General features: G+C 39.0%; 3 protein-coding genes and 1 pseudogene across 9 annotated transcripts in view; 3 read left to right on the forward strand and 1 right to left on the reverse strand.

Moving 5' to 3' along the window:
- Nucleotides 1–8,975: 8,975 nt before the first annotated feature.
- Nucleotides 8,976–9,248, forward strand: LOC122425419 (annotated as a pseudogene).
- An 8,962-nt stretch (nucleotides 9,249–18,210) lies between these two features.
- POLI (DNA polymerase iota) lies at nucleotides 18,211–42,842 on the forward strand. Of its 4 annotated transcripts, none has more exons than XM_043443773.1 (10): nucleotides 18,211–18,373; nucleotides 19,957–20,079; nucleotides 22,542–22,706; nucleotides 26,751–26,903; nucleotides 28,658–28,894; nucleotides 29,797–29,975; nucleotides 30,794–30,885; nucleotides 34,819–34,949; nucleotides 39,980–40,185; nucleotides 41,777–42,842. In XM_043443773.1, exons 1-10 carry the CDS (start codon nucleotides 18,226–18,228, stop codon nucleotides 42,590–42,592), a joined length of 2,250 nt encoding a protein of 749 aa, XP_043299708.1. In that variant the 5' UTR covers nucleotides 18,211–18,225; the 3' UTR covers nucleotides 42,593–42,842. The 4 variants fall into 4 exon arrangements, with proteins under 4 accessions (XP_043299708.1, XP_043299709.1, XP_043299710.1 ...); XM_043443774.1 differs by having other exon boundaries at nucleotides 18,242–18,373; nucleotides 19,884–20,079; XM_043443775.1 differs by lacking the exon at nucleotides 18,211–18,373 and adding an exon at nucleotides 18,471–18,582.
- Nucleotides 42,843–49,303: 6,461 nt separating this feature from the next.
- On the reverse strand, nucleotides 49,304–67,850 carry STARD6 (StAR related lipid transfer domain containing 6). The gene is made up of 9 exons (XM_043443781.1): nucleotides 67,026–67,850; nucleotides 66,311–66,394; nucleotides 65,272–65,323; nucleotides 64,794–64,887; nucleotides 64,549–64,598; nucleotides 61,675–61,801; nucleotides 58,159–58,276; nucleotides 55,658–55,751; nucleotides 49,304–49,531 (listed from the first exon to the last, which is right to left on the reverse strand). The coding sequence occupies exons 4-9, from the start codon at nucleotides 64,881–64,883 to the stop codon at nucleotides 49,330–49,332; spliced, it is 681 nt and encodes a 226-aa protein (XP_043299716.1). The 5' UTR covers nucleotides 64,884–64,887; nucleotides 65,272–65,323; nucleotides 66,311–66,394; nucleotides 67,026–67,850; the 3' UTR covers nucleotides 49,304–49,329.
- A 38-nt stretch (nucleotides 67,851–67,888) lies between these two features.
- The window catches only part of C23H18orf54 (chromosome 23 C18orf54 homolog), a 29,083-nt gene continuing 25,123 nt past the window's right edge, over nucleotides 67,889–71,848 (forward strand). For 3 of the 4 annotated variants that reach the window (XM_043443779.1, XM_043443778.1, XM_043443780.1), the window contains exons 1-3: nucleotides 67,890–68,103; nucleotides 68,715–68,811; nucleotides 70,811–71,133. In XM_043443779.1, the coding sequence (XP_043299714.1) occupies nucleotides 70,857–71,133 (277 nt within the window). In that variant the 5' untranslated portion in view covers nucleotides 67,890–68,103; nucleotides 68,715–68,811; nucleotides 70,811–70,856. Of the gene's footprint in view, nucleotides 68,104–68,714; nucleotides 68,812–70,810; nucleotides 71,134–71,848 lie in introns of all 4 variants that reach the window. The other variant, XM_043443777.1, reaches the window with a different exon arrangement.

Genomic DNA, 71,848 nt, shown 5'->3' on the forward strand with positions numbered 1-71,848 from the left:
CTCTTGCCTGGAGAATCTCATGGAGAGAGAAGCCTGGCAGGCTACGGTCCATAGGGTCACAAAGGGTCAGATATGACTGAAGCGACTTAGCACACACACACATCTTCTCCCCACGTCTCTCCACGTAGTCTTTTTCTATGAATGTCTGTGCCCAAATTACCTCTTAGAAGAACAACAGTCATATTGGACTAAGGTCCACTCTAGTGATCTCATTTTAACTGGATCACCTCTGTAAAGACCCTCTCTCTACATTCTGGGATACTGGGGGTAAGAACTTCAACACATGAATTTGGGGGCAAACCCCACAATATGAAGAATAGTTTCTTTTGTGAGTGTAGGTGCAAAGTCCTTTTCTTAAGAACAAATTCTTTGATGAGTCATTGATTTTAGTGAAAGATGGTTCTTTTTCACCCTTTCAATTTCAAGGCATGTCTCATTTCCACTGCTAGATCTATTTCACTGAAATGGGGAAAAAGAGAGTAGCTTAACCTCCACAGTATTGGAAGGACTCATGCTGAAGCTCCAATACTTTGGCCTCCTGATACAAAGAGCCAACTCATCGGAAAAGACCTGATGCTGGGAAAGATCGAAGACAAGAGGAGAAGGGGATGACAAAAGATGAGGTGGTTGAATGGTATCACCTACTCAATGGACATGAGTTTGAGCAAGCTCCAGGAGATAGTGGAGGACAGTGACATCTGGCATGCTGCAATGTATGGTGTCTCAAAGAACAGTACACGACTTAGCGGCTGCACAACAACCACCACTACGATATTACAAAGGATTGGCAGTGAATTAAAAAAACCTACCAAATGGTTTTCCAGGCATACCCAATAGGTATTCCAGTATACCTATTGGAAAGGTCTGTCTCAATATACAGACCTTTCCCCAAGAACTTAGTAATAATAGGTGAGAACTCATCTTACCGCTTTCTGTAAGAGTGTAGAAAATGGGAATGGTGTGGTTGCAGCTGAAGTCAGGCTTCTGGCTCAGCTACAGAATGCAGTGCAGTCAGGAGCCTCCAAGGCTGAGTGCCCATCAGTATAAAAAAGAAAATTAAAAAATATTTTCATAATGAACATATCGGTGACAGAACACTTACAAATACCAGATATTGATACATTCTGTTGGAGAGCACACTCTTTAAGAGACACATGGCGTTAAAGAAACTTTTTGTGTGTGTGGCTGGATTATCTAGAAATCTGAGAATTATCCTAGTCATTTATCTTTCACCAGTAAACTAAAATTTTTTTCAGTTTTAATAAGAGCATTTCAGCTAAAACATTCATGACAGCAACCAGCCTTTTCCATTGTTGGCTGAGTACACCCCCAAAGTTTAAAATATAGTCCTCATTTTCATTTGTCATGTATTAACATGTGCTCTCCGCCTTAACTGCAGGCAATTACTGAAAATGTCTTTGAAGCAGTAAGACAGGTTGTACCTAATTCTCTTCTTCTGACTCTGTGGAGTTTCATGATAAACCCTGGGAGTAAAAGGGGGGAGAAAAATAAAAAGGAAGCCCCCAATTCTTTTTATGAAATCTTCCCCCCATTTTTTTTTCAAATAGCACCCAGTTTACTTATAAGTTGTAGGCTTCTCCTGCTACCAACGGTTGATAAATAGTAATGGAAGAGCTCAGTGCTTCTCAGGGAAGCACACACGAGAGGCTCTGAAATAATCCTCAGGAAAGACTGGAGAGTTCGTGGTGCTGGCTTCGTGCTGGTGGCAGTGCATGGGAGCAGAGGCTTGGAAGTCAAATCCTCAGAGTCAACCTTCTGCAGCAGCCTGATGGCCAGCCCATGCACGCCTTTATTTAGGAATGACTTTACACTGTACGTTAGCCACTCAGCCATGCCCAACTCTTTGTGATCCCATGGACTGTAAACCACCAGGTTCCTCTGTCCATGGGATTCTCCAGGCAAGAATACTGGAGTGGGTTGCCATTTCCTTCTCCAGGGGATCCTCCTGACCCAGGGATCGAACCCAGGTCTCCTGCATTGCAGGTGGGTTCTTTACCATCTGAGCCACATATAGTCCATGGAATTCTCTAGGCCAGAATACTGAAGTGGGTAAACTTTCCCTTCTCCAGGGCATCTTCCCAACACAGGGATAGAATCCAGGTCTCCTGCATTTCAGGTGGATTCTTTACCAGCTGAACCTTCCACCGTATAGGGCTTCCAGGATGTCTCAGATGCTAAAGAATCTGCCTGCAATACAGGAGACCCAGGTTCAATTCCTGGGTCGGGAAGATCCCCTAGAGAAGGAAATGGCAACTCACTCCAGTATTCTTGCCTGGGAATTCCCATGGACAGAGGAGCCTGCCCAGCTACACTCCATGGGGTCAGAAAGAGTCAGACACGACTGAGCGTGAACACACACGCTTCCACTGTGTAAGAGCTGAAAGTGTACCCAATGGGCTTAAACCAACAGTAAGCAACAGTAAGGTGGTGACAATCACTGAATCCTAGTTGAGCTGACTTATTGGTACAATAAATACAACGAGAAGGAAAGAATCTAGTATTTCCTGAACCCTGACTTAGTGACAAGGTCAGTGCTTGGCCAACTTTAAAGTGTGTATGAATCACTCAAGGCATCTTTTTATTTTTTCAAGTCATTTCTGAAGTGTTTCAAGTTTATTTTATTTGGTCAGTTATTTAGCTTCACTGGGGCCTGTGGGATCCTTAGTTTCCCCATCAGGGATCAAACCAGCACCCCCTGCAGTGGAAGTGTGGAGTCCTAACCAGTGGACCTCCAGGCATCCCAGCCAGGGCATCCTCTTAACAAGCATGTTCAGATTCAGCAGGTCTGGGGCAGGGCCTGAGATTTTGCATTTTTACCAGATTCTCGGTGACTGCTACCTTCTGGTCCCCAGACACAGTGTGTGCAACAAAAGCCTAGATCCTTCATATTTAATACTTGCAATAAATTCGAGAGATAGATATTATTATTAATATCTTTTAAAGCAAACATTGAAGGAAAGATTTAAAAATTAATGAGGAAACCTGAAATTGATTTATAGCAAAGTTCTTATTCTTTCCAGTATTCTAATAATACCCAATAAGAGTAACAAATGTTTTATTTAAAAAAAAATTTGCATCTCAAAAATCCCTGGTCACCTGCGATATTTGTTTAAATTCAGATCCTAGGTCCTACCTCAGTCTATCAAACTGAAATTTCTAGATGATGTGCCTAGGAAAATGTATTTTAAACTGGTACCTAGCTGATTCTCATGATCGGGAAAGTTTAGGAAACAATGATTATCTAGGGGACACTGTAGTTTTGCAACTTAAGTGAGAAACTCTGGTATTCTCTGTTTATTTCTGAGTTTGAGCAGAACCATACCTGCTCAGGACCTTTAATGCATTTCAACTTCACTGAGAAGGACTGCTGGGACACAGAGTGAAACTTGTCTGTTTCATGATGTAAGGGATAGGTTGAAACCTGTATCTTATAACAGGGTGCTAAAGCAGAGTATCTAATTATGTCCCTCTTAATTGTAAGGTGAAAGCAGCAACAGCCACAAAGTTTTCTTTGCCTCTTTATCAGGTGAATGATCTTTGCCACCAATCCAATTACAGAGGATCAGTATTCTAAAATAAAAGCTCGTTGGAATAATATTTCCCATATCCAAAAGATATGGTTAGCTTTTTTAGTAGAAACTCTCAGTGCAATCCGAATAAGGTTGGTTATTTATCTGTGCTTTGAAAAGTTTACTTTGCAGCAAGGAGATGACCCATAAATATTTCACTATAGTTCTGAACAGGAAATGAAGGGCCAAAGCAGACTTTTTAAAGTAAACATTGAGTTACTTCTTTTAGATCACTGATAGTTTTTCTAGCTTAAAAAAAAACAAAATACATTCAATGTATGATATTCAAAGTCACTTTAGGATCTTGGTATAGTTAATGTACTTATGAAATATAATTTATTAACTTGATACATTCTATTACTAATGGACCTAATAATTTGATAACTGGGAGACCTTAGATTTTCTTACATATTTCTATATTTTCAAGAAAATCTAATTATAAATGACCAACTTTCAAATGAAATATTATATTTTCTTTTTAAAATTAACAGGCTATTTCAAATATGTCAGAAGACTTGTATACTGAAATCTTCCTATGACACATTCACTAAGCATAGAATTTGTTTCAGGGAAGTGCAACCAATATAAATATTAGTCATTTGGAGACACTCCACTTAGATTTGAAACCTAGATGTGCCAGTTACATAACTTTTCTGAGCCTTCATCGCCTCATCTGTGAAATAGGGACATTTCCTTGCTGAGTTATGTATTAGACTAGAGGTGATGAAGAGGCAAGCATGTGGTAGGTGATTAATGACGGTAATAATAAAACAGCGCATCATTGCTAAACTACCAAAAGAGCTTTCTTAAAGTGATAGGGGCTTCCCTGATGGCTCAGTGGTGAAGAATCTGCCTGCCAGTGCAGGGGACTGGAAGGAAAGTTATGACCAACCTAGACAGCATATTAAAAAGCAGAGACATTACTTTACCAACAAAGGTCCGTATAGTCGAAGTTGTGGTTTTTCCAGTAGTCATGTATGGATGTGAGAGTTGGACTATAAAGAAAGCTTAGTGCCAAAGAATTGATGCTTTTGAACTGTGGTGTTGGAGAAGACTCTTGAGAGTTCCTTGGACTGCAAGGAGATCCAACCAGTCTATTCTAAAGGAGATCAGTCCTGAGTGTTCATTGGAAGGACTGATGTTGAAGCTGAAACTCCAATACTTTGGCCACCTGATGTGAAGAGTTGACTCATTGGAAAAGACCCTGATGCTGGGGAAGATTGAAGGCAGGAAGAGAAGGGGACGACAGAGGATGAGATGGTTGGATGGCATCACCGATTCAATGGACATTAGTTTGAGCAAGCTCGGGGAGTTAGTGATGGACAGGGATGCTGCAGTTCATGGGGTCGCAAAGAGTCGGACACGACTGAGCGACTGAACTGAACTGAGCTGACTGGGAGGATCCCACACGCCACGGGGCAGCTGGGCCTGTGCGCCTCAATTACTGAGCCTGTGCCCTGGAGCCCAGGAGCCGCAACTGTTGAGCCTGTGTGCTGCTCTGAAGCCCGCACGCCCTAGGGCCCGTGCTCGGCAACAAGAGAAGCCACCGCAATGAGAAGCTCTGCACCGTACCTAGCAAGCAGAGCCCACGGTTACAGAGTAGCTCGTCACAACCCAAGGAAAGCCTGTGCAGCAGCGAGGACGCAGCACACACAAAAGTAAATAAAATTGTTTTGTAAAAAGTGATAATAACCTGTCTAGCAAAGTTCCTGCATATGTATTTCCTCCACTGGATTATAGTGAAGTCACGAGATGTCTGTGTGTGCGTGCCAAGTCACTTCAGTCGTGTCCGACTCTGTGACCCCATGGACCGTAGCCCACCAGGCTCCTCTAATTCTCTAGGCAAGAATACTGGAGTGGGTTGCCATTTCCTTCTCCAGGGGATCTTCCCGACCCAGGGTTCTTATGTATATCTGTGTATCTTATGTCTTCTGCATTGGCAGATGGGCTTTTTTACAAGTGCCACCTGGTAATCCTCACATGATATCTACATTTTACTTATTCAGATTCAACTCTATGTGCTTGATGATAAAGGAAAAAATGGAAAGAGGGGGAAAAAAACTCCCAATTTAAAATTGTCTAGGCAATTTCAGCCTGATATTCCACTCAATGAGCATGAATATTTTCATGAACATTGTAAAATGAGAATGTGAGTCTTTATTGGTCTTGCTTCCAACGGGCCTCTCAAAGCATGAACATTTCACTGTCCAAACTATAACTCTAGGAACTTGACATATACCTTTCAGTACAAAATATTCCTAAAGTGCAGCCAACGCCTGCACTTTATCTGCTGTTCAACTGAAGAAATAATGCTCCATTTCAAAGCTGGAGGGAAGCTGACTCTATCAGAACTATTGAGAAATACTGTGTTTGCCTTTGAAGTAACAACTTCCTGAGGCGTTTTCCAGTGTAATGTTTAAAAATCTTTAATTTTGAAATAATTTTAGACTTACAGAAGTTGCAAAAAGTTGAAATAATAGTTCAGAAAGATGGTCTCTCTTTTTCACCCAGTTTCTCTGTGTTAACAGTTTTCATTTCCATAGCCCAATTATCAAAAGCAGGAGATACACATGGGTATAAGATTCTTCACTAAATGACAAAGCTTATTCAAATTTCACCAGATTTTCTCCATTGTACTTTTTCTGTCCCAGAATCTCATCCAGCTCCTACCTTTATTTGTTCCATTTTCTTGCTCTCCCCCAAACTAGGACGATTCCTCATTTCTCTTATCTTTTATGACTTTGATCTGTGACTCCATGAAAGTAAAGTAAATCAATCAAGTCATTTTGAAAAATGTCTTAAGTAGGTATTGATGTCTTAGCTAATTCTGTGTAAATCCCAAACCAGGATATTTTGTGCAGCGGATTATTTATCAATTTGTCATTACACAAGTGCATTAATAGATGCTATTTACTGGAATGAATATAACTACCCAAGTGATAATGAAAGTAACAAACTGTGCTTGCTTTCGGATAGTGACGATTTTAGAGTTGGAATTCTTTCAGATACTGGTGGAAAAATTTGTTGATGGTTCTACGTTTCTAACACTTCAAATGGATTGGAGAGTCAGCAATTCTGACTTTGGGTACTCATTACCCTTGATTTCTCAATAATCTTTCTGGCTTTATTCAAAAGAAAAATGAGGTAAAATGTATAGTCAAGTAAGAATCATCTCATACAGAAACTTTTCTAAGCAGTGATCATTTTAACAGTAGTAATTAACTGTTTGGTGCCAGTCTATGCAAAAATATCCTTCAATTATAAACATTAAGTGGGCATGAACTGCAAAGATCACTTCTTTTAGGGAATTTAAAATATGGTAACAGAAATGGAAAATAATAGTTGAGACCTTGAAGGTTTAAAAAATTTATAAACAGAATTCAAATGGTAGTAGTCATCAATCTATATATGTATATGTTAACTAATAAAAAGAGAAAATTTTCATTGCACTTTTGAATATCATTAGCAACACATAAGATTTTTTCCCTCAACTTTAGTGAGGTAGGCATGTATGCATGCTAAGTCACTTGGTTGTGTCCGACTCTTTGTGACTCCATGGACTGTAACCCACCAGGCTCCTCTGTCCATAGGATTCTCCAGGTGAGAATACTGGAGTGGGTTGCCATGCCCTCCTCCAGGGGATCTTCCCCATCCAGAGATCAAACCCATGTCTCTTACATATTCTGCATTGTAGGCAGTTTCTTTACCACTAGCATCACCTGGGAAGCCCTTAGTGAGGTATAATTGCAAATAAAAATTGTATATATCTATGTTTTAAAATGTGATAATTTAATAAACACATACATATTTAAAATGATTACCACAATCAAGTTAATTAACACATCTATTGTCTCACATAGTTACGTGTGTGTGTGTGTGTGTGTGTGTGTGTGTGTGTATGGTGAGTCTGGAGGACTTCCTGTTTTCAGTTTTTTTATTTCTATTATTAAGATTTGAAAAAAAAAAAACATTGCTTTATTTAGAGTCTGTTTGTGATTACATATTTTTTTAAACTTTTTATTTTGGAATAAATTTATTTTTACAGAAAAGTTGCAAAGATAATCAACAGATTTCTCACATAGCCCTCGCCAGTTTCTGCTCTTGTTAACATGTTACATTACCGCTGTACTTTGGTTAAAACTAAGAAACCGGCATGGATACTTTTCTATAAATTTAAGATTTTATTTAGAGTTCTTCAGTTTTCCCATTGATATCCTCTTTCTGTTCTTGAATACAATTCAGGAAGCCACATGGCATTTAGCTGTCATGTTTTTTTTAGTCTCTTCCAACCGGTGACACTTTTATCTTGTCTTTTCTGATCTTGTCATTTTTGATAGAAACTGGTTAACTGTTTTGTAAAACAAGTCTCGGTTTGGGTTTATCTGAGGTTTTCTTGCCATTACGTTGAGATGACCCACTTGGGGGCAAGAATTCCACAGAAGTGACACTGTGCCTTTCTGAAGGCATCCTCTCAGGATGTGTAATACCCATGATGGCTCGGTTAAGGTAGCAACTGCCAGGCTTCTCCACTGTAAGGTTAGTGTCCCTCCCTTTCCATCTTCTGTTCCTTGGAAGCAAGTCACTTGTGTAGTCCACCTGCGAGAGTGGGGAGATTAAACTCCACCTCCTGTAGGAGTGGTTATCTCCACGTATTATTTGGGATTCTTCTACAAGGGAGGTTTGTCTATACAGGACTTTCAGTATCTAATATTACTAAGTTATCCAATTGATGATGAAATAATACTATTCATTATTGCACACTTGTTTTGGGTAGATACCTATTGAATAGATCCCTACCCTAGGAGGAGGTCTTCCCTGGTGGCTCAGAGGGTAAAGCATCTGCCTACAACGCGGGAGGACCCAGGGTCGATCCCTGGTTCGGGAAGATCCTCTGGAAAAGGAAACGGCAACCCACTCCGGTACTCCTGCCTGGAAAATTCCATGGACAGAGGAGCCTGGTAGGCTACAGCCCATGGGGTCACAGAGACAGACACGACTGAGCAACTTCACTCACTCTACCCTAATATATCTTAGTAGGAGAGAGAGATTAAAAATAAATAAGCAAGGTTTTCCTGGTGGCTCAGTGGTTAAATAATCCAGCGCAGGGGACATGGGATCAATCCCTGGTCTGAGAAGATCCCACATGCCACGGAGCAACTAAGCCAGTATGCCACAACTACGTACTCTGGAGCCCGTGATCTGCAGCAGGGGAAGCCACCACAACTGCAGACTGCAACCAGAGAGCAGCCCCACCCAGAGAAAAGCCTGAGCGACAACGCAGACCCAGCAGAGCCACAAACAACTGAAAACTTAGAAAATCTATTAAAAAATGAGTAAACAGCACCTGCGGCTCTCTTCAGCTCCCTGCCACCTCCTGCCTCCAGCATGCCTGGTCCTAGCCCCAGTGGCACTAACGGGCCCCTCAGGGCATTCTCTCACAAAGCAGGGGCCGCCCGGGCAGCTGGGTCCAGAGTCCAGCAGACGAAAAATGCCAGCTGGGGAGTGAGGGGCACAGGCCTCACGACTTCAGGAGGCACTTGGGCTGTGGCGATTCTACCCAGAAGACTCACCGGGGCTAGAAGTTGACCCTGTTCCAGTTTTGGTTACAAGTCTTCTGTATTTATGTTGCACATTTGGGGCAAGTACACACATTCATAGTTTTGGCTACATCCATCTGTCTGTCATCTGAAAAAAAAAAAGGGAAAAACCCAATGTGTCTTGAACTAAAAGCATAGTGATTTTCTGTTCATGAAATTTTCTGTTTCTAAGCTTACTGTTTTATGAGGAACCATGAGAATTGGTTTTTAAGGAATCATTTTTTTTTCTCTGGCTAACTAAACTTTTTAATTCATTAAAAAACAAGTGAACAGCAAATGAAGACATTACATATTGACTAAGTGTTATAAATGATACTCAGTATGTCCTGAGAGAATGGGGTATTTCTGAGGGAGGCAACCTCAGAGAGTACATTCTGGAATGGTCAAAGGTGTTGACATTTGACTTCCATGAAAATCCTTTCCAATGATAAAGCGGTCTGGTAACGGGAAATTGTCTATGATGTTTCATGTCACGTGCCAACTTGATGGGGCCACAGGGTGCCCAGGGATTTGGTTAAATACTATTCTGAGTATGTCTGGGCTTCCCTCATAGCTCAGTCAGTAAAGAATCCACCTACAATGCAGGAGACCCTGGTTCAACTCCTGGGTCAGGAAGAATAGCTGGAGAAGGGCTAGGCTGCCCACTCCAGTATTCTTGGGCTTCCCTGGTGGCTCAGCTGGTAAAGAATCTGCCTGCAATGTGGGAGACCTGGGTTCGATCCCTGGGTTGGGAAGATCCCCTGGAGAAGAGAAAGGCTACCCACTCCAGTATTCTGGCCTGGAGAATTCCAGGGAAGGTATAGTCCATGGGGTCACAAAAACAGGACTGAGTGACTTTCACTGTCACTTATCACTGAGTGTGTCTATGAGGATGTGTCTGGATGAGATTTACAATCCAATGGGGAGCCCGAGTAAGGCAGGTGTGAGTGGGTTTCATCCAGTCTGTGGACAGCCTGAGCAGAAACTGAAGGCTGAACAGGAGAATCGACTCTCTGACTCACTGTGTTAGAGCTGGGACATCCGTCTTCTCTTGGACTTGAAGACTCTCCTGGATCTCCAGCTTGCCGACTGCAGTAAAATACGCCTTCAGGACAGAAAGAGGGGTGGGGTGGCCCAAATACAAGGAGAAAAAGTAAACTACCATGAGAAGAAGTAGAAAGGAAAAACGATAAACTGCTCTGAAGCCCTGCCCCAGGGGAGTCTTGAGGACCATGGCGAGAATGGGGTTTGAACTTTATTCTAAAGGTTATGGGAAGCCTTTGAAAGATTCTCAGCAGGAAACTTAAATTGCATATTACATTATCAAAAGATCATTCAGATCATTCGGGGCTCACTGATGGTACAGGGCAGATGCTCCGAGGCCCCTGCTGTAGGCTGAGCTGGAGTTGTCTGTGTGTGGTCAGCACTGTGTCAATGTGAATGCAGAGAGCTGGAGGGATTCCAGAACCAACATGCCCCCTGTACCACAGTGAGCTCTCAAGTGGGGATATATATGTACTGATGACTGATCCATGTTGACGTACGGCAGAAAGCAACACAATATTGTAGTTATCCTTCAATTAAAAATAAACCAATTGTGGGGGCTTCGCTGGATGTCCGGTGGCTAAGACTCTGTGCTCCGAATGCAGGAGACCTGGTTTCGATCCCTGGTCAGGGAACTCGATCCCACATGCCACAACTAAGAGTTTGAATGCCCCAACGAAGATCCCACAGGCTGCAACTAAGACTCTATGAGGCCAAAAAATAAACAAAAATGTAATAATAAATTTAAAAATAGAGAAAAAAGTTAAAGATAACATTCTTATAGAATTTTAGGATGTTAGATTTGTCCTGGGGAAGGGCAGAATCAAACTCTAGAGGAAGGACACAAAGATGTATGTACAAGGATGTTCACTGCAGCAAAAAATCAGAAATAAGTGTTCATAAGTATGGAATTGGTAAAACAGAATATCCATTAAAAAGAACGCAGTATATTTTCATGCAAAGAAATAATGTTCAAGAGACACTAAGTGAAAAAAAAAACCATGATACAGAAGAGTCTCCATAGTACAATCCCACTAAGGTGAATTAGAAAAGACTGTGCTTGGTCGCTCAGTCGTGTCTGACTCTTTGCAACCCCATGGACTGTAGCCCGTCAGGCTCCTCTGTTCATGGGGAGTCTCCAGTCAAGGATACTGGAGGGTTGCCATGCCCTCCTCCAGAGGATCTTCCCAACCCAGGGATCAAACTCGGGTATCCTGCATTGTAGGTGGATTCTTTACCAAATGAGCTACCAGGGAAGCCCTCACTTTGTCTACCTTGCATTAAATATTATAAAAGAAAGTCTGATGAAGTGTATCAATATATGTTAACCGTGTTTAACTGTTGACAGTGGTTATGTCAGTGCAGTGGAGATTATGAGGGATTTTCACATTATACCTTATGCCTTTCTGTCTTACTACGATATCTTGAACAGTGGATGAGAAAAAAACTCTTTTTAAAAATCAGAACAGTACATTTAGGATGAATAGGTACTTTAATGAAATCTTTGAATCAACTCTATGAAATAAGTCCTATAAATATAAATATTATTTTCCTTTAAAAAGAGTGCAGATTACACTCAAACCAGGGAAATGGGGAATATTATTCATTAAATCAAAATTATTAACATTTCACAAAATGACATTGAAAACACATTCACTTCCTTCAAGTATCATCAAAAACAAGTAACTATACAAAGATTTTTCTATGTCATGTATTCAGGGAATGGTTTTGTGGTTTAGTAAAGAAAGAGATACAGAAGTTTATTTGTGAAATAAAGCAAAAGCTTTCTTTTTAAGTTGTACTTTATGAAAAGACTACTAAAGCTTGATCATCTCTGAGCACCAGATTATGGATTATTATGGGTGACTACGATTTTCTTCTTACCTCCTTTCTATATTTTCCAAATTCCCCATAAAAATCACAAATCACTTTTGCGATTAAAACAATGTTTCATTGAAGTTAGGTGTCTATAAATTTAACCCAGTGTGTCTGATCAATGTCAATCCGCTTGCACTCTCTCGACAGAATCAGGGAGTTCTCTTCTTCTCAATGACCAAGTTTGCAGACTTTATTTACAAACTGGGACCAAATGACTTGCAACATGATCACACTGGTTCCTACCTCTCTCTATCCAAAATGACAAGGCAACGTTGACCGAGCACACCGTGACAAGCAACTTTTATTTTTTTATTTTTTTTTTACAAGCAACTTTTAAAATGCTATTATTAAAATGACTATGCAGGCCTTCCTTTCATCGAATTTCTACACAACCACAAAGAAAGGTCAAAGCAAAGAGAAGCTGACTGTTAGAAAAACTCCAGCCTCTTACACCTTGTCTTAGCCACAATCACATGGTATGCAGCAAATATTTTTAGGTAACACCGAGAAAGCTTGAGACTGTAGCCTTGGTGTGCAATGTCATGTGCAAAAAGAGAGAGACAGACAGAAGACAGTTTTTTCATGACAATTGAAAAACTTATGCAAAGGGTGTGAGATCCTTGGATGAATGTTATTTAGTAAACACTGTACAAAAGGCACATTATACAACCGCATACCATAATTCTAGTTTGCTTTCAACCATCTGAAGCCTTTCTGTGCTTTCTGGTTTTAGCTACTAAGCCCTGTAAATTATTTCTGACTCATTAGCCTTTCACCCTGGGGGCATCTCACAAGCTTCATAAAAGTGTGAATATTTTTCTTAAATCTCTTTTCTAGCCAATGCATTCATTTGTTTTTTAGCCTCCGAACGTAAATCTCCACAATGAAAATCAAGTAAATAATTCTTGCCTCCCTCTCTTATATCTTCCTTTCTCTAAAACTACCCTATTTATAATTAAAAGCACATAACCAAAGACCAGTTCTACATTATTTGTTTACAACTGGGGATCTTAAGATGAGGAAGGAGTTGGGAGCAGGATGATGTAAACACTATGAGGCCAGAGTTCCCTAAGCCTGGCCCAGCTGACACTTGAGGCTGATAATTCTTTATCGTAAAGGGCTGTCCTGTGTATTGTAGGGTATTCAACAATATCCTGGGTTTCTCCCCACTAGATGCCAGTAATGCAGAGTTGGAACTTCCTGGATGTGACCATCAAAACTTTCTCCAACATATTGCCAAATATTTTCTAGGGGACAAAATCACTGTAGTGAGAACCACTGCACTAAGTCAAAGGCTACAAAACAAGGCCCTTGGCTCTCGCCAAGTCAAATTGTTTCTCTGGCCCTACAGTTAACCTCTACTTACCTAGTCACCACTGGCATAAAACATAGACACTCATAAACGCCCTCACATTCTTCACGGCAAAGCCTTTGAACGTTGTCTAGAGTTCTTCCTCTGATTCATACGAGGCCGGTTTGGCTAGAAGGCAAGAAGCAGGCGCTGGTAATTTTCCCAGGCTTCCCTGATGTGGACTTTCATGCCTGTCACTGTTTTGTTGGACTGTGCTGGATCTTGGTTGCTGCACCCGGACTTGAGTGGGGGCTACTCTCTAGTTGCTGTGACAAGCTTCTCTGCGCGGCGGCGTCTCTTGTGGAGCGCAGACTCTAGGCACGTGGATTTGAGTAGTTGTGGCCTGAGGGTTCAGTAGCTGTGCTCATTGCCCCGTGGCATGTGGAATCTTCCTGGACCAGGGATGGAACCTGTGTCCCCTGCACTGGCAGGCAGATTCTTAACCACTGGATCACCAGGGAAGTCCACTCGCTCGTCACTTTTAATGTCTGTAAATTCATAATGTCTTGACTCCAGAAGCTTGTGAATGACCCCAGTTTCTTTATCCATTACCCACACCCTGCAAAACCCATGTTCCCCCGTGAATATTAAACATAATTTTCTTTAATTAAATGTTTATTCTGCTTTGCAATTGTTTTTCTTATTTGGCACTTAAATACACAGTTATGATTCATGCTTAAAATGTTTATTTCTGGAAATGATCTTAGAGCCAATGAATTAAAATTGGGGGAAGGAATTTATCGATTAAAAAAAAGAAAAGCTTTCCCTAATTCATCCCACAACAAAGTAACACATATTAGCTCAAGTAAATATTTTTTTATGCCTCCTAATATACCCAAGTTGTCTGGTGGGTTTTTCTTTGTAATGAGGCAGATGGTTCAAACTTCTCTTATTGATGATGAATCGATATGAAACAATTTCAGTTTACTTAGTTGCAATTTCACTTCTCACTTTAAACAACTTTTTCTCAGTGATTGTCAGTACATAAAAGGACATTTGCTTATAAACAACGCAGCTCTAATACGTAACAGGGCCTTGCTTATTCTTATTTAATGCCATGCTTTTGCACATACATGAATAGCACTAAATATATCTATGCACTTAGTGAAAACAGCCATATAAAAGTAACTGGAGAATTTCCCTTTATATGAAATTCTAGAAAATGCAAAGTACAATGTTGACCAGCAGATGGCAAGTTGGGAAGGGATGGAAAAAAGAATACAAACTGGCCAAGGAAGCACCAAGAAAAATGGGCAGAAAATGTTTCTTCGCTGGAAGAAACATTCTCATTAAATTCTTCTCTACGGAAAACTCTGGAAAGTGGATTTACCATTACTAGAAGCATAACCTTGAGTAAGCATCTTAGTTTCTGCTGGCCTGTTTCATCTTTGGTAAAATGAAACTGATGATACCCACCCTCCAAGGCAAATTGAATTTTATGCTCTTATGCTGCTGGGCTCATGCCTGACGCACAAGTGTTTTATAAGCATCATTTTCTATGCTGCTTCCCTCCTTTGTTCCAAGCACTGGCTAAATAATTGAGGTACAGTGCAAGATGGAAATGAGGGCTCCCTTGTTCAAAAATTAAGAATTTCAAGACAGCAACAGCAGAACAAGTGATGGGCCAACCTAAACCAAGTGATGGGCCCTTCTAAGAGTGGGGCTCTGTGTTATTACAAAGTGAGCCCAGCTCACTCCCCTAGGCTTTTAAGATTCCATTTGTCTTTTCTTCTACTAAATTAAAAGTCACTCTTCAATTTCACAATTCAGAGGGACATATATTCAACTAACCAAAGAGGGCTTGATTATGGGTGTCATTTTTCAATGCTGCTTCACAGTTAGTCAAGCTGTTGAGTGTTAAGTGAACCTAAGGCTCTTATAAAGGAACTATTTTAGTCTGGCATAGTATTTCTCTGGTTTGCATCGTTCTCAACATGGAGAAATTACAACAAAATACGTTAGATGTTCAGGCTTCCTAGGTGACTCAGTGGTAAAGAATCTGCCTGCCAATGCAGGAAGACACAGAGGACACAAGTTCGATCCCTGGGTTGGGAAGATCCCTTGGAGAAGGAAATGGCAACCCACTCCAGTATTCTTGCCTGGAAAATCCCATGGACAGAGGAGCCTGGAGGGCTACTGTTAATAGCGTCGCAAAATGGTTGGACACGACTGAGCAGCTGAGCACACACATGCATCTTAGTTGTCTACAAGTAATTGGACCCTTGATGATAGCCAAAGAGGTAGTAAGTGGCCAAAGAGCTACTCAATTCAAAACCACTTTATCTAGACTTAAGAAACGGCAATCACACAGAAAGCAGCATAGTTTTAAGTTGGTATATCTGATCCTATACTGGAGACTTATAGGAAACTGGTCCACAGGTCTAAGAGTAAAACCCCAAAAAAGGAAGACTTGGTCTTAATACTACAACCACTGAGCCCCAGCTCTGCCTGTTATTTCTTCTTTACAGGATGCATCAGCATGTCCTTCAATGGGTTTCTCAAAGTTTTCACCTCCTATTTATAAGAGAGACTCTTGCAAAAAAAATCAAAATAATTGTGTGAATCTACATATATATGTACACACACACAGACAGAAATATTCTCTATTGGAAGAAACACACACAGGAACATAAGGCATCTCAACAAAAGGCACACAGAATGAACATTTGTTGAGCACCTTCTATTGTTCCATGACCCAAGTGTTTTACATTCATTGGAATATTAAAGCATATGTTCAGTCAGTTCAGTTCAGTTGCTCAGTCGTGTCCGACTCTTTGCGACCCCCATGAACCGCAGCATGCCAGGCCTCCCTGTCCATCACCAACTGCCGGAGTCTACCCAAACCCATGTCCATTGAGTTGGTGATGCTGTCCAACCATCTCATCCTCTGTTGTCCCCTTCTCCTCCTGCCCTCAATCTTTCCCAGCATCAGGGTCTTTTCCAATGAGTCAGCTCTTCCCATCAGATGGCCAAAGTATTGGAGTTTCAGCCTCAACATCAGTCCTTCCAATGAATACCCAGGACTGATCTCCTTTAGGATGGACTGGTTGAATCTCCTTGCAGTCCAAGGGACTCTCAAGACTATTCTCCAACACCACAGTTCAAAAGCATCAATTCTTCGGCGCTCAGTTTTCTTTATGGTCCAACTCTCACATCCATACATGATCACTGGAAAAACCATAGCCTTGACTAGACGGACCTTTGTTGGTAAAGTAATGTCTCTGCTTTTTAATATGCTGTCTAGGTTGGTCATAACTTTCCTTCCAAGAAGTAAGTGTCTTTTAATTTCTATGGCTGCAATCACCATCTGCAGTGATTTTGGAGGCCCTCAAAATAAAGTCAGCCACTGTTTCCACTGTTTCCTCATCTGTTTGCCATGAAGTGATGGGACTGGATGCCATGATCTTAGTTTTCTGAATAAAAGCTGAGTGCTGAATAATTGATGCTTTTGAACCATGGTGTTGGAGAAGACTCGAGAGTTCCTTGGACTTCAAGGAGATCCAACCAGTCCATCCTAAGGGAAATCAGTCCTGAATATTCATTGGAAGGACTGATGCTGAAGCTGAAACTCCAATACTTTGGCCACCTGCTGGGAAGAGCTGACTCACTGGAAAAGACCCTGATGTTGGGAAACATTGAAGGCAGGAGGAGAAGGGGATAACAGAGGTTGAGATGGTTGGATGGCATCACCGACTCTATGGACATGAGTCTGAGCAAGCTCTGGGAGTGCTGAAGGACAAGGAAGCCTGGTGTGCTGCAGTTCATGGGGTTGCAAAAAGAGTGGGACTTGACTGACCAGACTGAACTGAACTGAGTGGTAAAGAACCTGCCTGTCCATGCACAAAACCTGAGAGATGTGGGTTTGATCCCTGGGTTGGGAAGATCCCCTGGAGAAGGAACTGTCAAACCCACTCCAATATTCTTGCCTGGAGAATCCCATGGACAGAGGAGCCTGGCCAGCTACAGTTCATAGGGTGGCAAACAATCAGCTGGCTGAAGGGACTTAGCACACAGGCACGTGGACAATTATCAACCTTGCGACAGTTTCAGGTGAACATTGAAGGGACTCACCCACACCTATACACGGATTCTCCCCCAAAGTCTCCTCCCATCCAGGCTGCCACTTAACAGTGAGCAGAGTTCCCTGTGTTATATTGTAGGTCCTTGTTAAGTTTTCCGCTTTAAATATAGTATCTTTATATCACAGTATCTTTGAGTCAAACAACAAAATGCAAATTTTAACATAATAGCTAATCATATTAGTCGGAGAAGGAAATGGCAACCCACTCCAGTATTCTTGCCCGGAGAATCCCATGGACAGAGGAGCCTGGTGGGCTTCAGTTCATGCGATCATGAAGAGTCGGACACGACTGAGCAACTAAGACAATCATATTAGTTTACAAGGTCGCCTTGCTCTGACCATAATTTCCATCGTTTCCCCTACCCCCATCCCCATAAAATTTCATCTCCGGGTTAGCATTTCTAACAGTTGACCGGGAGAACAAGCTGCCTTCTACACAAAAATAAACATTTAAAACTTGTGATAAGAACGTAACTTCGAAGACCGCAAGGGGGAAAAAAAAGAGCTGTTTGGGATGGTAAACACTCTTTCAAGGATACGCAGGAGGGAAGCCCCAAACACCGGTCAAGAGGATTTGCAGCCCCGGTCACCGTCCGGGCAGCCCACGGCTGGGCGCACACTGCGCAGGCGCGAGCCCCCGGCTCCGAACGGAGCGCGGGCGGCCGAGGCCGGAAGCTGCCTTTCGGTGGGCGGTCGCCTGGGGGAATGGAGAAGCGGGGGGCGGAGCCCGAGGAGGCTGGCGGCCGCGACGAGGAAGAGGACGCGACTCGGGCAATGGAGCGGGCGGAGGCGGGGGCGCCCGGCGGCTGGCCGGGGGCGCTGGAGCCTGACGAGCTCGACGACCTCCCTTGGTGTAAATGAGGCGGGGCGGGGCGGGGCGACGAGGGCGGGCGCCCCGGGCGGCGGCGGCGGCGGCGGCCGTTGGGGAGCGACCGTCCCTGCCCCGCCCGCGTCTTCCCGCTCCGCCGAGAGAGCGGCCCTTCGCCGCCTGGTGTCCTGAGGCCAAGGTCCCCGAGAGGGGCGGCTTCGCCCAGTAGGGGAAGGCCGGGGGCGTCCAGTGGGGTAATGGAAGCTGCGCTCGTCTCCCCTCAAACAGCCCCGCGAAAGCGGAAGGGGCCTCGGGTGCCTCAGGGTTGCGGAAGCGGGAACCGTGTCGCCCACTTGGCAGAGGTTGCGGCCCGGCCTCAGCCCGGAAGGGACCGCCCGGCTCGGAACCGAACCCGGCCGGCACGTGTGCAAGTGGCCGCCTCTGCTGACCCGCTTTCAGCCTCGGAGCTCCACCCCCGGGATTTGGGGCCAAGGCTCTCTCCTTCCCAGCCTCCCCGCCCTTCGTTTTTAAAAGGCTTTAAAATTTTTAAATACTTTTAGGTTTACAGAGAGATGCACAGATAACTTTTTACCGATTTTAATGTCTTACGTCACCGTGGATACATTTGTCAAAAGGAAGTAACGTTGGCATAGTAATTAATATTCTTAACGGAAGGACAAGCTTTATTCAGATTTTACCAGGGTTGTTTTTTTTTTTTTCCATTTAATTTGTTTCTGTTCCAAACTCCAAACCAGGATACCACATGGCATTTAGCCTGCCTTGTTTTTAACTGCTGTTAATAGCTGAAATCTCCGGTCTTATCCCTCTGCCCCCTCCAAGATGTGAACTATTTAAAATCCAGGAAATATTTACTCAATCTTTAAATTTAGCAAGTATTTGTTGGTAGTCTAGGTATCCAGTATTCAGCATTGAACCAAACAATCCTGATCTCATAGAATCTGTCTGCTGTTTTGTGTTTCAGGTTATTTTTTTAAGGACATGCCACTTAGAATAATTTTTTGTTGTTTAGTCGCTAAGTCATGTCTGACTCTTTTGTAACTGCATGGAATGGACTGTAGCCCACCAGGCTCCTCTGTCCGTGGAATTCTCCAGGCAGGAATACTGGAGCGGGTTGCTGTTCCCTCCTCCAGGGGCTCTTTCCCACCCGGGGTTTGATCCCATGTCTCCTGCATTGGCGGTTAAAATCTTACAGGGAGCCACCAGGGAAGGATAATTTTTAAGTTGGTTGGAAGATTTGTGTTTTTAAACTTTTCAGCCCTTTCCGACTTACTTTAAATTTTCCAATAAGCTTCAAAGTCCTAGGATTACCTCTTGCATCTTCCATTATTGATAAAAGTTTTTTTTTCTTAAAATTTATTACTATCCTGAGAAAAATACAATTCACAAAGAAATAGTAAACAGGACTGAGGACTCTACTGTGGGTGGAGTTTCTCTCATATCCTTGTAAGTTTTAGATTCTTTGACACATGTAATAAATCCAGGGGAAAAAAAACTTAAAAATCACTCTATTCTTTCTTGGTTGCCATGTTTTAAGGGACTGGCAGTTGCTCAGAGATGATAAACAGCCTGAATGTGTTTCTTTCATTTGGTTGCGTATTGTGCCACAGTTCATGATGAGCTGGAACCAGCAGGAAGTTCTTCATGTAGAGTCATAGTACACGTGGATCTGGATTGCTTTTATGCACAAGTAGAAATGATCTCTAATCCAGAACTAAAGGACAAACCTTTAGGTAATTCTGGACTTTGGTATTATTTTCATTGTATGATATGATTTGTTATTATGTTCTGTTAATCATATTAATGTTGGAAGCAGTTCTGTGATGCTTTATAGACAGTAATCTTTGTTTTGCTACTGGCTGTAAACTTTATGAGCCTCATTTACTAAAAGGCAAATGTGACAGAAGTAGTATAATTAACCAAATAAACAGAAAGACCACAATAAACTTCTAGTCCTTTTCTCAATGTTTGAAATTTTACAGCCATCTTATCTCAGAAACAACCTTTAAAAAAAATTTTTAATGGACATTTTCAACTATTCTCCCACTTTTGAAATTAACTGTTGAATTGTGTGATAGTTGGATTTTGTGTGACAAAATAATTGGATTTTGAACAACCCAAAATATTAAGGCATGCATAGTACAAGCTTTTCATTAAAACATAAGTATGTTTTAAAATAAAAAGCAAAGAAATTTTACATTGGGGAGTTACTGAGTATTGTGTTGGCTTATTTTAATATTTTGTTTTTATATTAGAAAAGTAAATTTCTAAAATTTTATTTTATGCATGTAGTAAGGATTTACCTTTGAGTAAAAGCATAAACAGAAGTTTTGGTCACTTGCTGCCACCCCCTGGTGTCTACTTTGATTTTGATAAAGCCCAATTCAGCTCAGCCTAGTTTACTAAGGAACAGGGGATGACTGATGAGTACATTTTGGTTTGCCAAGGTCTAGGGTCTTTAAAATTTCCTGAAGCTGTCAAGGAGTTAGGATTAGGGGACCTGAATTTTCTTCATTAGGCATTTCTAATTAGTAGCATTGTAAGAAGATGTTGTTTAAGTAATGATTAGTAAAGAGGGATTGTAAAATTAAGATGCCAGCTTCCCTGTTGGCTCAGTGGTAAAGAATCCACTGCCTGCCAATGTGGGAGAAGTGGGTTTGATCCTTGGGTCAGGAAGATCCCTGGAGAAGGAAATGGCTACCACTCCCAGTATTCTTGCCTGGGAAATCCCATGGACAGAGGAATCTGGTGGGCTATAGTCTACAGGGTCCTAAAAGAGTTGGACAGGACTTAATGACTAAACAACAACAATATTTGCTAATAAAATGAAAGACTGTTGTTTTCTTCTAGAAACTGTCAGCATAATATCCCTTATTTCCTGGTAATCATTCATTACTGCATTTTAATTTGTTTAGTCGATAAGTCATATCCAACTCTTTTGTGACTTCATGGACTGTAGCTTGCCAGGCTCCTCTTTCCATGGGATTCAATAGGCAAGAAGACTGGAGTGGGTTGCCTTCTTCAGGAGCTCTTCCCAGCCCAGAGATCGAGCGCCAGCCTCCTGCCTTGCAGGTGGATTCTTTACTGCTGAGCCACCATCAGCAAATATATGACTGCTTAACTTGGGCGGTGACTCAATGGTGAGTCCGTATAATCCTGCTTTAAAAGACTGATTTTTTAGTTAAGGAAGTGACTAACCTGGTTTTTGTATATAGTTTACTGATGAATCATAATTTATTACTTTTGACCCCGTGATTCTGTTTTGGGGCATCATCTGACATATCAAAAATATGTGAAATGTTTCTTTGCCTGTTTATAATATGAGAATTTTAGAAAAAAGCAAACAGTTTTAGCAATTATAAGTCACTGGTAAATTAGAATTTTTAAGCAGTGTGTAGGTGATCATAATTTAATCTTTTTGATAAGGAGCGGGCTCATTATGCCACTTCACTGTCTAATCTTTTCTGTAGGTTACTGTGAATAAAAGCTCAGTCATTAGAACATTTACTGGGGGAGATTCCTAAAAACTGCTGTAGGTTGGCACCTGTAACAGAACATAGCTTTATATTAACTGGGAAGTTATTCAGAAGACAAGTTCGATTTTCCAGCAGTGACCAGTAGTTAATTGTATTCAGTTACTTTCATCTGCCTTACTTTTGGTAAAACAAGGCCTAGAGTTATATGTAAAGTTACACAGAGTTAATTCAATATAATTTGTTTTTTTATTGTTTGAAAAAAATCCTGGAAGGACTTTATTTGTATCTTTTTGCTGAAGATTTCATAGAATTGTTGATTTGTGGTGAAAGTGAAAGTTAGTTGCTCAGTCATATCTGACTCTTTGCAACTGCCTGGACTGTAGCCCACCAGGCTTCTCTGTTCATGAAATTCTCCAGGCAAGAATACTGGAGTGGGTAGCCATTCTTTTCTCCAGGAGATCTTCCCAACTCAGAGTTCGAACCTGGGTCTCCCACATTGCAGGTAGATTCTATGCTATCTGAGCCACCAGGGAAGATCCTGATTTGTTAAATTGTACTTCATAGAACCTTGGTGGATGGAAGCTATATTTTCTAACTGAGATAAGAGCTTTTTATTATTATCAAAACATTGTATTATAACTTAAAATTAGAATATGGAATAAGTAAATTTTAATTTTCAATTCTACTTAATTTTCTCATAAAATATTTGTTTTTTATAGGGGTTCAGCAGAAATATTTGGTGGTTACCTGCAACTATGAAGCTAGGAAACTTGGAGTTAAGAAACTTATGAGTGTCAGAGATGCAAAAGAAAAGTGTCCACAGCTAGTACTAGTTAATGGAGAAGACCTGACTCGTTACAGAGAGATGTCATACAAGGTTACAGGTACAGATTATGGGCAATATACTTTCAGCATTAAATTTTATATAGGATGCCTGTTAACTACATGATTGTTTAGTAAGTGTAAAGTGCGTAAGTCAGTTTTCTTTTATTTGGGGGCTTTCCCATTTAAAAAAAATTTATATGAGAATGACTTAATATGTCATGAGTAAATGGTGAAAGAAACGTATAGTTGGAAGGAATTGAACTCTGTCATGGGTGATGTTTATATAAATATGAGAAAATGTAAAAAAAATTTAAAGTGAGAAAATGGAAGAAGATAAATCAAAGAAAACCAGATACTTAAATTTAAATGCAAGCTGGAACTATGAAGAATTATGTTGCACTCTAATGTACTAATGGCAGTTGAGAGAGACTTCTGTAATGTTTGATTAACATAATTACAAAACAATTTGTTAGGAACTATTAGCAAAGATAATGAGTCTATTAGTTTTTTTTTTTTTTTAGATTTTTATGTATGTATTAGATATTTCAGTGTGGATAAACTCCTCCTTACTAAGGTTTGGATTTGAATCTTGCTGTTTTAGTAAATTATAGGAAAAATGAAACCATGTGTGTACCGGCATACGGCAAATAGATATCATTTTAAAGTGTATAAGAATCAGCTTTTTACTTGTTTGCTATTATTTTTATTTGTTCTTTTGTTACTTGCAGCAGCTTTCAGCTGAAAGGGTTAAATATACTATCCCAGAGCTCTTACAAATTAATAAGAGGAAACAAGCTGAAGCAAAATGGACAAAGGATATGAATAGACAGTTGACAAAAAAGCAGACTCGACAATGTGAAAATGGAATGCTTAAATTCATTTGTACTAAAAATAAGAATGTGAGAAAAAGTAGAAACAAAGTATTACAGTCTTAAAAAAAGCAATCTAGGAGCATTTTTTGAAATTAAAGATACATACTATGTTCTTTAACCCAATAATATAACTTCTAGGGATTTATCAAATAGAAATAAAATGATAACATATATATACAAAAATGTCTCATAGCATGATTCATAATTGCTAAAAATATGGAATGAAAACATGCTCATCAGGATGAAAATGGCTAAATGAATTTAAGACTTCTCTATAATGGAATATTATATGGCCATTAAAAACAGCTCATTGGTATAATTTCATTTGATTGATAGAGGTATGCCTTGTTGAGTGGGTAAAAAACAAGATGCAAAAACCTGTATCAGGTTTTTCCATATGAGTAAAACAGTGACCCAGACACCTTCCCCCACATATGTGTATGTGTCTATGTACGCTCAGGAAGAGAAAGAAGAGAGGGTGTATACTCGGTGTTTAACCCTGGATAGCTTCTGGGGGGGCAGAGGTGGTGCTGAAACAGGGGCGCCTGTTTCAGGGGAGGGGAGAAGGGATAGCCAAGCAAAGAGCCCACGACTACTCCCAAACCCCACTGTGTGTGCGCACAGTTATGCGTGTATGTCTGAACATTTAGAAAGTAATTGTTTCCGTACATAGAAGAGATGATGTAGCACAGACAGTTGTACGTCTTTGTTCTTGGTGATCTTTCACATCATCCATATGGCTCTTCCTCATTCTTTTTAATGCCTGCACGGTATTCTATTTTGTCTCAAACTTATTTAACCATTCCTTTACTGATTTGAAGGCAGTATATCTCATTTTATGCCTGTTGTCCTTATGTAATCATTAATAGTATCTCCTTTCATTCAAAAGATATCTCATTTTGGATGATAAATTATGTGATTTCTCTTATAGTGAGGGGTTATTAGGCTCTTACCAACTTTTTGCTCTTAAAAAATATCAACATGTGCTTCAGTAGACATATTCATATAGAAATTTTCACATACCTCCGTGAAGATATCCTTAAAGTAAGTTCTTAAAGGTTAACTGCTTGATCAAAGATTTGCATTAGGAATTTTGAAGACTGCTCTATGGTGCACCTCAGGTTTTCCTAGCACATTGCTAGTATGTATGAGAGTATTAGATATTCATAAAGATTTTGCCTGATAGTTAAAAAAAATAGTAAATCATCGTTTTGATTTGCATTTCTCTATGAGAAGTTTGAACATTTTTTTCGTGTATTTTTGATCATTTATATACATGTTTTGTCTTTTTTGCTTTATAATGTCAGACTAATCAGTCTAAATGATTTCTGTACCACTGCAACTCTTCACAGTGAAAAGTATCATACTAGAAAATCAATGCATAAATCTCAGTTTTTATACCGATTCTTAATTTACAAATTAGTATCTTGAAAGAATTAAAACTGCACTAATATAACAAGATATATTCTAAGCATGATTTATACATTGATAAAAAGTTATTTTTTTTATTTTTTTCATGGTATTTTTGGAGTTGAAATAGGAATGTAGCCTAATAGTCCTATACTGAATTTATCTCAGACCTATTTATAACATATAACCTTATTGTTTACTTCATACCTTCATTCTACAGTATTCCATTTTTTTCTCTAATTATAAACTCCTTTCTGTGGTCTTGTGTAATCATAAGGTTTAATAAATGCATCTGGTTTATGAAATTGACACATTGACAGCAAAAAAGGTTAACTTCACAAATAGATAAGTGATTTATTCCTATGACCTGGTAATAGAACTAATATAATCAATCTATGTTCAGCAGTCCATCAGCTTTGTACATGATTCTGTATTTAACTTGCTTTTCTGCTTGGTAGTTAAAATAAAATTTTTCCTTTATTTTTCTTATTGTAGTATTGTTTTGATAAACTTTGATTTTTCACCTGTTGCTGCTAGGCTTCAGATATATACTTTTGGGAGAAAAAAAGCAGAAATTGGTGAGGAAAATTCAAAATAATTCTTTTTTTTTCCATTTATTTTTATTAGTTGGAGGCTAATTACTTTACAGTATTGTAGTGGTTTTTGTCATACATTGACAGGAATCAGCCATGGATTTACATGTATTCCCCATCCCCATCCCCCCTCCCACCTCCCTCTCTACCTGATCCCTCTGGGTCTTCCCAGTGTACCAGGCCCTAGCACTCATCAAAACATGTATGTTATCTAGGGTGAAACAGAACACCAGCCCAGGTTGGATGCATGAGACAAAATAATTCTTTTATATGGCAGACACATTGTCAATTTTTCCCTCAGAGTAGATAAATGGATTTCTCTTGGTAGGTTGGAAATGATTTTTGAAGTTCACTAAATCATACTGTTTCTTTATTAATTGTTTTATCCTGCTGTTATCAGTGTTAGCACCAAGAAAACAGAGCTTTCATATTATAGGACTTTAACAACATTTACGTTTTTATATAAGTGACTGGTAAGTTGTTTTCTGCCACCCAGCTGGTATCAGTAGATGATTCGGAGAGAAGTGAAAACTCTTCCTAATGGTTTCAAAGTTATTAGTTTTAATCCTAAAAACGAGACTTGATAGTCTTTTTGACTATTTCAAATCTTGGTTCAGTTCAATTTAGGAAACATTTGACATAAGGACTAGGCATTGTGCTAGAGGCTGGACGTTCAAATACATGTAAGTCATGATCCGTTTCTGTCCTTATGGAATGAGTTGGAGGGTGACTAGTCAAAATATTGCATTGTAGTATATTTTGTATTAAGTAACTTTTCTTTTTGACTTAGTATTAATTAGAAATTTAAATTTTATTTTTTTCCTTTTTAAAATTCTAGTGAAAAATATAGCTTGAGTATATTATTACTTATCTTTACTTTTCTAAGCAGACTCTATGACCTACTGCTTCAAGATCATAATTAACTGTATGCATTGATATTTAATGTACTACAGATAAATTATTGGTGTAGGAGATTGTGCTAAATATATTGCTATGAGTATCTGCCCAGGGAATGTTATTTTTGAACTTATTTTATTGGAAAATATTGCTTTTGTGCAGAATATGGCACAGAAAAAAAAATCCCAGTTAACTGACTTTATTCAAGATATTGTGTAATTGTGAATGTACGTAAAACCTTTATTTTGTTATTTTTTTAAGCATTAAAGAGTTAAATCTAGTCTAGTTATAACTGCAGTTACATCTGTACTCCAATATTATTTTAATTTAGAGTTGTTGGAAGAATTTAGTCCAGTTGTTGAGAGACTTGGGTTTGATGAAAACTTTGTGGATCTAACAGAAATGGTTGAGAAGAGACTAGAGCAGCTTCAAAGTGATGAACTCTCAGCACTGACTGTGTCGGGTCATGTATACAATAATCAACGTAAGTGGGATCTTATGCACTCTATTTAGTAACTTAAAGTTCCTGCATTTCCTAATGTTCAATCAGTTCAGTGAGTTGACTGTGTCTTTCGAAAGTTTTATGGCTTTTGTTGCCATAGTTCAGCCATCTAAGGTGATTAAAATTAGATATTGTTATTCCATATTAAACAGGCAGAAAATGGTATTTTGATGACATACAGCTCAGTGCTTTGTGCACTTTTCATTTCTCTGACACGGTCCTGTGTTAACCACTTTTAAGTGTCATGCCTCTTTAGGCCATCCTTAGGTTACAGGAGTTGGCTTCTTAGAGTAATGTTTGGTTTTCCTAAAACCATCTTAAGCAAAATTCTAGGTCGACTAAATTTGTGCTTGTTGCCTCTTTTCTTGTTGGCTTCTTTTCTCCCAGGGCAGCAAGACCCTCCCACATTAGGCCTTGTAGGAGCTTATCCTGGCCTGCCTGCCATCCTTTGCATGCTCATGTTTAATCAGTTAGAATTCGTCTCCTTCACTATTAAAGTGCCAGTGACTGATGGTATTTCCAGGGCAGTATTGTGTTTGAAAATAAGCTGCAGTCAGCCTCACTGAATATCTTCTTAGGCTGTCAAACATCCAGTGACTGCTGGTGACTTGCAGACCCTACCGCGTAGAAGGCGAGTTCCTGTGTTTCTGTGTAAGATTTGTCCTGACCTCCTTGCTCCCGGGTCTCAGCCCGCCTGTGCTTCCTCTTACTCTCCCCAGTCATCCTCCACCTCTCTGATGTTAAAGAAGAGGTGGCGCTCCAGTTCTCCTTTGTAAGAAAACATGCAGCTTTCATGTGTCCTTTGTACCTGTGCTCCTTTGTCACTTACAAGGTCTGGGTAACAAGAAGGTTCCAGGCGTGTTTCTGTATAATTTCTAAAGCAAACTTGGAGTCTGCCGGTTAGAACATACTCTAGAGAGCTAGGTTTTATGGCCTTAAAAAGTCTAATTCTTCATGATTCTTTTCTCTTTCGCATAAGATTTTGTTACTTTTTTTTTTAACCTATAGAGAAGTTGATGGAGCAATACAATGAGAACAGTCATTATGCCTTTCGTTGTAGATACTCCTTTTGTATCGTTTTACACATTTGCTTTATCTTGCTGCTTATTGATCAGTTGATAGGTCATTGAGCATTTGAAAGTAAATTATAGACATCATGGCACTTCAGACATAAATACTCCTGAGGATCAGTACTGTCTCATATAACTCTTGTGTCATTTTCACATCTAAGGAAATTTGTTTCTATATAGCAATTTCCCTGTACTTTTAATAAATGATGTCTTAAACTGTATACAAATCCAAAATTGTTTTTAGTAGCACGCACCACTAGTGTGAAAACTTCAAATTAAAATCTTTGAATCTGAAATGTTAGCTGTACCATTAATGTAACATTTTTACTTCTATGCTTACCTCCAGGTAAACATGAGTAAAAGTTCTGGTAGTGCCAGTAGGAATTTTTTATGAGAGATCAATTTTTGTAATCTGTTAATCATTCAGCACTCTCAGTATGTATTTGCTATCACAGGCCCTTGGAATTCACTTGTGATAGTTATTTTACAGAATTGCTGTGAAGAGCCAAAGAGATTAGTTAAGTGTGCAGCAGTGTGGTGGTGTTGAGGGGTAGGGTTGGATATAGATTAAGCCCTTTGTCTTTTAAAAATTCATTTGTTAAAAAAGAAAACAAAACAAAAAAAGTTTTGTCGATGACTTTTAACAACATTGGCTGTTTTCTGTAGCTGTAAACCCACGTGACACGTCGCACATCAGACTCCTTGTTGGATCTCAGATTGCGGCCGAGATGCGGGAAGCCGTGTATCATCAGCTGGGTCTCACTGGCTGTGCTGGGGTGGCATCTAATAAATTATTGGCAAAATTAGTTTCTGGCGTCTTTAAACCAAATCAACAAACAGTCTTACTACCTGAAAGTTCTCAAGATCTCATTCATAGTTTGAACCACATAAAGGAAATGCCTGGTAAGACAGATATATTTGAAAAACATATATTGGTTTTACTGTATTTCTTTTAAGTTAAAAAGTTACAGTTATGCATAATTAATTCTCACAGAGTCTGTGAACTTGGCTCTTGTGTGTGTTAGTTGCTCAGTGGTGTCTGACTCTGCAACCCTGTAGGCTCCTTCCAGGCTCCTCTGTCCATGGGATTCTCCAGGCAAGAACCCTGGAGTGGGCTGCTATGCCCTCTTCCAAGGGATCTTCCCAGCCCAGGGATTGAACCCGTGACTCCTGCACTGCGGGCAGATTCTTGACTGTCTGAGTCAGCAGGGAAGCATACTTGGCCCTTGGTGAAAACCAAAAGCCCCCCAAAAATCCTGACGTTTTCTGGAGAGAATCTATATTAGGAATCTATATATATGAAAGTGTTTTTCTAGTTTTACCTGCTTTTATATTGTTTGAATATGATCATGAAAGTTATAAACTGGAAACATATGGCCCTTTATTTTTAGTCCCTGGTTCATACTTTAATACTGTAGAGAATGGAGTTGGTCTTTCACTAACTCTGTTTTGGGCTTGTACATAAAATATTAGGGCCACAAAGGACCTTCGAAAGCAGCTGGGCCCACTTTTTATTTTAGATACGAGAAACTGATTTTCTTGAGGGGTTCAATGACCTATTCATATCATTGGGCAAATTTGTATCTCTGAAGATCAAATGGTTACATTTTTATAGACTATCAGTAATGTATGTATTAAAATTCATTTCTGTGGCATTAAATTTTAAGTTTGGTCTCAACAAAAATGCCAATGGTATGCAAAATTATGGTATCAAAAGATGTGGTTGATATATTTATAATATGTTAATTAGCTGATTATAAAGAGAAAAGCTATTGTAACACTACATGTACCTCGTTCTGCTTTAGGTATTGGCTACAAAACGACCAAACGTCTGGAAGCACTGGGTATCAGTAGCGTGCGTGATCTTCAGACCTTTTCATCCAAAATATTAGAAAAGGAATTAGGAATTTCAGTTGCTCAGCGGATCCAGAAGCTCAGTTTTGGAGAGGATGACTCTCCTGTGACTCCCTCAGGACCACCTCAGGTATGTGAAGGTGTTACTTATTTTAATTGAGTACTGGTGGTCACATTATTGGAGATAAAGATTTCCAGTTTTACTACTGTATTCTTACCGTTCCAATTTGCTTATTAGGTTAGTATGTGATCGTTTTCCTGTGAGAAGGCTATTTATTATATTAAATTAATAAATATTCTTAAATAGAATCTAAGAATTAGTATTTAAATCTCAAGTTAGCCACTTTGACTACTGCTTAATTTTAATAGCCTATATTGTATATAGGAGGCAAAACAATTTGTAAAAATATTGTTTTCAGAGTAGTCTAATGATTTAGGAAATGGAGAAAGTTTATAATCACCCAGGTAACAGTGATTAATTTTTTTCCTGTAAGGTAAGAATATACATATATATAATCCCATTTAATCATCACCATAAACCTTTCATGTAGGTAATATTAACGTTTGTTCATACCTTTTCCTCCCTCTCTTACTTCCTTTTTCTCCTGTAATTTTTTTTAAGATGAAGATACTGTATTTTAGAGAGGGTAAGTAACTTGCCCAAGGTTAAACTGAGATTCAGGTCCTAGGAGATTAAGAGCCTCACTGTAATCACACATTAAAGCTTGGCATTGGTACTAGAGCTTTGTAATTTTCTTGACTTCCAGTTTACTTTCTAGTGGAGTACAATAATTTGCAGATGAAAAGATTTAATATAAAAGTGAACTAAATGGCTCAGACTAAGCGTAAGAGGTAAAGAAAGTGTTGAATATTTATTTGACATATACACTGATAATTGGATATGCTTATTTGGGTTTATGTTAATACTTATTTGTTCTTCTTTGGTAGTCCTTTAGTGAGGAAGATTCATTTAAAAAATGTTCATCAGAAGTTGAAGTTAAAACTAAGATTGAAGAACTACTTGCTAGTCTTTTGAACAGGTGATTTTTCCATTTTGCCATATTATCTTACAGATTCTCTGTACAGTACATGGAAATACTATATATTTACTGTATTTGATGTTCTTTCTTGGAATTTACAGATTAATTGGAGACTAAACATGTAAAGACCATCTATCTTTGAACCTCTCCACATTATAAAGTATTACAAAGGTAGTAATACATGTTCTTAACTAAATTTAATTCATCTGCTTCCACTGGTCTTAATATTAGTAACATTGTAGTTCACTGTGGATCTTAAGCTGCTGATCATTACCTAAGGGAGTTTTGTGGGTATCTCTGGAATCGCTACACTTAAAAATTTGTGATGATTGAGGATAGTCAATTGATGGAGAAAGCAGAACCCTTTTATCTCCTGTGCCTCAGAGTATAGAGTCAGATGAAGGAATGACTTAATGGGACTGTGTGTGAGCAGTGAGGGTGATTGTGTGTATGCTCAGGGTTCAGTTCAGTTCAGTCGCTCAGTCGTGTCCGACTCTTTGCGACCCCATGAATCGCAGCACACCAGGCCCCCCTGTCCATCACCAACTCCCGGAATTTACTCAAACTCATGTCCATTGAGTCGGTGATGCCATCCAGCCATCTCATCCTCTGTCGTCCCCTTCTCCTCCTGCCCTCAATCTTTCCCAGCATCAGGGTCTTTTCCAACGAGTCAGCTCTTCGCATGAGGTGGCCAAAGTATTGGAGTTTCAGCTTCAGCATCAGTCCTTCCAATGAACACCCAGGACTGATCTCCTTTAGGATGGACTGGTTGAATCTCCTTGTAGTCCAAGGGACTCTGAAGAGTCTTCTCCAACACCACAGTTCAAAAGCATCAATTTTTTGGTGCTCAGCTTTCTTCACAGTCCAGCTCTCACATCTATACATGACCACTGGAAATACCATAGCCTTGACTAGACGGACTTTTGTTGGCAAAATAATGTCTCTTTTTAATATGCTTAGGGTTACTGGCCTTTAAATACATGAAGAGTGTTAATTGGAATTATGAGTATACAAATAGCATTGCAGAAACTAATTTCATTTTCTGATGCTCCTTTGCCATCATATATCTATTTCTCAATACTCCATAGAAGAGTGTTAACTTCCTTTCCTCCCATTTCTTTGATTTCTCAAAATAGGGTGTCAGGGGTCTAACAGCTCTGGTTAAGTGTGCTTCTGTAATGATGTTAGGATGGCCTCTGTGACAAAAAAAATGGTTTTTGGATGACTAACTCTCAGAAAACTGATAAAGTGAATTTTCCTTCAACTTTGCTGCCACATGCATTTTAGTTCTCATGTCTTGAGCAAGGCCATGCAACTCATCATTTGCTGCACGCAGCTGGCTGACTGTATGACGCAGCTTCAGGGATATGACTCAGGCCGAGCCTTTGAGTGTGCTGGTGAAACTGGGTCATCTGCTTTGCTTCAGCTAAATAAGACTACTGTGAAATGCCTAGCCACTGGAGACAGTTCTGGACAAAGGGAAACCACAAGAATTATACATTTTATAGGTTCCCTTAGTTGAAGAATCAACCCATAAATGAGTCTGTGTGTTAGTCACTCAGTCGTGTCCGACTCTTTGCGACCCCGTGGACTGTAGCCTGCCAGGCTTCTCTGTCCATGGAATTCTCCAGGCAAGAATACTGGAGTGGATTGCCATTCCCTTCTCCAGAGGAACTTCCCAACCCAGGGATCGAACTCTGGTGTCCTGCCTCGCAGGCAGATTCTTTACCATTTGAGCTACAGGGAAGTCTGTAAATGAGTCTAGATGCCCTAGACCTATGAAATACTACTAGCTATGTCTCCTTATCTCTGCTTGGCTTGCCCTCTTCTATACAGTGGCTTATAATGCCATCTAGCTGGCAAAGAAAAAAGTAACTGCGTATGTGTGACTGTTCTCGAGCATATGATTATTAATACTATAGGTATGTAAGAGGTATAAAATCATACATTGTTTAATCCTTTCTCTAGGCACTGGCCTTAAGATTGCTTAGAGTATAACCCTTTTTTGGTATGTCTTAATTAGTTATAGGAGCCAAATCACCCTCTTTGAATTGCATATTAACTTAACAAGTTTAACTGGAAGATGTTTAAACTAGTAACATGTTTATAGGAACCAGTTGAGATATTTTATTATCTTAATAAAACAGCAGTCAAGTTTTGTGATTAAGCAATAAAAAAAATGCTTACTACAAAAATCTAAATATTCTAATTCAAAATCAATTTGATTATGCTTATTAATACTATTTGTATTTTATCTTTGTGATCTTTTAGTGCGTTGACATACATATAGAAAGGTAAATGTTATGTTTTGATGACATTTATTTTCTGTTAGTGATTAGATTTTCTACTTTTTAAGCGAATTTTCCATGGCATTAAAACTTTTCAACACCAAAACCAAGATCATTTGGATGGATCACTTTTAAGATTCGTGGACGAGTGCTTACTTTCCAGAATATAAATATCTAGTTGATCTTTCACATTATTGCTCTAATATGCCATATAATGGTGATATTACTGACTCCCTTGGATATATTTGAGAAGTGCTTTTTGACAGAAATAATTTCATTAAGTATTTGTTTTCTTTTTGTAGTTTTACTTTTTAATGTGTAAAAAATTTGTCATTTTTCATATATTTGCTTCTGTCAGTAAATGATTCTCAGTTTCTTAAATTTCCTGCTGATTTTAATATGTTATTTTAGTTATGATTTGGATTTGGATAATAAAATGGCTTGTTATAATTGTATCTTATTTCTACTTTTTCCCTGATAGCACTCAATTCTGTGTGAGGCCTGAGAGCCTTACATTTAACATTTCAAGATAAATTAAAATTTAAAATTTATTAATTGTTATTATATTATATTATTTATTATACATAATATATAGTATATAGAATATTATTATATAGAATATTATATAACATATATTATATATAATATATCATATGTTAAATAATATATATAATGTATAATATATGATTACATATATAATATATATAAATAAAACATATAAATTATATAAGATATAATATAATTATGAATATTATATATTATGTTGTATATTATATATTATATAATTATTATATAAATACATACATTAAATATACAAATATTGTGTATGTATATTTTATATGTATATATTATACATAAATATTATATATATTTATATTTATATATAATATATATAAATATATATTTATATTATTTATATTTTTATACATTATACATTTATATATTTTATTTTATAGTTTATATATTATATTTTTATATTTATGTATATATAATATATAATTGTATATAATTACATATATATGTAATTATGTATGTATATGTACATTATATATGTACCTATATGTAATATATGAATTATGTAAATATAATATAATCAAATAATTATATAATGTATATGATATATAATATACTATAATATTATGTTATGCAATAATATAATTAATATATATTATATATATCATCCAAAATCATTATTATATATAATATATATTAATAATTAATAATTATATTATACACATGTTAAGATATAATGTTATAATTTAATTATATAATGTATAATTATCAATATGTTTATATATTATATAATATTTAAAATATATTATAAATATATTTGTATATTATATATTATATTAATAGCAATTAATGTTTATTATATTTATAATATATAATGTATAATTATAATATTATAATTATAATAGTTGTTAATTATTATTAATTTAAAATTTCATAATAAATTATGAAGACTTTATGAAGTTTACTTGAGCTGTTCAGGCACCTTTATTGCCTACTGCCTGATTATCAACTATATTTATAATTGTTACAGTTACTCAGTCTGGCACTTCTAAATAAATGAGGTATAGTTGATCATCAAAAAAAAAAGAAAACTTTTTCTAATTCCTTGTTTCCTCTTTCTCTTTATTTTTAGAGTCTGCCAAGATGGAAGGAAGCCACATACAGTAAGATTAACAATCCGTCGGTATTCATCTGAGAAGCACTATAACCGTGAGAGTCGTCAGTGCCCAATTCCATCCCACATAATTCAGAAGTTAGGGGCAGGTGATGGATTACTTTCTGATCATTTAATTGGCAGGTTGAACTCTTAAAAAAACAAACTTTGAGTTAGAAATATCCAAAAATGGGTAATACTCACATGCAGTTAGTGAGCTATTAAGTACTTTATTTTCTATAAGAAATTTTCATTAGAAAACTTGTGTTGTTTCAGTAGATATTAAAAGTAAATACCCTGTCGAGAATGCTTCCCAACTCCAAAGAAAACAAAACTATGATAATTAATTATATGGCGTTAGATAATTTCTTTATGAGCAATTAGGTTGTTTCCATTTTTTGGCTGTTCTAAAAAATGGGGCTGTGAACATTTGAGTGCAAGTCTTCAGGCAGATATATGCTTTTGTTCATCTTAGGTAGATTACAAAGAATGGAATTTCTGGGTTGTATGGTAGTTGAACTCTAAGAAACTGCCAGATTTTTTCCCAAAGTGAGTATAACAAGGTGGATATTCAGCAACAGAGTACAGAGGCTTTCAGGTTTTTCATATTCTCATTTATGTTTTAATACTATCATTTTCTTGACTCATTCTCATGACTATGTAGTGGTCTTTCATTTTTTTTTCTTTTTTTATGGATATTACTTTTGATATATCTAAAAATTCTTTGCCTAATGCAAAGATTATAAATATCTCCTATGCTTTTTTTTCCCACAAATTTTATACTTTTAAGATTTATATTTAAATCCACTTTGAATTAATTTTTATGTGTTGTGTAAAGTAAGAGTTTTAGTTTATTCTTTTGCATGTGAGTATCCACTAGTTCCATAGAATTTGTCAACAGACTGTTCTTTCCCCATTAAATTGCCATGTCATCTTTGTCAAAAACTAGCTGACCATAAATGTAAGGCTTTCTTTTTTGCCTTTCTTTTCCCATTGATCTGTATACTTAACGCTTATTCCAGTTCCACCCTGTCTTGAAGATACTTTGTTGTAAGTTCTGAAATTAGGTAGTGTAAGTTCTCTAGCTTTGTTCTTTTATGAAGTTGATTTGGCTATTCATGGTCCTCGACTTTGTGGAAAGATTTTTTTTAAAGGAATTTTATTTCTTTGTTATGAGTTTTTTCTGATTTTCTATTCATTTTGAGTCAGTTTTGGTAATTTGTATCTTCTCAGAATGTATGCATTTCATCCAGGTTGTGTAACTTATTATCATGAATTGTTAATATTCCTTTGTAATTCTCATTTTTATAGGGTCTACAGTGATATCCTCTCTTTCATTCTCGATTTTGATAATTTCTCTTTTTTTCCCTTTGTTATTCTAGTAAGGTTTATCAGTTTTGTTCATCTTTTCAAAGATTCAACTTTTGGTGTCATTTATTTCTCAGTTTTCTTTCTACTTTGTATTTCATTTATTTCTACTTTGATCTTTGTTATTTCCTTCTTTCTGCTTGCTTTAGGTTTAATTTGCCTTTTCCTCCTGGGTTCTTAAGATGGCAGCTTACTCTATTTCTTTTATACTTACCTCTTTTCTAATAATTCAGGTTAAAAGTTACACATTTCCTTTTAAGCAGTGCTTTAGCTGTATTCCATAAGTTATGTTGTGTTTCTTATTCATTAAGCTCAGAATAGTTTCTAATATCTGTTGTGATTTCAAACTTATTTAGAAATTGGCTGTTTAATTTACAAATATTTGATTATGTTTCAAATAACCTTTTGTTGTTGATTTCCAATTTGTCTTTATGTTGACCAGAGAAGATACTTTGAGTAATTTCAATCCTCTTATATTTATTGAGGCTTCTTTTGTTGCCTTGCCTCTGGTCTGTCCTGGAGCATGTTCTAGGATTTGCATTTGAAAAGAAGAGTTGAGCAACACTGTTATACCATTCTACTGAACTAAAATTTGTGGCCTCTTCCTCTAAAATAGCATTTTTTGAACGACAGTTTGTCTGGATATGTAATTTTTGATTGGTTTCTTTGCATACTTTAAGTATGGTATTCCATTGCTTTGTGTTCCATTATTTTTGATGAAGAGGCAGCTTTAATAGTTTAATCAGCAGAGATTCCTGTTACTAGTTTCAATCAAGAGAGCATAACCACACAGAAATTTGAACAATGAAGGTTTCAAAAATGGCTAAACTATGATAGGGAGTAACTACAAAGATATAAAGATACCCTTAAGAGGTACCCTGGGGCCAAGCAAAAGTAGCCAAGGAGGAGCAGACTTGGAAAGCGAGTCTTCCTCCCTCCAGGAGAAGATGTGGTTGCAGAACCCTGGATGGTGGAGAAAGCCTTTGAGTTGCCTGGCCCAGAGCGGCTCCATAGTTACTGGGCCGAGGGAAAGCACCCCCTGGCCCCCAGAGGAGCTGTGGCTGACTGGTGGGCACACAGGCGGCCGTGGGCACTTGCTCCCTGGCAGGGCAGCGTGTGAGCTGGGGTTCGCAGGCGTCCGTGCTGGGAGGGCTTCTGTTGACAGTCCTCTAGGATGTGGGCAAGCTGAGATCAATGGGTGTTCCTACTGAAGGGATCTTCGTTTTTGTGCCAGTACAAGGGTGGAGGGCATGGTGCCTGCGTAGGAAGGGCTGGAGGAAGCAGCCCACACGGGCGAGGCAGGCCTGTGAGCTGGGTGTGTGGAGGGGCTGCGGGCGGGGCACAGGCCTGCTGTGTGCAGGGTCTGAGTTGGTGGTGCCGGGGAGCACGGGCACTGGGCTTGACGGGCTGGGGCTGCTGAGCCTTCCACGCACATGTGGTGTGGCAGAGCACTAGTTGGTATCTCCACATGTACGTACTGCACGCAGACCATGTTACACAAGCAAGAAAAAGTACAGAACAGTGTACTGGAGCAGGAAGAGAAGCCCCCTTTCTAATTTAATGATCCTCCAGTTCTCTCTACTGACAAAGCTTAAGAATTATGTTTAACATAAAAAAAATTTCAGCGTCTACCCCATTATCACAGCAGGTACTAAGTGTGATTTGGAGCTGAGAGGCAGTAAATTGTTACCAGGCATAGTCATATCGTTGTTCTCCTTTATGTGATGAGTCACTCACCTCTCTTGTTTTAGCAGTTTGACTGTATGTGTGTTAGTCCCTCAGTCGCGTCTGACTCTTCTTGACTGCATGGACTGAGTCTGCCAGACTTCTCTGTCCATGAAATTCTCCAGGCGAGAATACTGGAGTGGGTAGCCATTCGCTTCTCCAGTGGTTTTTTGTATTTATCTTACTTGGGATTTATTGAGGTTCTTGATTGTGTAGACTAAATTTTTAAATGAAATTTGGGAAGTTAAGGGCTCTTATTTCTTCAAATATTCTTTCCTTTTTCTTTCTCTTCCTTCTGGGACTTTAATTGCACATATGCTTGATATTGTCCTATAGGTGTGTTAGCCGCAGGAGACAGGAATTCGATCTTTGGGTTGGGAAGATAGCTGGAAGAGGGTGTGGAAGCCCACTCTAGTATTCTTGCCTGGCAAATTCCATGGACAGAGGAGCCTGGTGGGCTAAGTCCATGGGCTTGTAAAGAGTGGGACAAGACTAAAGTAACTTAGTGTGCATGCACGCACACTGATAGTCCAGTAGTTAAGAATCCACCTGCCTTTGTAGGGAACATGGGCTCGATCCCTAGTCTGAGAGGATCCCACATGTCATGAGGCCACTAAGCCCCTGCGCCCCAGCTTCTGCATACCTTAGAGCTGGCGCTCTGCAACAAGAGAAGCCATAGCAGAGAGGAGCCCCTGCTTACCACAACCAGAGGACGCCCAAGTGAAGCACTGAAGACCCAGTGCACCCGAAAATTTGAAAATGAAATTTAAAAAAATCATGAGAAAAAAGTAGCAACTTTGAAGTCTTTGCTAAATCATACTTAAAGTCAGTTTCTATTGACTGCTCTTTCCCCCTGAGTATGAATCACGTTGCTGTTTTTTTTGTATGTATTGTAATACTTTGTTGACGATTGGACATTTTAGAGAATGTAAAACTCTCAATTTGGATTTTTCCCCTTTGGGCATTTTTTTTTTTTCCTTTTCTTTGTTTGTAACTTTTCTGGACTTAAGCTGCAAAATCTACCTCTCTGGTGATGTGTTGCCCTGATTTCTCTGCTTAGGTTCTTTTTGAAATTAAAAACATTTATTTTGGCTTCCTAGGAGGTTACCCTGTTGTCTGCATAGATTGGTAGTTAGACATAATTGGGCAAAAGTTTGCTCAAATACAATGGGCTGGAACGCTTTGGTCTGTGAGGGGAGATGTGCCTGGGTGGGAGGGCACCTTTGAAATGTAGGCTCTCTGCAGGACTGCGTCGGCCTTGTCCTCTGCTCCCGCCTCTTGCGTCTCCCTGCTGTGCTGGTTGCCATTCTAGGCAGAGACACGTGCAGAGCTGAGGCCTTCTCTGCGCTCAGTCAGCTGAGGTTCTCTCATTTCCAGATCTCCTGGTTAGATGTTATGTCTGGTCTACTGATCATTCACTCATCCCAACCACAGTGGCAGTCCCGAGCTCAAGAGCTATGTGATTTTATTTGTTTCCTACCAAGTTTGCTCATTTTTCTGGCATCACTGCTGGTTGTGGGCTCTTGCCCTCTTCCTCAGATCAGGTCAGTCTCTGCTGGCAGCAAAGCTGCTGGCTTTGACAGCCAGCCTCATCCTGGTGAAACTACTATCCCAACCGCCCTCTGTGAGTGGGGGATACAAACAACTCCAGCCAAGAAGGCTGCTGTCCCCACTTTGTTACCTAAGTTCTGGCAGTTTTTCATAAGTCAGTGCTTCTCAGTTTTTTCACCTTTGGTTCGTTCCAGAATTTCAAAATGATTATTTTGACCATTTTGTTCAGTTTTAATTTTATGCGGAGATTTTTCAACCTCCATATTCTCCCACAACTAAAAGTTCAATATTTCAAATCCTCTGGAAAGTTCAACTCATTTGGCAGTTGGTGTTAATGTTGAGATGTCCCAGTTCAGTATATAATGTCAAGGTGTCCCAATAATATCTATTTAGGATTTTAATTTCTTAATCTAGGCAATATAAATTAGATTAAGCTCTTAACATTAATTTATGACATAGTATGTTTAGATATTGTCTTCTTACACATTTTATTTAGGAAATTATGATGTGATGACCCCAATGGTTGATATCCTTATGAAACTTTTTCGAAATATGGTGAATGTGAAGATACCATTTCATCTTACCCTATTAAGTGTGTGCTTCTGCAACCTTAAATCCCTAAATACTGCTAAGAAAGGGACTATTGATTATTATTTAACACCTTCATTATCAACAACTTCACATGCTGGAAAACGCAGTTTTGTAAGTACACTGTTATTGGATTTGTATAGTTAAATTGCAAATATAAATTTGTGTTTAACTGATATAATTTAGAGATTCTTGGGGGATGAGATTTGAATGACTTACTTATATATATTAATAGTATCTTTCATATTATGGTTACTAGCCTTAAGTATATTGTACTGTGGTCTAAAAATAAAACATAAGTGTCACTGGATAAAAGAGAAAACCTTGATAGAGGTACTCTGTTTTGGAACTGTTAAAACATTTTTTAACAGTATATAGGAATATGATGGTGAGCACATGTGAGAATATTTTCAAATACTAGAAATTGAATCTTGTCAGTTTATACATAAGCTACCAGCAGCTCCTCCACACCAAAGTTTTTGTTCAAGTATTTGAATTTTTTTGGTTTTGAAATTATATTGAATTCTGGTAGCAATATTGATAGAGTGTGAATGCTCACTTTATAATTGTAGAAATTAAGAGTATGGTAATAGAGAGGCAGAGGTCAGTCATAATTTCAAATGATTAAAGAAAATGCTGTGATGGCCATTCTGTAAACTTTTGTTTACCAAATATGGGATGCTTTAAAAAATAATCTTTCACTAAATTATTTATGCCTACAATTAACTCTTAATTTAAATGTTTTTGTTATTTTCTTTATTGTTATTGTTGGTATAATTTTAGTAATATTTTCAATTACTTTTAAGCCTATAGTGAGAACAGGATAGTGTTATGGAAATAATGAATTAATGCTGTCTTCAAAGTACTTTTTTTCAGTGACCCTTTTTATTAACTGAAATTTTAAAAGATGTTTACTTTTTGAAATTAGTCTGTAGAATGAGGATTAAAGGTCTTTAATTCACTGTAGAATTAGAGGGGTAAAAATAAGTGGAAGTACCTTGTTCATGTCTGGCACACAATAGGTGCTCAATAAATACAGTGGCCCAAATCTCTTCTACTTTTATTTTTTTGAAATTACTGTTGTGTTGACGTTTCTTGAATTATATTTGACTATCTATACACTTTTTATGGTGCTTAAAACTAGAGGGAAAATTATGCACATTAAAATGGAAGGTGTTTTAAAATTTTTATTTCAGGTACATATAAAAGAATGTTACATCTTATAAATGATATTGGATTTTTACCTTAGAGATTTTTTTTTCCTTTCTGTTAAATGTTACACTTCAAAGTGGAGAATTTTAGAAAATCAGTCCTTGATGCTATCTGTGCACATAGATGTTTTAGATTGAGTCATTGGTGAGTCATCATTTGTATAGGCCACCATTCTCTTATCCTCACAATTGGAAGTTTGAATACATGATCGTTAAGGTCCTTTCCAGGTCTCCAGATACATACCTACCTTCTGGCTCAGTGCTGTCTAGGGAGGAAGCCCTCTTCCTGGAATAGTGAGCAAAGGTCCACACAGCAGTGTGACTAATTGTGGTGGATTAATCATTTCTAGTTGTTTGGAACTGTCCAGAAGGACTGAAGTTATGGAGTAGGATAGAAGCATATTGGTCCCATAATAGCTACAGTTATACTTCAGCAGCATGAATATTTAAAAGATATCAGATACCTAAATTACTCTGTTATCCTTACATTCTAGAAAATGAAAGACTGTCATATGGAGGATTTTTCTAAAGACAAGGAAACAAATCGGGATTTTCTACCAACTGGAAGGATTGAAAGTACAAGAACTGGGGAGTCTCCGCCAGATCCCACAAATTCTTCTAAAGAAAAAGACAGTAATGAATTTCCCCTCTCCTCACTTCCTGAGGATATTGACCAAGAAGTCTTTAAGCAACTTCCTGTAGATATTCAAGAAGAAATCCTTTCTGGAAAATCTCGAGAAAAAGTTCAAGGAAAAGGAAGTTTGAGTTGTCCATTACATGCTTCTCGAGGAGTATTGTCTTTCTTTTCTATGAAACAAAAGCAGGATCGTTCCTTAAATCCTAAAGATCATGTACCCAAAAGCACACAGGTCTCCTCTGTATCTCCCTGTGAACCAGGAACGTCAGGCGGTAGCAGCTCCTCTTATGCATCTAGCCAGAAGGATTATTCACATTATTTAGACAGTAGCTTAAAAGATGAACGAATGAGTCAAGGACCTAAAGAATCTCAAGGATTCCACTTTTCAAATACAAACCCTGCTGTCTCTGTTTTCCATTCATTTCCAAATTTGCAGAGTGAGCAACTTTTCTCCAGAAGCCGTACCACAGACAGCCATAAGCAACCAGTGCCAACAGTCTCTCGTCAGGAAGGACTTAAAGAAAGTAGAGAGCAAGAGTCTCCCGATGAGAAAACTACTTTTCCTTCTGACATTGATCCTGAGGTTTTCTATGAACTGCCGGAAGAGGTACGAAAAGAGCTGTTGGCTGATTGGAAGAGAACGGGGTCAGATTTCCACACTGGACATAAATGAGCACTCTCCACAAAAGGGAAAGACGGTTGTTCTCAGATTAGCAGTTTATTAAGCTCTTCTCAATTAAACACTAATACTTTCAATAATGTAGAAACGTAATATGAAATGTTCCAGATAAAGCAAACATAGTTATGGGAAGAAATTCGGGCACAAAGCATAAAAATATAACAAATAATGTAAAATATTACCTTCCTCTCATTCCTAACATGTTTTATATTGCTTTTCAATAAAAAGAATATCATGATCAGCATTAGTGTATTTTCCATACATCATGGAAACATTGGGAGGAAGATATATATGATTGTGTATAAAAAATAGAGTAGCCAAATCATTGCTATGCTAGAGCAAAGAACAGGGCTTTTTCCTATGAAGTACAGAGTTGCTCAAGAAATTCACCTCTTTTAGGAAATAGCCATAAAGAAATTCTGTTGCCAGCTAAGCTGCTAAAAATGTATAGGTCTTGGTAATATGTACCATTTGGTAAGTTGATTTTTTAAAAAATGCCAAAGCAGTGCATATTCAATTAATGCTCCTTAGTATACCTAGAACCTACCACAATGCCTGGCACCCAGAGGGTGCTCAGTAAACACTGAATGGATGAATTGTATGGCACAGGCCCCATGAGGAGTTGGGTGGTGGAATATACATGTTGTAAAGAACTGGAAGGAACTCTCCATACAAGCTGATTAAGGGAAGGATGACACCAGAAATTCAAAGTGATCTGTCTTTAGGACTGTCAGATAATAGAAGTCCACTTCCTCTGGCCCGTCTGTAAGGTTTAAAAAAAGCAAGGTATTGGATGTGTTTGAATCTTCTCTACAATTTTGTAGATGGAGATTTAGAGATGAGATTAAGGCTGTCACACCCCAGCAGATACACGGAGTGACTACACTGATGGTATCCGCTGTTCCCCATTGTTGTCCCTTTTTGCCTTCTAGATTAAAAATCGGATATAAGATTGTGGACGTAATTTGCAAGGCATAGAGGATGTTTCTAGAAGACTCCAAAGTATGGCTCAGCACTGGTTTGGAGCAGTTCTGTGATTATGTAGGTTAACATCATATCAGTGTTAATCCGCTGATTGAGATTTATTGTAAGCATTTATTATCACATTTAGATTTATTTTAAGCATTTCAGTATTATTCACTTTCACATATAGGTAAGCATTCTAGATGTCACCAAGTTCCATTAGTCAAAGTATGCATTTGTAATTATTGCAAAGTAAATGTTGCACTAATCAATAGTTATGAAAGCTATATATTGGTGACAACAATTTTCAGTTATTGAGTAGGGAAAGATATTGACAGTTAATATGAATGTTGAGGTAGTGCAAATACTTGATAACTTTATGGTAAACATTCTTTCTGAGTCAACAAAAAATGTGTGGTTATTTGTTTTGTGGCATTATTTTGTTAATAGGCAACTACTACAAAATTCAAGAAATGGGGAGCTGTCACCAACCAACAAAGCCCTGAAAATGTGCTTTTGGCTTCGGTAGGGAGTTGAGAAAACTGTTAGCTGAGGCTGGAAGAATGATGCGGAAGTTTCTTTATTAAAAAGCTTTTACGAAACATTTGATAAAACAGCTGTGTATGGTATCTTGGAAAACCTAGCTAATGAAAGGTTACCTAATGAAAGGTTATCTCCAGGCAAAATGTCTAAAGCCACCACCTGGTGGCTTTCAGTTATATGGGTTAAAGTACTACATGCAAGAAAGAATTGAGCTTTAGAGAGAGGAGAGATGGTTAGGTTGCAAGCAGAAATACAGAGAGCCAAAACTCTGAAGTGGAAAACTTGCCGTCTTACTCTCCAGCCACCCCGGTTAGCAAGGCGGCAAAGTGAGATGTGAGCATGGGTCAGACATCAGGATTCGCGTCTCACTCCCACACCTCTGGTATTCATGCCCCGTTACTGTGTGACTTGACAGTTTCACTCAAAGGCAGGTTTTATTTCCTTGCTTACGGATTATGAGTTTAGCCAAGTGACATGCTTTGCCAATGGGATGTTAGGCACTTGAGGTTTTTTCCACTTCCTTCCTTGCTCCTTTGCCTTCTTTTTGAGAACAGCTCCATCCCCACTGGAGGGTGGAGACCCAGGAAGCAGAGTGACCTCACTCCAGTTGTTCCCGCCCAGACCATCCTTTCTCGGATGACCCACAGCCAGTGCGAGACATGGGATAAATAATGTTAATTGTATGCCTCTGAGGCGTTGTGATTGTCTGTTATACATCATTATTGTTGCACTTGATACATGATAATCTACAGTAGTGTACAGAAGTCACCTTAATTTATGAAAAAGATAAGTATGTGAAGAAAGCATTAGTGAAAAAAAGTGGCATTGGAAAACAACTTATTCAATTAAATCCCAAAACAACCTTCAAGTGAAGGATAAAGTTGAAAGCAACTTATTAAAATGATTATTATAGACTGCCATTTTTTAAAACGGATTTTTGATATTTGTCAAAGCTATAAACCCTAAGAAACTCCCAGATTTTATGTCCAAAGAAGTTAGTAATATCATTATATGTGCCACTTAAACCTGTGTAGAGAAGGTGTATAATATAGTGTCTGCAGGTATCGTCCAGAAGCTGACAAAACAAATCATTTTTTTCCTGTACCCTGTCAAACTTTAAAATGTAGATTTCTGAAAAATTTAAGCAAAATTATAATAAATATCTTTTGATAAAACTTCAGATTTATCTCTCTATCCCAGTTCATCCTATGGTGGTGATAATAGGAAGGACCTTGATTTGGACAGATACTGATTTTAATACTATCTATTTGATCAAAATGTATATTTAATTCAATGTACTTATATTTTTATAGAATTTAAAATTATAAATTTATTTTGTTAAGTATCTCAAGACATGAAAGACAGCTAGGATGAAACTCATTTTCGTTGATAGTGGGTGTAATTTTATATTTCAAAGAATCTTGGTAATTTTTCTAGCTTGTGAGATTAACATATATATTGTTATTATTTACTTTCTAGTGTTGCAGAGATCTCACGATAGTGAAATGTCAGCTCTGCTGTATTGTTTTTGTTTTCAGTATTTGCATTTTCAGTCCCTAGTTTCTTTATAGAAATCTTTTAAAGTCATTTCTCCATTTTCCCAGGATTTTATTTTCATTAAAACTATCCGTTTAAACGTACCCATAGAAAACCCAGTTTTTCAAAATATACTGAAAGCCAGCGGTCCCTTTCAGAACTTCCATATTGTGGAACTTACTGCTCAGAGTGTCGTGTATGATGTGTGTGTCTCAGGACTCCTTCATAAATGGCGAGGTGTGATGCTGGAGTCAATGTACACAGTGTGTTAGTAATTAGCGGTTTATTTTTTTTTTTTAAATATAAATAGAAGTTGTACTATTTTATTTCTGCACTCCAGTGGAACCCCCACCCCCACCCCACAGGTGGGGAATACCACAGGTATTTTTCTACCACAGGTGCTGGAATACCTTTAAATACCAAGCATGGCCATGTGTTCCACCCTTGGCTAATGAGATGTGAGCATCTTTGACTGAATGAGGGGGTTTCCAAAAAAGCTACGTGTAACAGGGTGAAATCAAATAAAATGTCTTTTTGCTTTTACCCCTCTTTGTCCTGCTCGGAACACTGGGACAGAAAGGAGCTGTCAGCAAAGCAGAATTGGTGTAAAGAGCCTCCCCTGTCTCAGTTATCATAGACTTCTGTATGAGAGCAGTAAGCTTCTCAGCAGTGTGTTCTCTGAAGGTCCTTTATTTCTTTTTCCAGCCAAATATTTTCTTAACTGATATAATCATGTTGCACTGTCTGGTTCATTAACATTACATGTCCAGCATCATGGTTAGATAAGGTCCAAGCTATGAAGGTGCATAGGGAATAAGCATTTCTTTGATTCAATATAAACATTTTATTTTGGTAATTCCAGTAATGTCTGAGTATCTGAGATTATTAGAGTTGCATGATTAGATTATTTAAAAGATTTAAAAATCAGTTTAGAATTGTTAGATTTTTATTTTTCATATTATTTGGATGACAGTATTACCTTCAAACTTGTGTTATATGGGATTTTTGTTACTACAGATGACAGCTTTCATAATACTTCATAAGGCCTTTCTTAGAGCAAAACTTTTGATGATTAATTTACTTTTCCGTACATGAATCATACTTGTGGTATCCAGTGTAAGAACTCTGCCTAGCTGTAGGTTGTGAAGATTTTTCTCCCAAGTTTTATAATTTAATGTTGTACATTTAAGCCCCTGTTCCATGTTAATTTTTGTATAAAGTGCAAGGTTAGGTCTTTGGATGTCAGTTACTCCAACACCATTTGCTGAAAGGTGGTTCTTCCTGCCCTGAGTTGCTTTCCCACCTTTGCTGACTATCAGATGGTGGCCTCCCAGGTGGCGCAGTGGTCAAGAATCCGCCTGCCAATGCAGGAGACGCAGGAGACACAGGTTGGATCCCTCGGAGAAGGAAATGACAACCCGCTATGGTATTTTTGCCTGAAAAATCTCAAGGACAGAGGAAACTGGCGGGCTTCAGTCCCTGGGGTCACAGAGAGTTGGACACGACTGAGTATGCACGCACAACTATCGAATGTGCTTTAATGTACTCCCGAGGATACATTAATGACATTTGACATTTTCACCTCTTTTTACCCACTCTGGTCTTGCTTTCCGAAGGACTGTGGACCCGATTGAAGCTTCTGTCTCAGCAGGCAGTCTCCTAGTTGCCGTGTCACGGAGGGCTGGTGGGAGCGTGCACTCAGCTTCCCACCCGGCCCAGCTCTCACCACCCTGCTGAACGGAGACACTGACCGAGCTGTGAGGGGGCAGGAATGGGCCCTGATTTGCATTAATTGTTGCCTCCAATCGAAAATACAAGCTCAGCTCTGCACTTGGTCCCGAGGACACCAGGGCAGGAAGGGGACGTGCAGTGCTGACCGTCCTCATGTCCCACATCTGGTTTCCCCTCCCCGATGCCATCTAGGAGCGGAGGCCCAGATTCCCGCTGAGCCCTGCTGACTGCAGCCTGGGTGCACCGGTTTCCTTAAGTGATGCAGATGACCACAAATTTGGTGGCTTGGAGGAACAGAAATTTATTCTCCATTCTGGAGGCCGGAAGTCTGAAATCCAGGCATCCGCAGGGTCACGCTCAGGCTGAAGGCTCTAGGGGAGAGTCCTTGTTTCCCTCTCAGCCTCTGGCAGCTCCCGGGGTCCCTCGGCTTGAGGTCGCAGCACATCATCCCTGCCGCTGTCTTCACACGGCCGCCTCTTCGCCACACGGCTCTCCCATGTGCATTTCCTTGGGGTTGGATGGAGAGCCCACCCAGATGATCCAGGGTGACCTCATTCTGAGGTTCTTAATTACATCTGCCGAGATCCTTTTTCCAAAAAAGGTCACAGGGCCCCAGGGACTTGACAAGGACATACCTTTTGGGGTCACCACTCAACTCACCACAGAGGGGAGGCCATCACAGCTGGGTGGGGCCGGCGGCTCGGCATTTTCTGGGCTGCGGTGACGCCGGAGCCTGACTGGTGAGCAGCGCTTCTTTGAACTAGCTGGTTAATTCATGGTGCTGCCAGGAGGGGCTGGAAGCTCCTTTTGCCACTGGCTCCCACTGCCACCACCCCGGCCGGGATACCAGGCTCCGTAGCTGCCTCTGCCGGTGACGGTGGACGGGGAGCTCCTGCTCAGCCTTGCAGATGCCAGGAGGAGGGGCGGCTGCGGTTTTTAGCTTGGTGTTTGGCTTCAGTTCTGTGGGTCAGCCTTCTGTGTGTGGACACTCCTAATGGAGCAGGGGAGCAGGCTCTTTCCTAAAGCCTCCCCCACCTCTTCTGATTTTTACCTGCGGTTCAGCAATGCCAGGTTGCAGCTTCTGCAGCGCCCCATCTCAAATATACATATGGTAATAAGGGAACCCAGAGAACTCTCTGCTAGGACACCCCTCAGGTGCCCAGGTCCTTGACTAGTTTGCTGCCTTCGTTCCGTCTAAGCTGGAGTCTTCCTATGCTTGCCTGGTGAGTGCAGGGTCTTCTAGAGGAAAGACTTCGGAGGAACGGGCTACTACATTCTGGCCAGACCAGAAATTGATTCATGATTCAGCTCCTGATGCCAGATTGTTGTTGTTTGGTCACTAAGACGTGTACGAGATTTTTGTGACCCCGTGGACAGCAGCCCGCCAGGCTCTTCTGTCCATAGATTTCCCAGGCAAGAAAACTGGAGTGGGTTGCCATGCAATCCGCCAGGGGATCTACCTGACCCAGGGATCAAACCCACCTCTCCTGTATTGGTAGGCAGATTCTTTACCACTGATTCATCAGGGAAGCCTGCAGATTCCAGACATCAACTGTCAAACATTCTAGCGGACTTCTTTTTGGTTTTTAGGTTCATGTTTCCTACAGTTATCGATTTAAGAAGTAAAAGAAAAACAATTTAAAATATATTTTAATCTTTAATTAATGCTGACTTCTGACTGTATATGCTTTCTTACTGATGCTTTTTTGCAGAGAATTTTACAGGGGAAAAAGCAAAAGTTAAAAGTACATTAAGAACCCTTGTTATTTAACATTATTCTCATATGAGATTAAAAACTATATTTAATGCTGTTCTCTTGTACAACTGTGTGGTCTTATTTTCATGAAGTACCTTCAGTAATTTGTTCAAGAATACTGTTTAGAAGAGTGTCACAGTATTTATGCATACTGACTTAGAAGCAAAAGGCTGTAATTGCCACACATGATTTTTAAATGGCCTCATTTCTTCTTTAGGAATGATGAATGCCCATTATGATGATATCCATGTCTTGATGGAATTTTTTGTGTCTTTATTCCATCTTTTACATTGAGCATGAAGCTTACTAAATTGGAAGGCATGGTTGCTTCAATTATCGATGGGGCCAATTTTCCTCTCATTTCTGTCTGAACAAACATCACTAGTTTGGAATATGCTGGATTCCTGTAAACAAAGGAAGAGTTAAAAAATATAAAGAATTTTTATCTATTGAATTTACAAGTTTATAAGGAGCAGGATTCTTATTCACCATTGATTGCCAACACAGTGCTTATGACAGGGGAAATAGTGACTGAAGGAAGGAAAAAACATGTGGAATGATTTGCACACTCAAAATTATTTTACATAAAAATATTAAGTAGTCAGACTATATCTTAAAGTCTTCAGTTTTAGTTATCATTTTTCTTGTCATTTTATCGACTTCTTAAAATTATAAAAGTAAGGTATGCTTATGAAAATTTAAACAGTAGAGCATTTTCATAATTCCCCTTCATTCTGCTCCCCAGAGACAGTCACTATTTATAGCGTTGACTGTATCTTTTCAGATGATCATCTACGGATATACAAAGATAACATGTGTGTACATATATGTTTATGTACCCTATATATATGCACATGTACATTCTTACTTTTGCAAAAATGAGACATATTTATTTTTCTGGAACTAATTTCATTCTCCTCTTAGTATGATACCATGCACCTCTGTGTCTATACAGATCAGCTTATTGTTTTTAATGACTGCATATGGTATTTCATATTAGATTAACCAGTCCTCTATTGACTATCACGGAATTATTTCTTACTTGTTGCCACGATAAATCAAGCTGCAATAAAACACATTGTAATATATTCATTTGCACCTCGAGAAATATTTATATTGAGTTTCCAGGTCAATGTTTTTGTGTATTTAACATTTTGAAATGTTATCTCCAAACTACCTTCGTATTTTATGTTCAAACCCAGTGAATTTCAAATTAGAGGATATGAAGACTTGCCAAGGGGTATGAGAGGCTGAATAACATATAAGGGAATACAATTTCAAATCTCTGACTTCCATGTACCTTCTCCTTAAAACTGATCTGAGAATATATCTCTGATGGACATGCCAGCTTTTGTCCTACCAGCCTGATCACACCAGCCTTCTTAATAGAACCTTCTGCTTTATAGAATCAAGGGATGTCTGTCATCTCCCCCACCTAAGACTGAATGGTACTAAGGTGCTTTACCCTGGCATATAAACGTGAGTTGCTAAAGGAAAAATTCAATCAATTGGAAGTGAGTTAAGACAGTGAATGACGGATGATGGTAATAAAACCTTACTGAGTCAATTCTTTGCTTTCAGTAAAACTTAAGGATCTAATTGAGTTGTCAGCTGATAAGTCATTAAAAACAATTTTTGATTATAGGTCACTACGTAACATGGAATATAACTCAGAAGAATGTCAAGGGATTGTGTGATGGTACTAGAGTTCTACTCTCCATTTCAACCCACCTGTTCATGTGAACAAAGTTTCTTACACTTATGTTCATAAAAATGCACAGCATAAGTAGACTTGAGGTCATTCTATCTGATGGGATATCTACAATGGGCCTTTTGTCCCACGTTTTTTACAGTAAGTGAGTGTAACTGACAGAAGCATGATGACTCTCGAACCAGAATGCATAGTTTGAAGCTGAGCTTTGCTGTTACCTATGTGAGACCTTGAGAAAGTTACTTAATTTCTCTGGGTTTCCATTTTCTTTTCTGCAAAATGGGGGTAGTAAGACGACTACTTTATGGGGTTCTTGTGAGGATCAAATAGTTGACATTTGGTATCTGTAAATTGTAACAGTGTCTGACTAACAATTTGCTTTTACATTTAACAATTATGTAATACATTTTTATTTTGATCAATGGGTAATAATAACAATTTAAACCAGTACAAATAAACTTATTTTAACATTTAGATACTTCAGTTGAGTCACCCAGTGTCCGAGTCTTTGTGACCCCATGAACTGTAGCACGCCAGGCCTCCCTGTCCATCACCAACTCCCAGAGTTTACCCAAATTCATGTCCATCGAGTCGGTGATGCCATCCAACCATCTCATCCTCTGTCGTCCCCTTCTCCTCCCGCCCTCAATCTTTCCCAGAATCAGGGTCTTTTCCAATGAGTCAGTTCTTCGCATCAGGTGGCCAAAGTATTGGAGTTTCAGCTTCAGCATCAGCCCTTCCAATGAACACCCAGGACTGATCTCCTTTAGGATGGACTGGTTGGACCTCCTTGTTGTCCAAGGGACTCTCAAGAGTCTTCTCCAACACCACAGTTCAAAAGCATCAATTCTTTGGCGCTCAGCTTTCTTTATAGTCCAACTCTCACGTCCATACATGACCCTGGAAAAACCATAGCCTTGACTAGACAGGACCTTTGTTGACAAAGTAATGTCTCTGCTTTTTAATATGCTGTCTAGGTTGGTCATAACTTTCCTTCCAAGGAATAAGCGTCTTTTAATTTCATGGCTGCAATCACCATCTGCAGTGATTTGGGAGCCCCAAAAAATAAAGTCAGCCACTGTTTCCCCATCTATTTGCCATAAAGTGATGGGGCCGGATGCCATGATCTTAGTTTTCCTAATGTTGAGCTTTAAGCCAATTTTTTCACTATCCTCTTTCACTTTCACCAAGAGGTTCTTTAGTGCTTCTTCACTTTCTGCCATAAGGGTGGTGTCATCTGCATATCTGAGGTTATTGATATTTCTTCTGGCAATCTTGATTCCAGCTTGTGCTTCTTCCAGCCCAGCGTTTCTCATCATGTACTCTGCATATAAGTTAAATAAGCTGGGTGACAATATACAGCCTTGACGTACTCCTTTTCCTATTTGGAACCACTCTGTTGGTCCATGTCCAGTTCTAACTGTTGCTTCCTGACCCACATACAGGTTTCTAAAGAGGCAGGTCAGGTGGTCTGGTATTCCCATCTCTTTCAGAATTTTCCACAGTTTGTTGTGATCCACACAGTCAAAGGCTTTGGCATAGTCAATAAAGCAGAAACAGACGTTTTTCTGGAACTCTCTTGCTTTTTCAATCATTCAGTTGATGTTGGCAATTTGATCTCTGGTTTGTCTGCCTCTTCTAAAACCAGCTTGAACATCTGAAAGTTCATGGTTCACGTATTGCTGAAGCCTGGCTTGGAGAATTTCGAGGATTACTTTACTAGCGTGTGAGGTGAGTGCAATTGTGTGGTAGTTTGAGCATTCTTTGGCATTGCCTTTCTTTGGGGTTGGAATGAAAACTGACCTTTTCCAGTCCTGTGGCCACTGCTGAGTTTTCCAAATTTGCTGGCATATTGAGTGCAGCATTTTCACAGCATCATCTTTTAGGATTTGAAATAGCTCAACTGGAATTCCATCACCTCCCCTCGCTTTGTTCATAGTGATGCTTCCTAAGGCCCACTTGACTTCACATGCCAGGATGTCTGGCTCTAGGTGAGTGATCACACCATCATGATTATCTGGGTCATGAAGATCTTTTTTGTACAGTTCTTCTGTGTATTCTTGCCACCTCTTAATATCTTCTGCTTCTGTTAGGTCCCTACCATTTCTGTCCTTTATTGAGCCGATCTTGGCATGAAATGTTCCCTTGGTATCTTTAATTTTCTTGAAGAGATCTCTAGTCTTTCCCATTCTATTGTTTTCCTCTATTTCTTTGCATTGATCGCTGAGGAAGGCTATCTTATCTCTCCTGGCTATTCTTTGGAACTCTGCATTCAAATGGGTATATCTTTCCTTTTCTCCTTTGCTTTTCACTTCTCTTCTCACAGCTATTTGTAAGGCCTCCTCAGACAGCCATTTTGCTTTTTTGCATTTCTTTTTCTTGGGGATGGTCTTGATCCCTGTCTCCTGTACAATGTCACAAACCTCTGTCCATAGTTCATCAGGCACTCTATCAGATCTAGTCCCTTAAATCTATTTCTCACTTCCACTATATAATCATAAGGGATGTGATTTAGGTCATACCTGCCTGGTCTAGTGGTTTTCCCCACTTTCTTCAATTTAAGTCTGAATTTGGCAATAAGCAGTTCATGATCTGAGCCACAGTCAGTTCCCAGTCTTGTTTTTGCTGCCTGTATAAAGCTTCTCCATCTTTGGCTGCAAAGAATATAATCAATCTGATTTTGGTGTTGACCATCTGGTGATGTCCATGTGTAGAGTCTTGAGTTGTTGGAAGATGGTGTTTGCTATGATCAGTGCATTCTCTTGGCAAAACTCTATTAGCCTTTGCCCTGCTTCATTCTGTACTCCAAGGCCAAATTTGCCTGTTACTCCAGATCTTTCTTGACTTCCTACTTTTGCATTCCAGTTCCCTAGAATGAAAAGGACATCTTTTTTGGGTGTTAGTTCTAAAAGGTCTTGTAGGTCTTCATAGGACTGTTCAGCTTCTTCAGGGTTAGATACTTAGGGTCACAGAAATTAAAACAAATTTTAAAAATTAGGTACTTATTCCTATAGAGGTATGATAGAAAAATAAAGTGATTGATAAAAGAACCTAAAGCATAAACACTGATTTATAAAAGAACCCAAAGCATAAAATATATTTTATTTGGATAAAATTATGCAAGGGAAAAAGAGTAAAAATATCAGATCAAGGATAAAAAAAATGATATAATATTTCTGACTGTTAAAGGTTATATGTATTTTGAAACTGAAAATGTAGTGGTAGGTTTCAAGTTGTTACAGTATTTAGGTTCTGATGAATGCACTTAGAAGGGTGATAAAAACATTTTTTTAAAGTGTCAAGATTTATAGTATGCTGGAAATTTCACCCTCGATATAATGCTATACAAAATTTTAATATCAACTTAAAAATGTGCAAGGCAATATACGGTTTTACAAAATTCTCTTAGAGGGGTTTGAAGACCACTGCTCCAACCAACCATATGAGCATCTATTTTCTTAAACCCTTTTCCATTCTGAGTTTAGACTATTTTTACATTGTCTCAAATGGCTGGACTCACTAGCAATTTGTATGGCCTTAAATCTCTATGTGAATTTACTAGGGCTTTACACACTTAACAACGCTTTTCCAAGATTTCCTGGAGAGTACATTTACTGTAGATAATATGTTTTATAAATTTACTACAGGACTTGAGCTGCACAGAAGGAAAAGGTACAGAAGAATCACTTTTTTGTCAGTACCCTTCTCCAGCAGGTTGCTGGGCAGAGTTCCCACTCTGGGTAGAATATCTAAATTAGAGTTTTTCTCTTTTTTTTTTTTCTGCAGTGGAAAGGGAATGGTGACAAGATGCAAGAAGGGGACTTTGCCTGTGAAGCACACTTGAGGTTGTATAACTTCCCAACCAGAGTCCCCCTAGCAGCTGATTCACCTACCTGATACGGAGTAATAATTTTTCCCTTGTTTTATCCTTTCCTGCTGTGGAGAATACAGTTTTGGCTATATATTGAAAATTGACCGATGGGGAGAAAGACTACATTGTCATCATCATCTGAACCAATTATCCTGTCCATCAATGTAAATATTTTTGGATTTCTTTTAGTTCTCTTATTCAGTAGAAAATATTAAGGAATATGGGTCTAAATGTCATTTTATTTTGACTTCCTTCACATACATATTTTTCTCCTACTGAGTGGTTTACATGTCATTTTGTGTGCCAGTGTCTTTTATTTAATATAAAATCATTTAGCAAATATGTAAGGAAGTTGTAGAATGATATATATTGAATAAATATATATATATGCATTTACAGAATATGTGTATTGGATGTCACCATCTTATCCAGTGGCTGGCCACCTTTGGGCAAAGAGTCATCTCTAATTTCTCCAGCTCTTCCCTCTCAGAATTTACCTACTGGGTGGCTTGTTCTACAGGTAACTGTTCACAGTAAGTAGTCCACTGGAAAGAATATTTCAAAGTAAAGCATGATTCATTGCTGATAAATGCTAACTATTATAATTCTAGAGAAATTTATTTTTCATTTGCAAAAATCCTTTAATAATTCACAGAAGTGACTAATGGAGAAACATAAAACATCAGGTTAAGGTTAATTGGAGGGCATGATGATGTCTGTGAACATGTGACTGGTGCCAGAAATCACAGATTATACTTCATAGGGAATTGTCTATTCTTATTATACTTAAGACGAAAAATACTTGAAAAGTTATTTTAAAAATTGTTTTTAGGGGCATTTTTTCCCCCCAATAGGATATACCAGAAAATATTTCTGGTGAGTTCGTTAGCAAGTTACAAACTGAACTAAAAAATGGTTAAACAATAAATATATGGAAATAACACTTACTCTTGCACAGGTAAACATATATAGCCACAAGCATGGTTATAACCTCGGATGTAACTTGAGGATGGAGGATATGCTGGAAAATCCACACTAGTAACTAAGTGATCAAAAGAAAAATTAAAATGAAACCTATGCCACAAAGATGAAAAATTCAGTTTCCAATAGCATATTTTCAAAAATACATGACATAGCATTTAACAGACATTAATTTTAATATAGCTATGTATGTTTGCACACTTGAGTGTGTACACAGGCCAAAAATGAAAAAGTATCATGCTACAAGTACTAGCATGAAAAAGTATCACTACTGTCCTCTCAAACTTTTTCATGCTAGTTCTTCTATAGATCCTGCCTCCTCTTACATACAAGAAGAACTGTTCAAAGTATAATTTATTTACTTTCTGAGATCAGAAGCAGAAATTACAAATAAAAAGACTAATCTACTAGGATAGATTTTTTTGGTTTATCATTTTTTAAATAAAATATTTGATGTGTTATTTAGCCTGTCAATAGAGGTAGTTTAAATGCTCTTTTCTGCCAATTCCCTGTAGCTAACTTCAATGTATGGTTAAAAATCAGTAGATTTTGTTTTAGGAATTATGCAGTGTAACTTCAATACTGCATGTGAAGGTAGAAGGGAGGGGATCTGATTACCGTCACATTTATGATAATTATGTGACTCTTCCTAAAAACATTGTAAAACATGTATTTCGTCAGTCTGTGCAACTGAATCCTGCTCATCAGAGGATTTCCCTGTGTGGTTCTAGTGCACATAACCCTTTCGGTGGAAATGCAACGTTCAGCTCTAGTTAGGAGACAAAGGTGGCTGTGCGCGTTTCCCATGTGCACGGTCCGCTCCGTCACCGTAACAGAGCCAGTTATGCTGGCAAAACGGTACTGCCAGAATTGATACTAACATGTTTCTTCTCTGTTTAAAATATGGAGATTATATTTGTCTTTATTTTTGAAAATTTTGTTATATTCCACAAACAAGTATGGGTCTTTTGTGAGGCACACAGTGAGGTAGTTAGCACAGATTCTGGAAAATCAGAAAGACTTGAGCTGTTGATGAGCTACGTAACTTGATTTCTGTGAATTTCAGTTTCCTCACTGGTGAGAAAAATGCATGCAAAACATTTAACTAAAAGCAAACTACACAGTAAGCTAAACAACAGTGGAAACATTAAGAAGAAAACTATCAGTGTTCATCAAAACTCATTCAAAGAAAATCACTTTAAAGCAAATTCAGTAGTGATCACTGAATGACTGATTATAACTATTCATGGATTTTATCTTCTATACTTCTTTTTGACCTTCCCTCTGACCAGCAAAAATGAGACACAAATAGAATGGTTTCAAGATAGACAATAAGAGATCAATAAGAGATCTCTGATTCAAATGGACAGTATTTTGTGTTATAGGCAGTGAATAAATTGTTATGTGCCCTCATTTGAAAATGAGAGGACTAACGACAGCTGTGTGAAAATATACGAGACAAATATGTGAAAGTGATGAACATCGGTCCCCAGTGGTATAGACGGTCAACAGAGCTAACTGTGTGCCTGAGTGCTATTAGCAGAGCTGTTACTCCGTCTTGTACTCTGAAACTTAAAGGGTCCTACAAGCGGAAAAGAGTAATTAACAACAGTTAACTGTCCCTGTCCCCAAGTAGTTACAGTAGGGGAATTCAGGTAGGAATAGCGAGATTAAATTGAATTGCAGAGGAGAAAAAAGGCTCTAGGCTACTACTGTCCTACCAAAGTTCCTTCACCATAAATTATCTTGAGTTCTAGGAGTCCAAAGATCTCTGGGGTGTAAACTGGTGTGTTTTAAGTGAATAATGCAAATAGGAAGTCATTACACATTTGCATTTTATAGAGTGATACATTTTTGGCCAGGGGTGGAGGGTAGGATAAGGACTGGAGAAGGAAATGGTGACCCACTCCAGTATTCTTCCTGGGAAATCCCATGGACAGAGGAGCCTGGCGGGCTACAGTCCATGGGATCACGAAGAGTTGGACACAACTTAGTGACTGAGCAACAAGCAATGGATAAGAGTATATTAAAACTTTTAGTTTTTAAAAGAAATGTAAGCACATTTATGAAAAGAGCTATCTAGTAGAATTTTCTTCAAGAGTTTTATCAGTTTTTAGATATATCCATTCTACATATTCAAATATAGAAGTATATATCCAAAGATCCATTTTGTTTCTTGGTAGTTTTGTAATGTAGCCTGAAAGTATCTGTCTATGTTCAGTGCTGCAAGGTACATGCTGCAAAAAGGCCAGGAGATGCCACAATGATTGACTATGATGTAAATGGCACCTCCAGAATTAGGTTAAAAACTTCAGGCTTACCTACATTACACATGTATTTATTAGTCTCACCAAGTAAATACAAGAATAATTAATTGAAAATATTCTTTCAAACTGTGAGTTAAAAGAAAAAAAATTTATTAATGACTCATAGTAATTCCCAAGTGTGGGCAAAATGTTTCAACTTACCACTGATAACATCCGTATTCCCTTCATAGTGCTTCAAAGAGACTAAGTCGATAAAGTCTCGGGGGGAAATTGAGCCCATGGCAAAGCTTTGTGTAATGGTATGACATATGAATGTATCCTGAAACAAATCACATCATAAAGATTGCAACAATGATTTAATATCTGTTCTTTGTACTGCTCCCCAAAGAATTTTACTGCCTAAGTTTGGCCTCTTTTTGGAAAAAGCAGGGCTTTAAGGTTTTAAGAATTTATCACCAAATCAGCTTGCATTTTCAGTGTTAAAGAAATATTAGATGTGTAATTTTAAGTGCAAGGCAACAAAAGCAAAAATAAAAGAGTGGGACTATAGTAACCTAAAATGCCTCTGCATAGCAAAGGAAACCATTAACAAAATGAAAGGGCAACCCACCGAGTGGGAGAAAATATTTGCAAATCCTACCTCTAACAAGGGGTTAATATAAATTAGAAATACAATAAATTTAGAAAAGAATCTTGATATTATCCAATCTTCGAATTTTCAGATGAAGAAATTGAAGCCTAACATTAAGTTACATGTAGAACTAGAGAGATGTACAGAACTAGAACCTGGGTTTCCAGATTTCCAGGTCAATAGTGTGTCTGCTACTCCACACTGACTAGGTAATATATTCGGAATAATATATTGACTTAACAGCCTGTGGTGTAAAGCCTAAAATTAAAGACCAGTATATGTGCTGCTTTGACATCTGTTAAAATTGGGAGGGTCTTGAATGGCCAAACTGCAAGATCCTCTCTCCACTTTGTTCCCATAAGTAAGAGCCCTTGGTCCCACAGGCCAAACTGCAAGATCCTCTCTCCACTTTGTTCCCATAAGTAAGAGCCCTTGGTCCCACAGCCCTCCATATCAGACACAGTTCCCACTTATACCTGAGTAGTGGGTTTCAGTTCCCTGCTACCCTGTAGAATTGGTCCAACAACCAATCAGATCCTCCTGCAAGAATCAGGGGTCACCTCAGCTTCCTGATACTACAAAGCCTGCGTGCACAGTCCCTGGTTATTAACTCTGTTCCCGATGCAGCTCCCTGTCACCCTGCGGGGCGCGGTGCGTCCCAGAGAGCTCAGCGGGGCCACTCCATGTGTTGCTGCCGCAGCATCCATTTTGTTTGGCCAAGCAGCCTGCGGTGGCCTTAAACTAACACCAGCTCTCTCACGTAAGCACAGCTTAGATAACAGCCCGCAGAGTCACAAGCAAATGCAAGCTCCTGATATGACTTCCCCAACAGCCCTTCTGATCAGCAGCCTCCCACACTTCCCAGGGCCTTCCCCGTGTGAGCCCCTTAGATCAGACCCCCTGTGTGGTTTCCCAAAATCCTGTCCTGTTTGGTTCCAAATGATCAATCTGGCCTTAGCCTAGGAACCCCAAAGCACTCCACCCACAGGCCCTAATGAAGGTGCGAGTCCACCTCTGTCTGCACCCTGCCTTGACCTCCCCACACGCGGCCCTTGACGTGTGCTGTCCACTTCCTCCAGGACTGTAATAAACTTCTCGATTTCAATTTCTCTTGTGGTCATTTGTTGAACCTGGCTCACCACTGGCACCCTGTTCCCCACCAACAAATGTTAACTGAACAAAATCTTAACAGTCTTCCTTTCCTGGGCTGTGATTAGGATTAATAAACTGCTGTTGATCTTATTTGTCTAAGTGCTGGTGTCAAGCGTTTGTTTGACCACCGCCATAACCCTAGAGCAGGAATCCCTTCCTCACCAATAGGATGAGTGAGCCAATTAAAATGCACCCTTGCAAATGAATGCTACAAACATTCATAGGAAGGCAGAAAAATTCTTCTCGTTGTGTAATGTGATTCAGAGATATTATAGTATACTGAAAAAGACATCAAATCTGAATCAGGAGATCAGTATAAGTCCTGTTTCTACCATACACTGTCCGTATTGACCTTGGGCAAATCTAAATTTTTCTGGCCACCTGATGTGAAGAACTGACTCATTTGAAAAGACCCTGATGCTGGGAAAGATTGAAGGCGGGAGGAGAAGGGGACGACAGAGGATGAGATGGTTGGATGGCATCACCGACTCAGTGGACATGAGTTTGAGTAAACTCTGGGAGTTGGTGATGGGCAGGGAGGCCTGGTGTGCTGCAGTCCGTGGGTTTGCAAAGAGTCGGACATGACTGAGCGACTGAACTGAACTAAACTGAAATTTCTCTGAATATGTTTTCAAATCTTTTGATGCCAAATCTACTATACTTTCCATTACTATAGCTGACTTGCAGCAAAAACAGAAATATCTGAAATGCTAATGAAAGTATTATACAGTTATGAATGAAACAATCCAATGTTTGCATTTTCATTTGTGATAGACCAAGTTCAAATCCCAAGAGGGTCACAGACATGTGTTCTCTGTGGATAGAACTCCAGAGCCTTTCTACAAGATGAAACTACTTTACCTTCCCAGGCTTTTCTACAACCTCACCCTCATCCCAGATTTTAAAATCAGTTTAATAGAAGGAGGTACAGTTAACCTACAGAGTTCTAAATAAACGGTAAAGTGATGGCAGGTATGTGGGACATTTGTTTTGATGTGTGAAATGGGCTTGGAGACTTGAAGAACCGGACTCAGTCATCTGTAATTTTACAAATGCAACTGTTTGTAAAAATCATAAAAGTTTGCATTCCACCAACATTCTTCACCGTTTCCTTCTAATAAAATTATTATTAGCCAAAATATAGAAGTCACTTTTTAAAATCAGCCTACTAAGGTGTAATTTACTGTCTTGCCGTCTAGCAGTCCCCCTAAGTAACGGAGTGCCACGGTACTGCCCCAGAGTTCAGAGTCCCTCGGCCGGCCCGTCTTCCGTTCCTCCCCCTTCCCTCCACATCTCAGTCTCTCTCATTTCATCCATTTCGTCTCCTCCCAAGCTCTCGGCGTCCCTCGCCTCACCCTGCTCCTCTCCCCTTCTAGGCCCTATTCGCCTCTTGCATCCTGTCTTCCCTTCTCTCACCTCTAGGACTTTAACTTTCTATTCCGTTACCTGTAGTTTTCCTTTCTCTGTTTTTATTCTTCCTGTTCATCTCTGAGACACTGTATTTGAAAGTGTTTCTAAAACCACAACCATTATAATGTTATTTCACACATGCCTTTAAAAAGTTATATGCTATTTGCTCTTCACAGTGTCTACAATGTTATCTAGTGTGTTATCACTACGATAAATCTACTGACTTCCATCAACAAGGCATGCTTAATCTTTTTTTCCCCTTGATGGAGGAGGCAAATCCATGAGTTCAGTCCTCTCAATAACCAAAGGCACACATCTGCAGATTCAGAATGTGGTATGCACTAAAAATAGAATAAAGCTAAGTGGAACTGAACTCTCAATAAAGAAAAAAGTTTTAAGCTTTTTATAAAGATTTCAACTTGATTTGAATATATAAAATACAGATGTAATAAACTGAAATACTAAGATATAAAAACTAAAACTGAATTAATACAGTAAAAGTCCAACATTAAACAATAAATTACCGAATCAATCTTTAGTACTATGTTGTACATTTTCAATGCTTTGTCCCATGTGACTCTGTTTTCAGGTTTGAAGAGGAAATCAGATAGTTTAGATGTTGATTCTGGAATCATTCCTTCAACACGATATCTATGGTTACCAAAATAAAGAAAATTCAAAATTTCATTGAATTTAGCCTAAGTTGAAAATATGGTATCACAGTATAAAGCATACTCATTTAACAAGTAATATAAAGAAAATTTGAAGGTAATATTAGCAATTTAAAATACTAATATTCAATTGTAAGTTGTTGCTTAGTTGCTAAGTCATGTCTGACTCTTTTGTGACCCCACGGACTGTAGCCGGTCAGGCTCCTCTGTCCATGGAATTCTCCAGGCAAGAATACTGGAGCAGGTTGCCATTCCCTTCTCCAGGGGATCTTCCTGACCCAGGGATCAAGCTTGTGTCTCCTGCATTGGGAGGGGATTCTTTACCACTGAGCCACCAGGGAAGCCAGTAACAGTTTTATTTAAATATGCATTGCAATAATTAATATAAATTATTTGAAAATTTATTTTTCAACAAATTTTGTTAGTACTGTTTCTATGGTTGTCTTTTTTTTTTTTTTTAATTATTTGGCTGCACTGTATCTTAGTCGCAGCACCCAGGTGGGCTCTGTGTTGCTGTGTGTGGGCTTCTCTCCAGGTCTGGCTTGTGGTCTCCAGGCTGCACACGCTCAGTAGTTGCGGCGAGTGGGGGTAGTTGCCCTATGGCTTGTGGCATCTTAGTTCCCCAAGCAGGGATTGAACCACGTCCCCTGTATAGGATGGTGGATGCTTAACCACTGGACCATCAGGGAAGTCCCTATCATTACCTTTTCAAAGAGACTACGTTCATTTAGAATTTTTCTAAACTCTTTCTCATAAACATTTACATGCTGTATTTAGCATAAGTCTCTAGTAACTGACGAGACACTTGTGCAGTTGTGCAGCATCTTGTGGCCTTAATTCTTAATTTAAGAATGTAATATGATATAAGCAGAGGTCAGAAAACTTTTCAGTAAAGAGCCAGATGGTAAATAATTTATTTGGCTTTGCAGGCTTCATGTTCTATGTTGCAATTATTCAACTTTATTAGTGCAGCAGTGAAACAGCCATAGACAATATATAATAAATGGGCCTGTCTGTATTATAATTAAACTGTCAGTTTTCACTCCAATACCAAAGAAAGGCAATGCCAAAGAACATTCAAACTACCATACAACTGCACTCATTTCACACGCTAGCAAGGTAATGCTCAAAATCCCTCAAACTAGACTTCAACAGCACGTGAACTGAGAACTCCAGATTTACAAGCTGGATTTAGAAAATGCAGGGTTTTGGAAAACCAGAGATCAAATTGCCAACATCTGTTGCAAACACAGAAAAAGCAAGGGAATTCCAGAAAAACATCTATTTCTGCTTCACTGACTTCTGCTAAAGGCTTTGACTGTGTGGATCACAACAAACTGTGGAAAATTCTTAAAGAGATGGGATTACCAGATCCCCTTACCTGTCTCCTGAGAAATCTGTAGGCAGGACAGGAAGCAACAGTTAGAACTGGACATGGAACGATGGATTGGTTCAAAGTTGGGAAAGGAATAAGGCGAGGCTGTATGTATATGGTTACCCTGCTTATTTAACTTCTATGCAGAGTACATCACATGAAATGCTGGGCTGGATGACTCACAAGCTCGAATTAAGATTGCTGGGAGAAATATCAACAACCTCCCATATGCAGATGATACCACTCTAGAGGAAATCAACCCTGAATATTCATTGGATGCTGAAGCTGAGGCTCCAATACTTTGGCCACCTGATGGGAAGAACTGACTCATTAGAAAAACCCTGATGCTGGGAAAGATTGAAGGGAGGAGGAGAAGGGGATGACAGAAGGTAAGATAGTCGAATGGCCTCAGTGACTCAATGGATATGAGTTTGAGCAAGCTCTGGGAGATGTGAAGGACTGGGAAGCCTGGCATGCTGCAGTCCACAGGGCTGGAAAGACTTGGACATGACTGAGTCACTGAACAACCACCCCCCCGAAAAGAAACTGAATCAAACTTGGTTTTCTAAATAACATATCATGATCAATAAATGAACAACTCTTAAAAATATGGTTTAAAAAACATCTGCACAATTTCCCTTAGTGTATTTGAATTTGAAACAACAGGTTCCTAAAAAATATCCTTAAAGGCAGCTTACAGAAAAAATTATAAAACAATCTGCCTGCCAATGCAAGAGACTCAGAAGACATGAGTTCAATCCCTGGGTCGGGAAAATCCCCTGGAGGAGGAAATGGCAACCCACTTCAGTATTCTTGCCAGGAAAACTCCATGGACAGAGTAGCCTAGAGAGTTACAGTTCATGGGGATGCAGAGTCGGATACAACTGCGCAACTAAACGTGCATGCACGTGTACACACACACACCACACAATATCCTTAAAAGCACTTACAGAAAAAATTATATACATTTGCAGGAGAAATATATTGGGGAAATAAACTTTATCTTTAAGTGGTTCACTTAATGGAAAGATAAAATGTTGAAAAGACCACAAAATACTCTAAGAAAATACCAATGTATTTTTATAGTAATTAGTTCTTGAAGTGGAAATTTCCTAGCTTTGTGAAGTATTCACTAGAAGTGATTTTTTTTTTCTGTCTTCAGGTTTGAAAATTAGATGGTACATATTATTCTTTTTATTCATCCATGTTTCAATCAAGTGACTTTATAAGTAATTGCTATTTCCTGTTCGCTATCCAATAATGTCTTATAGCTAATGAAGTAGCACTGAATTCTAGATACATCAATGTCATTGAATTCAAAACCATGATTATAAATAGGAAATTGTACTCACAGATTTCCATGGAATTTTTTAGAAGCCTTGCTGGAAACAGTTATTTTTTTCTCAAAGAGGAATAAAAAATCCACAAATAAATTAGCTGTCAGATACAGAAAGAAATAAATTTAAAAAACAAACAAAAAAAATGAAAGTAAAAACGTTTTTTAGTTTGTAAAAAAAAATATTAAAAAAATGTCTTTGCAATGATTTGTTTCCATTAAAAAACAAACTCTTGAAATATATATAACTTGTTTTCTTACTGAATTCTTAACCACTTTCCAGCCTGATGTATCTTGATAGTAACCTAAAATTTCTTGAGCAGTTTGTTGGGCAAGTGCTTTATAGTCCATCTACCTGCAAATATGCAAAGTATTAAAAGCAAATGACTGGTGAGAATGCAATCATACAAAAATTTTTTTTTAAATGCTGTATTACACTTTAACACTATTTTTAAATATCTGTCACATAGCAATGAACAATAATTCTGTTTTGAATACACGCATCTCTTCTTTTTCATTCAGTATTTCAAATAAGAAAATGTGATATATTACAAAGAGTAGGCTTTAGCTTTGGAGTCAGAGACTGGAGTCAAATCCTGTCTCTGCCACTGACAAATTGGAAACCATGTTCTTTAATATTTCTCTTTCCCCATTTTACCAAACTGTAAAACTGGGATAATACCTAACTCAGTAGAACTGATGTGAGGATTAAATGAAACAATGCACTTAAACATCTTACCCCTTTACGTGGCACATATTCTTTCTAACAGCTCAGTCTTGCTTCCTTTCCCCTGTGAAGCAACATAATCTGTTGATCAGGGGTTAGTGGGGCTTTATCTCTTTTAAAGTGAGTGGCAGCGGCACTGAAGGGCCTGACCCTGGCTTCCTCTCCAAAGTCAACTTCTTCCTGTTTCCTTCTCTCCCTCTTAGTGCCAATTACATCGAGCTTCTTGGTTGTTCCTCAGATATAACCAAGCAACTTCCTACCTCAGGGTCTTTGTACTTGCTGTTCCCTGTGCTTGTAATGTTCTCCCTCAGTGTGTTCACAACTGACTCCTCCTCATCAGTGTCTTTGCTTAAATATTCTCTTCAGAGAGGATCAAGTTCATATCAATTCAGATCAAACAGATGTACTGAACTCTTGCTAAGGGTTAAATATTGTGGTATCTGTGGCAAAAGCAGTTGAGTATGATCCTGTTTTTGCTTTGAATGAGCTCAGGAAGGTGGTGTCTCATTGGTCCTTTGGCCCATCACCCAGTTTTCAGTTAAGGGAAGCTGGTTGGTGTGGTGGAAAGAATGACAACACAGAACTGGATTCAAATCTTGGCTTTGCCATTTACCACCAGCTTTATAATTTAGGGTAAACTGCTTAGCCTTTGGACTTCAATTTTCGTTTCTACAGACGGAGGATAGTAATACCTGTCTCATGGGGTTATTATGAGGATTAAGTGATTTAATATATGCAGAAGTGATTGAAACAGTGTCAGGCCCTTCTTGGTGATCAAAGGTTAGTCTTTTTCTTTAAATGGACATATTTAAATCTAGCTAAAAACAAATAAACACTCTCCTAAGAGCTGCCTGAATAAACCTTCTCAAAGTTTAATTCTCAGCACATGTCTTCCAGCTCTCACCTAAAGGCCTTTAGGTTGGATCATAAATCTACTTTTCTCTTGTCTTAGTTCTTTGGCAAGGCACAGCACCTAATTGACATCTATATTTGAAAAACATTGGTAAACTGTTATAATTCCTTCTTCTTAGGAGACTCTTGGTTTCTTTACCTTTCCTAGTAGATCTAATCCAGAATTTTAATAACTACTGGGACTCTTCTCCAAATCCTCATGGATATCTCCATATCTTTTAACCTGTGAAAGAACAAAAGTGGAAGCAGAATTATTTTGATCCATGAATTAGAAAATATATTTGATAATTTCCTTAATATTTTTTCAGCGTCTTTGATTTGTACTTTATGTACTCATTCAGAAACATATGTTTCCTCAATGTAAGAAAAAGGTAGTAAGAACATAAAGATAATGTTTATGAAAAGAATCTTTAAGAAATTATCTTTTAAAAGGACAGGTTTAAACGACACTAAGTGTGAAATGTGGATTAAAATGTCTAAGTTTTTAAGCTCACGCCACTAACAATCCTTGGTTGGTCTCTGACCTGGGTTTCTCCCAGTGTATATAACACAGTTCTTTATTTCCTGCCAACAACATACTTGATACTGAAGGATCATGAAATTGCAGATTTTTTGCAACATATCACTGGAATATAAACTTTCTGCAAGGACTTCATCTTATTCATTTTCAAATCACTAGCACTGCTTACTGCCACAACAAACATGTGCTTAACTGAACCACTCAACTAAATTTTATAGCTTCTGGACCTTTTCCTTTGCCAAGAAAAAAAAAAAGGGATGGTTAAGCCTAGTGGGCTAGAGAGAGTGACGAGATAAAAAGAGCCAACGGCAAGGCTCCAGTTGGACAGTATTACCTGGTGATGTAACACTGGTTGAGCAGGAACATGTTCAGATGGGATAATGATCAAGGATATCTTCACCCACAGGGTCAGGTGGAAAATAAACACAAACCAATATTGAGATGGCATCTTTTCTGATAACACCACTTGGTTGAAACTGGATTCTTCGCACCTCACATCCTGTCCCAGCCTTGTAGACAGGTTCCCATATGTTGTTAAGTGGCTCTTTACATCTGTTTGTATAATCTCCCTCTTTCTGGGCTGCCTGAGTGGGTCCCCAATCCGTGCTGGGTCACTGCCATTCTTCGCTGGGAATCAAGGTCCCCAAGGACTTTGTTAAGTCGCATCGCGGGCCCAACTCCCTCCTCCAATTCCGCGTCTGCTTTGAACGCGAGGGGGCTGGTGGGGAGACCAGGGGAGCCGGGTTCACGGAAGGGAAGGGGAAGGCGCAGAGGGAGGGAGGGAAGAATGTGGTCTGGGGAGCTGCCCCCCGGGCCGAGTGGCTGTTTTATCCTGGGAGCGGGTTTCTGAAAGCAGGGAGGCCAAGCGTGTGGGGAGGACTGGAATGGAGGGGCTAGCTCTCAAAAGACTGAAACGGAAGCCGCCAGGGTTCCCGGCCCCCCTTTCTGCCCAGTCCCCTCTTGAAGCCTCGGGAAACTGGCCGAAGGGAGCTCAGCCTGTCATCCGTGGAGACCCGCCGCGCGGAGCCGAAACCAAGGTCGGGAGGACGTAGCGCGTGCGGGTCAGCAACGCTGAGGTAGCCCAGCAATCTCCGCACCCCGCAAGACCCGGAAGGAAAAACTACATTTCCCAGAGGCGACCGCGACCTGGCCCCGTTCTCTCCGCCCTGCCCTCTTCCGAGCACCACGCATGCGCACCGCAAGTCAGCGCCATGTTGGGTCAGTTTGAAAGCGAGCGCGGGCGTAGCCCTGGGCCCTGACGGCGGAGGGAAATGCGAGCGACCTGAGACGGGGGCGGGGCGGCGACCGGGTCGGGATGCTTTGTCGCGTCTCCCATCCTGTGACAGCCCGAGGCTTTCAGTGGAGAATTGTGGACGTGTGCGCTTTTCTCGTTTTTTTTCGGGCCTTCGTCGGTGAGTTCGGCCCGAACGGCGGGTGTATTTTCGAGGGGCGTCTCATTCCTTGACAGCCTGAGGGGAGGGGAGGGCTAAGGGAAAGATGGCGGGGTGGGAGAGGAAAGGCGTTTCCTGAGGCAAGGCTCGGACTGAGAGGTCGGGTGTAAAGCGGCAAACTTAACGAGGAGAGGCTCGGAATGGGACGGAAGGGCCTGGCTTGGCCTTCGGGCGCTTCCGGAGGCTGAAGCGGGCGGGGAGGGAGGCTCTTGGGCTTCGGGGGCCGCTGCCTCGCAAAGACTCAGCCCACCCACTCCTGTTGTCTGATAACGGTTTAGAGAAACCTGTGTCTGTGACCGCGGCGTTGGGTGGACGGGCGGGGGATGCTGGAATCCCTGAGGGAGGTGGGTCCTAGTTCTTTCAGGGCGCAAGCTTTGAATCCGAAGATGCCCGTCAGCAGGGGCGCCAGCGATCTTCGCTTTCCAGGGTCAATAGGTCTTGCTTTTGCGGCAACCACAAACACGTTCATTTTCCTAATATAAATCACAGAGCCGTTGAGTCGTTTGTTTATTTCCTGTGAGCTATTACCATATTGGTTGTTTAACGCTGTACGTTTTGCGTTTGAATCAAAGGTAGTTGAAACCACTGGCCACTCCTTTCAACATTCTATTCGTCGGAATGATGGATTTCCTTTTGGAGCGGCATGCTGAAATGTTTACGGAAGAAATGGTAAGAGCGAATTTGTTTCCAAATAATTCTGTGGCGGACGTGAGGAGAAGTGAATGGATAAAGAGTGTGGTTGTGTTGGTCATTGATGGCAGAATGATGGGTGCCCAGGAGTTGACTTAAACTTTCGTTTGTGTACTTTTGGAAACTTTGCACAGGAATAATTCAGTCGTGGGTTTTCTTTTTGCTTCCTGTGAATTAAAATAAATGTTATTACCCACTCACTGAGAACTGTAATCCAACAGCTTTCCCTTTTAGGGTTTTGTTTTTGTCTTTAAGATTTTGTAAAATAAAATACAAAATCGGTAACCTGTGCTGTGTTGGGATAAGGGCGGAAACGTTTGGTCAGTTTTGTCATGCAAGCAATATTTACTTGAGAAGATTTAAAATCATTAGATGGGTGAAGAAAAGGCAACGCTAACTTGGTCTAGCCAGTCTTGAGAAGGTATACCAGTAGTATCAGAGCAGTCAGAGAAATAATTATCTTACGTTTGTCTGAGGCTTCGGTTGACTACTGTCAACTCTGACCTTTTTCTCTTCTTAAACTGAAAACTTTCTCAGTGTTCTAAAATCAAATTTGACAGTTATTAAGATTACATTAAAAATTGTTATAAGTTAAACATTCCTAAAATTATAACCCCCGATTGAGGGTGGGAGGAGAAGGGGACAACAGAGGATGAGATGGTTGGATGGCATCACCGACTCAATGGCCATGGGTTTGAATAAACTCCGGGAGTTGGGGATGGACATGGATGGACAGGGAAGCCTGGCCTGCTGCAATCCATGGGGTCGCAAAGAGTCGGACACGACTGAGTGACTGAACTGAACTGAAACATGTTATAATATCATAGCATATGATAAGTCCTAGACATTAAGCTTTTATTTTTACCTCAGAAAATCCATTGATTTAATTCTAAAAGAATGTCATGTTATTTACTCAAGTAGTGCCTGTTCATTCTGTTATTTCTTAGGTTTTCAAATATAGATACTGTTGTTGCTCTTTTAATGTAGACCGAAATTCTCTCAATTTTAATAATGGAAAAAAAGATGAGTGCATTGAGGCAATTTTTCCATACTGTTAAGTCTCCTTCGAGAGGTGGGCTGAATCTGTTTTACATGAGAATTGAAAACAGGGTAGTATCAAAAAACGAATGTCAGAAAAGGATTGTTAAAACTGCATTATTTTAGGAAAAGAACATTTTGCCAGCTTACTTCACAGTAATACTTTCTTTATTGATGAATATTGTAAATTATTTTGTTTGCTCACGTCTTGGGGGAAAAGGTTGCCTAAAGTTACATATTGGCATTTAAAATGTTGAAAGTGGATAATTAGTCTCCATTTTTCCTCCTTGTTTCAACTATGTCATTTGATGCCTTTTAAAAATTTATCAAGCACCTACTGTGTGTAGTGTATGGTGGTGGGCTTATGAGTTGAACAATATTTTGTATGGGGGAATGTTATGTATTGTGATGTCATAGAGTGTTTCAGCATAAGAAAAGACTACATCAGTAGTTTACAGGACTTTAAAAAAGTGAGTATTCTTCCTTGACACTTCCTATATAGTCTTAGATGATTTTTTAAAAAATATATTTGTTTTTAGTTGGAGGATAATTACAATATTGTGTTAGTTTCTGCCATATATCAACATGAATCAGCCAGAGATATGTCCCCTCCTTCTTAAATCCCTTCCCACCTTCCATCCCATCCCTCTAGGTTATCACAGAGCAGCAGATCTGAGCTCCTTGCATCATTCATCAGATGATTTTTGTATATATAATTCCAAGCATATATTAGGTGCTCAATGCATGTTTTCTAAATAGATGATGAAAGAATTTACATTAATTAAAATGGAAAATATATAATGTGTGTTGCCTAAAAATAATTTACAGATAATGGGTTTTATTTTTTAAAGTTGTAAAAAGTTTATACAAATTTAGTAATTTCTCTGTGTGATATTACTCTTTTTAATTGGAACTTTAACCTTTTCTTTTTGTATTATAGTTGTTTTTAGGAGAAATGAATAGAAATAACCAATTTTGAGGAAGCCATGGCAAAATCAAATACAAAACACAGGGTTTGTTCTCGGCAATCTTCAGTATCTTCTCTGTTAAGCTGCAGCCTGAGTGGCAGTAATTCCTCTAACTCTGGCTCTTTTCGGTATAAGGATAAACTGTACAGCTCTGCGTCTCAGGCTCTACAGGCCTATATTGATGATTTTGATCTAAGCCAAATGTGTCTTGGTGCAAGCACTGGAAAGATTAACATTGATAAATGTTCTACCAATATGCCGGAATTCTCCAGCTACATTTGTAAACCAAACAATGGTATGCTTTTATCCTTTGTTTTCTTTTTACCTATTGATTTAAAGCATTTTGAGAGATGTATAGTCTTAGAAAACTAAATGCTTTATTTTGTTTTGAAGTAAAAAATGACTTGTAATGTTGAGTTCTGCATATATTTCTTAAATGATTCTGTGATTTTTTGGTTCTCTGGAGTTTTGGGGTAGATCCTCTTTTGACTTTGGAGTAGAAGCTTATAAAATGCAACTAGTAATAGCAGATGGCTGATTCTAAACCCTTAAGCCATTCTGTTACAGTGTAATGGAAAGAGCATTGACTTGGTGGTTCTAGCTTTCATTACCTAGCTTAATGACTTTAAACAAATCTCAGCCTTTCAGAATTTATTTATTTATTTTTATTTTTAGCTTTTCAGAATTTATACTTGATCAGTTCAGTTGAGAGGATAGGGCTGTATTAATCTTCCTTGTCTCTATTCTGTGGGTCAGTAACATTCACAGGATGTTAAGGATTTTTCCTTGGTCAGATGTCCATTAGGGCTTCCCTGGTGGCTCAGTCGGTAGATTATACCTGCAATGCGGGAGACCTGGGTTCGATCCCTTGGTTGGGAAGATCCCCTGGAAGAGGACATGGCAACCCACTCCACTGTTCTTGCCTAGAGAATCCCCATGGACAGAGGAGCCTGGCAGGCTACAGTCCGTGGGGTTGCAAAGAGTCGGACACGACTGAGTGACTAAGCAGA

The sequence above is a fragment of the Cervus canadensis genome, chromosome 23 (genome assembly GCF_019320065.1).
Source record: "Cervus canadensis isolate Bull #8, Minnesota chromosome 23, ASM1932006v1, whole genome shotgun sequence".
NCBI classification, from domain to species: domain Eukaryota; kingdom Metazoa; phylum Chordata; class Mammalia; order Artiodactyla; family Cervidae; genus Cervus; species Cervus canadensis.

Excerpts from the sequence above, each read along its gene's own strand:
- POLI (XM_043443773.1), top strand. The coding sequence starts at position 18,226 with ATGGAGAAGCGGGGGGCGGAGCCCGAGGAGGCTGGCGGCCGCGACGAG. Across the intron at positions 18,374-19,956 it reads GCTCGACGACCTCCCTTGGT|TTCATGATGAGCTGGAACCA; the intron begins GTAAATGAGGCG and ends ATTGTGCCACAG. Across the intron at positions 28,895-29,796 it reads CCACATAAAGGAAATGCCTG|GTATTGGCTACAAAACGACC; the intron begins GTAAGACAGATA and ends GTTCTGCTTTAG.
- STARD6 (XM_043443781.1), bottom strand. The coding sequence starts at position 64,883 with ATGGACTATAAAGCACTTGCCCAACAAACTGCTCAAGAAATTTTAGGT. Across the intron at positions 64,599-64,793 it reads GGAAAGTGGTTAAGAATTCA|AAAAAAATAACTGTTTCCAG; the intron begins GTAAGAAAACAA and ends TTCCTCTTTGAG. Across the intron at positions 49,532-55,657 it reads ATATGTTTACCTGTGCAAGA|GAATCCAGCATATTCCAAAC; the intron begins GTAAGTGTTATT and ends CTTTGTTTACAG.